This window comes from Bombyx mori, chromosome 13 (assembly GCF_030269925.1).
Source record: "Bombyx mori chromosome 13, ASM3026992v2".
Classification (NCBI taxonomy): domain Eukaryota; kingdom Metazoa; phylum Arthropoda; class Insecta; order Lepidoptera; family Bombycidae; genus Bombyx; species Bombyx mori.
The window spans coordinates 5525871-5597959 of NC_085119.1; the positions used below are offsets into that span (position 1 = coordinate 5525871).

General features: G+C 38.4%; 3 protein-coding genes and 2 long non-coding RNA genes across 15 annotated transcripts in view; 4 read left to right on the top strand and 1 right to left on the bottom strand.

Moving 5' to 3' along the window:
* LOC119629359 (lipopolysaccharide-induced tumor necrosis factor-alpha factor homolog) overlaps window positions 1-5811 on the top strand; it is a 13622-nt gene extending 7811 nt beyond the window's left edge. Inside the window, exons 1-3 of one of the 2 annotated variants that reach the window (XM_038014985.2) lie at window positions 1444-1604; window positions 2266-2524; window positions 3858-5811. In XM_038014985.2, the coding sequence (XP_037870913.1) occupies window positions 1583-1604; window positions 2266-2524; window positions 3858-3960 (384 nt within the window). In that variant the 5' untranslated portion in view covers window positions 1444-1582 and the 3' untranslated portion in view covers window positions 3961-5811. Of the gene's footprint in view, window positions 1-1443; window positions 1605-2265; window positions 2525-3857 lie in introns of those variants that run through there. The other variant, XM_038014986.2, reaches the window with a different exon arrangement.
* A 3096-nt stretch (window positions 5812-8907) lies between these two features.
* On the top strand, window positions 8908-10277 carry LOC134198705 (uncharacterized). Its single transcript, XR_002431745.3, has 2 exons — window positions 8908-9248; window positions 10053-10277. It is a non-coding gene; the product is annotated as an uncharacterized LOC134198705 (long non-coding RNA).
* Window positions 10278-19062: 8785 nt separating this feature from the next.
* On the top strand, window positions 19063-40206 carry LOC110386644 (lipopolysaccharide-induced tumor necrosis factor-alpha factor homolog). 9 transcript variants are annotated; one of them, XM_062671741.1, is made up of 5 exons: window positions 19818-19976; window positions 20812-21070; window positions 27842-27958; window positions 38298-38568; window positions 39811-40206. In XM_062671741.1, the coding sequence occupies exons 2-5, from the start codon at window positions 21019-21021 to the stop codon at window positions 39911-39913; spliced, it is 543 nt and encodes a 180-aa protein (XP_062527725.1). In that variant the 5' UTR covers window positions 19818-19976; window positions 20812-21018; the 3' UTR covers window positions 39914-40206. The 9 variants fall into 9 exon arrangements, with proteins under 9 accessions (XP_062527729.1, XP_037870912.1, XP_062527725.1 ...); XM_062671743.1 differs by having other exon boundaries at window positions 19856-19976; window positions 20928-21070; XM_062671740.1 differs by lacking the exons at window positions 19818-19976; window positions 20812-21070 and adding exons at window positions 21630-21788; window positions 22624-22882.
* On the bottom strand, window positions 39810-41975 carry LOC134199952 (uncharacterized). Its single transcript, XR_009974648.1, has 2 exons — window positions 41824-41975; window positions 39810-41534 (listed from the first exon to the last, which is right to left on the bottom strand). It is a non-coding gene; the product is annotated as an uncharacterized LOC134199952 (long non-coding RNA).
* Window positions 41976-42386: 411 nt separating this feature from the next.
* On the top strand, window positions 42387-50440 carry LOC119628382 (lipopolysaccharide-induced tumor necrosis factor-alpha factor homolog). 2 transcript variants are annotated; one of them, XM_062671746.1, is made up of 4 exons: window positions 42387-42408; window positions 44991-45133; window positions 48006-48276; window positions 49909-50440. In XM_062671746.1, exons 2-4 carry the CDS (start codon window positions 45118-45120, stop codon window positions 50009-50011), a joined length of 390 nt encoding a protein of 129 aa, XP_062527730.1. In that variant the 5' UTR covers window positions 42387-42408; window positions 44991-45117; the 3' UTR covers window positions 50012-50440. The 2 variants fall into 2 exon arrangements, with proteins under 2 accessions (XP_062527730.1, XP_037877290.1); XM_038021362.2 differs by lacking the exon at window positions 42387-42408 and having other exon boundaries at window positions 44973-45133.
* The last annotated feature ends 21649 nt before the right edge of the window (window positions 50441-72089 follow it).

The following is a 72089-nucleotide window of genomic DNA, read 5'->3' on the forward strand; positions in this document are numbered from 1 at the left end:
GTGGTCTGAGTCGAGCTCTGACATTGCTTCGATGGAACGCAAGCGCAGAGTTACGTTCCTAAGCAATGCCAGGTCTATAGTGCTCGGACGGAGCGCGATGTTATACGGATAACATGTTGGAGTTGGGGGGCCGACTATTTCAAAGGTGAGGTCGTCTATAAACGCGTCGAGACGCCTACCGTTAACGTTTGTACGATGGCAGTTCCACCTAGTGTGGTGGCAATTTAAATCGCCTGCCAGGATGACGGAGTCTCCCATGCCGAACAGTGACTCGATGTCACTGCTCAGAAGGGGCTTGTCCGGGGGGAGATAAACGGATGCGATGACGATCGGCTGGTGTCCCGTCAGCGAGATACGGCACACTGACGCCTCGATATGTGAGAGCGAGGGAGTATCGAGAGGGACAACGTGCAGGGCCCGCCTATAGTAAATGGCAGTCCCGCCTTTGGAGGCGGTGAGTCTGTCATTCCTAACCATGACGTAGTTCGCGACTTTCGGGTCGCGACGCGAGGGCTTCAGACAGGTTTCCTGCACTAATAGAATATCTACAAGATTATCGCGGAGGAATTCAAAAATTTGATCGCGTTGCCGCGCGAGTCCGTTAGCATTATAGAATGCTAACGTAAGGGAATACGGTTTTTCTCTACCTTTTTGCGCCATTGATTACCGGTAAAGATTTTATAACGTACGCGACACGGACTCGTAAACGTCCATGTGATCGAACGCGGCCGCGAGCCGCTGTTCGGGGGTTGTCGACCTACGGATAGCGTCAGCGAACGATCGCAGACGGTCGAAGTTCACCGCGGTGACGAAGTCGCGCACGAGCGCGAAGTCGTTGGCGGCAGAGGGTTGCGGGGGACGGAACGCGGGCGCGGGGCGAGGTGCGAGCAGGGGCTGAGGCGCGGGGCGTGTCGCGAGCGGGGGCGGGGGTGCGGTTTGTGTTCCCGCCTTCGTATACGGCAGCGGCTTTTTCCACGCTGAAACCGTGGGAACTGCAGCCGGCACGAAGGCAGGTTTCGGCACTGAGGGTGCCGAAGTCTTTGGGCCGACGGTTCGCGGAGCTGGGAGGGTTGAACGCTTGCGCGGAGCCCTAGGACATCCACGGTAGTTCGCGGGGTGCCCTTGCTTAAGGCATAGGACACAGCTTGGGGGTTCGGTCGCGGTTTCCCTAACACGCGAGCAATCTAGTGTGGCGTGGTCGCCGAGGCACTTTACGCAGCGGGGGCGCGCGTGGCAATTGCGAGCCGAGTGGCCGTAAAGCTGACATCTGTAGCACTGCCCGGGAGTGCCACGCTTGTGGGGGGCTTCGATTGAGATCCCGGATAGGCCGCAAATTGTCGTGAGACATGCGATCTTCTTTTTGGCCTCCGGGGTGGGTTCTAACGCCACGAGTATCATAACGCGAATGAATGTTTGACGGCCCTTACGTACATTGTACGAATGTTTGCGCGCATGTGAGTGGCCGGCATTAAAAAAATGGTCAATTGTTTACGCATTCACCATAATTCACATACAGTTAATCGTCTGAGACGGACGTGGTTACATATAGATAGTGTTCGGTAAAACTGTGTGGTAGAATAAAATGAAAACGTCTCTGGTGCAGCGTGAGTTTTTTTTATTACGTACTTATTTAAGTTTATCAGTATTACTAATACTTCGTAAATGCAACGGAGGTACTAAAAGTCTGAGCCCAAACGGGTATGTACTGATATATTATTTATAATGACCTAATTCTTCCGAGAAGCAGCCATTCGTAAATCGAGACTTAATTTTAGTGTTTCAAGCTGGGTGTTGGCATTGTTATGTCTATGGGATTCGGTAACCGTTTAAAATCATATGCGCTGTGAGCTCGTTTACGCGTCTATGCCATAAAGTTCTTATAAAAAAACACTGTCGAACCAAAAAAAATATTAAAAAATGCCTTTTTTTTATTGCTTCGATGATTGGACGAGCTTTCCTACACTATTTTTAATTTAAACTTATTAAAATTTATTTTCTATAAAAGCGTATTTTGTTAGTTTTTTTAAACAATAATTTATTTTTCCTTTTTTTCAAAATTGATGTCTGCCTGCGGGATTCGAACACCGTTGCTTCGCTAGATACGAATGCACCGGGCGTCTTATCCTTTAGGCCACGACGACGAATTGAAAAAAAAAAAAAAAAAAAAAAAAAAAAAAAAAAGCTTTTGTTCTGAACGATTTTGTAGATAATTTTAGATCAGTCCAACGGTTAACAGAATTCTCAAATTTAAAAGTAATATTTCAGATCAAGCGGATTTATCTGGCGTAAACATAGCAGAAACTACTCAAAACCCGCCGCCATACAATAACCAGATACAAACAGATTTATATCATGTCGGTCCCACTGTGCCGACTCAACAGTTCATCACAGTTCAAGCACCGCAAATGGGCCCTAAATCTGTCCGCTATACCTGCCCAAGTTGCAGAGCGTCCATCAAGACCAGAGTAGAATATGTATCGGCGACGAAAACCCACCTGTGTGCTTTACTCCTTTGCTGTCTATGGTATGTTTTTTTTTTTTAATTACAATAGAATATTTGAGATAGGTACTGCTTTATTATGAAGAAAAACTTTGCAAAAAAAAAAAAAAAAAAAAAATATTTAAGGCATGATAATCTGTGGATTTTATATTAATAAAAAAGAAAAAGAAAACTGATCTAAAAAGTATCAAGTTTGAAATGTAGTGAACTTAAATATTAGAAAAACGTCTAAGTTTTTTTTAAATTAAAATTTACAATTTCTTAATCAGAAACAAACGGAAATAGGAATTAGTTCATACACGTACATTTTTCTGAAGTAATAAATATATCTGCTCTATACATACAGCTACAATTTAAAGAGTTCGAAAGATTAAGAGTAACATTGAATGTCTGAATTACGTACAATTGCATACAAACTTATGACTGAAATTAAGTTGGGCAGATGGTCTCACTGCTCACATGGTTTTAAACAGTCGCAGTTCGAAAATACTATACAGCATTAATGTCATTATTGACAACGAGTCATAAGATTGTAGTCTGCATTACAATTGGACGTTCAAATCGTAACGCCTGATTGCTTCGCGGGTGAAATACTGAAGATGGATGCGGAATTGGGCATTAAGGAGTTGTGTAGGAAAATAGTGGTCAGGTTGCTGTTGTAAAACTAGATGCGGATTCTATTAAAAGTCGGAGATAATTTAAATTTTGACTATTTTATTGGAGAAAATTCTAGCTTAAGATCGTTGGGTGTTTCACATTCAACGTTTCTTCTCATTAGGATCTATCTTCTTATTGTTTTATATATCTATTATAGGGAAGTCCCAGGATGTGGCTTATTATATGTATGATATTGTTACGCGCTGGGGTTCGGGATAAATAAAAAGTTCCAACAAAGTACAACTAAAAACTGTATTCAACATTTAGAATGCTTAAAATACTTCGCAAACACTTTAATATTCTCAATTCGCTTCTTCCGCTTCGCTTCAGGTGATCCGTTCGCTGTTTCGGTTCGAGTAGTTCCGATTACTAACTGACTGCGTGCCATCTCTGCAACACTTTTATAGCCGATACCACATCCCTAGAATTATCGAGAATATTCCACACATTTCGAGCATAATATTGTGTTTCCGCTCTCTGACAATAGATGCCGTTGTACTTGTCGAGCGTTCTAGGTACTACTAGATCCTTTGATATTCGTTCGACTATTCGGCGATAGATGGCATTACTCTTACCGGCGTAACAATATATACAGGGAAGTAGCAGAAGTGGCTTAAGGAAGCGGAGACCCGTTCCTTCTGCTAACAGGAAAGTCGACTTAAGTAAGTAATTGAGATTTTTTTATTTCTTTTTTTTTCAGTTGCTGGCCCTGTGCTTGCATTCCTTATTGCGGCAAAAGCTGCCGAAACGCCACACACTACTGTCCGAACTGCAGCGCGTATATCGGGAGCTACATCGGTTAATCATCTTAATTTTTGTACGTTTACGATTGTTCGTGGCAGCCTACATGGCGTTTTGTATTCTGACTAATCATTGTGGCTAAAAGTTACGTAGAGTAGGTATAATGTGTTACTGAGTACCTACGTACTGTGCGTTTATAAAATTAATAGAATTGCGTTCATAATTATTATTGTCTTGATTCGAAATTTAAATGTTTCTAATGAATCATTATTTTTCAGTCGTTGCGTAGGTACCTACTTAAAACACACAAACACAAATGATTTTGTTTTTGATTTTGTATGTTCTCTTCAATTAATAAGCACTTTCGTAAAAATTTTATTTCTTCAAAACTTTTGTTTAAATCATACTTTTAATATGAGTGAAGTAATTTAGTATGAGTATCTAAAGTAATATATTTTGACGGTCTGAGGTTGGTTTATTTTAATTTTAACGAGTAAACATTGATAGTTTAATTATGTGTGGTATTTTTAAGCAGAATTTTTGAAATGTCCTTTTGAACTTTGATTATATATACGTGTATATAATCAAAGGTCCTGAACGCATATTACGTGATACATCCACGCTAGTCCTACTTATTAACACTCTTTACCGTACAAAATTCAAACAGACTCAAATCTATATATTATTATATAAAAATGAATTGCTGTTCGTTAGTCTCGCTAAAACTCGAGAACGGCTGGACCGATTTGGCTAATTTTGATCTTGAATTATTCGTGGAAGTCCAGAGAAGGTTTAAAAGGTGAATAAATATGAAAATGCTTGGAGTTATATAAAAACAAACAATTTTGTTTTTCCTTTGATATGTCCCCCGTCGGACCAATTCGTTTTGTTTGTTTTAAGTTTGTTTTATACAAAAGTTTAGGTCTTTTATTTATCGATTGAGTCATTACGAAGTCTGCCGGGTCAGCTAGTTAAGAATAAAAACGACCTCAAATTAGGCGAAAATTAACAACGGTTTTCGGGTTCTACTTCAAAGTATACTTGCAGAATGTTTTCTGAGTCGGCTATTCGGGCGGACAAGTGCCTGTGAGTAATATAATTTCAAATTAAAGGGACGGTTGATTCTATTGATTCTTGATTTTCATTGTTAAGTTTTCTTTATTATTTTAACATTACATATACCGTTTAAGTTGTTTTATGATGCGTCATGAAAGTGATTTTTGTTTTTGTGCTTAACCAATAAACCGACCATGATATTATGTAGATTTTTTGTATTTGTTGATTACTGTGAGTCTATAGATATAATAAAGTAAATACCGGCGTCCTTTTCTTATTTTTATAATCCTTCAGAGGTAAACTGAAGGATGCTTTAGAAATACGTAGAATATTAACACCTACTAGTTTTCTAATGCGAATAGTTAATATACGGTTCACTCCTCGTAAAGTTAGAGATGGGGGGCAGAAGGAACTCGGGAAGAAGAGTGTGATTGAGAAGAGGTAAATTGCGCATGATTTTACGGAATACAGTAAACGTATCCTATAGTAAACTGAGCTAAAGATATTCGGGGTTCTGTACAAGTAAACGCAAACAAGTAATTATTAGAAACGAAAGAAAAAAAAATACTATTACGAACACTTATCCTTTATGTATTGTTTTTATGTCGTCAAAACTGAATCAGTTACGAGATAGAATTGATGTAGACGAAGACGATGTTTTGTTTGTACGTTAGGGCTCATTTAGCTTAAAATTAATTAAGTTTCAAGTAAAGTTTGCAATGGAAAGCAATTTTTTTTCGTTTAACGATTCTTTTTTATATAGACATGAAAAAGAAATATGTTTAAAAGCTTAAGTTGTGTTTAAAAAAATGTTAAATTTATGGATTAAATCCGAGATGTGTAGTAAAATTATAAAATAGCTTGTTTCATTTTTAGTAAAAAAAACAACATGTGCTTGCTGTCCTTACTCCCCTCACGAGTATGCATTTACATAACCCATTATTTTTCTAATTTGGCAATTGTACCGCCTTCGTTTGTGTTCGGTATTCAACTTTCACAAAGGCGGAACCTTTTTAATAAACTAGTTAAGTACTGAGTTATTAGACATAATGAAAACTATGCGTATGGTTATAAATGATGGGTGTAAAACAAGTTTGATTCATTTACCGAGGACGGTGAGATGCGCGAACAATGGGCATTGAACATTTTCTTAAGTTTCTTTGATTAAAATATCATTTCGAGGAATATGATAGTTGATTACAGAAAAACAGTATTTTTATCAAATTTATTTGATTTTTGTTTCTACTTAAATGTCGTCATGGTTGGCTTTATTGAAACAGATACTTTCGCCTATATTTATTTCTGACTAGTTGTCCTGGCAGACTTCGTAGTGCCTCAACCGATTGTTAAATAAATGGAACGCCTCAGAGCGAGGTAACGCCGCATGAGTCATGTTTTTTCGTGCGTGCAGCCGGTTCCATCGAACTATAAGACGCTGTCACGTCAAAAAGATCTAAGCTTTTGTATAAAATAAACTTAAAACAAACAAAAGGAATCCGTCCGACGGGGAACACTTCAAAAGGAAAACAAATTTGTTATTTTTATTTAATTCCGAGCATTTTCATGATTATGTTCCTTTTAAACCTTCTCTGGACTTCCACAAATAATTCAAGACCAAAATTAGCGAAATCGGTCCAGCAGTTCTCGAGTTTTGGCGAGACTAACGAGCAGCAATTCATTTTTATATATATAGATAGATAATGTGGTATTCGGAGCTAAGCTAGGACTGGGAGGAGTTTCACACTGAGCACCTCTTATTTTTGTGATGTAGTCTTTAAAGAACAGAACTAATCAAAATCAACATATGGGGTGTAATCTCGCGTTTTTTATTTCCAAAGTTTCGAATACTATACAGTCATACAAACTGCTAGACTTCAAGAGATACTGTAAGGTCTTTCTGTGTGAAATGAAACGTAAAAGTCTAGAAATATAGAAAAAATAGACGGTAGGTGCACAATATTCAAATCTCACCGCTTATTTCCTGCCGCATTAGGAGGAGAAATATCACACCCCCGTTCACCCTCTTCGGCCAACCTATACCCTGGGCCAGGAAGGTCAAGTACCTGGGAGTCACTCTGGATGCATCTATGAAATTCCGCCCGCATATAAAAACAATCCGCGACCGTGTCGCATTTATTCTCGGCAGGCTATCCCATGATCTGTAAGCAGAGAAAAATATCCCTTCGGAACAAGGTGACGCTTTACAAAACTTGCATAAGGCCCGTCATGACTTACGCGAGTGTGGTGTTCGCTCACGCGGGCCGCACAAATATAGACACCTTCAAATCCCTACAATCCCGCTTTTGCAGGTTAGTCGTCGGGGCTCCGTGGTTCGTGAGGAACGTTGACCTACACGACGACCTGGGCCTCGAATCAATCCGGAAATACATGAAGTCAGCGTCGGAACGGTACTTCGATAAAGCTATGCGTCATGATAATCGCCTTATCGTTGCCGTCGCTGACTATTCCTCGAATCCTGATCACGCAATGTGTAAAACATGAATTTTATTTTGTTTTATAGACTGAATTACAATCGCTTAGTATCTATACAACAAAACCCTACTTTGTATTTCCTCTTTATAAAGTGGCTTACGTGGAAGATGACGTCCCACATGGTGGTAAGTGGTGGTAAGCCGTTGCTCATAGACATTGGCAATGCCATGTCGTTATTCTCCAAGTTTATAATCTTTAAGCCTTATTTAATGAAGAATGTGTGCCTAGAATAGCAAAGAAAGTTTCTTTAGCTTAGTTTAGTTAGTTCCTTTAGTTTGCGTCTGGTTAATAAAACCGAATCAGGATTGTGATTTGAATGTGTGTATTTATGTGGCTGCTATTTCCTTAATCAGGAACTGTCTTTCTTTAGGAGTTAAGAGATCTAAAACTAGGTATCTTGTTTTGTTGGGGCCTTTAGCCCCCCATTAATAGTTGTGAAGGCGTCGTGGCCGAAGGATAAGACGTCCGGTGCATTCCTTCCTGATAGGACCTGTTGTGAGTCCGCACGGGTAGGTACCACCACCCTGCCTATTTCTGCCGTGATGCAGTAATGCGTTTGCGGTTTGAAGGATGGGACAGCCGTTGTAACTACACTGAGATCTTAGAAGTCATATCTCAAGGTGGGTGGCGGCATTTACGTTTTAGGTGTCTATGGGATCCGGTAACCACTTAACACCAGGTGGGCTGTGACCTCGTTCAAACATCTATTCTATGCAATCATAATAAAAAAACGAATTTTTATCATTACTGTATTCGACACAGAGTCTCAGATACCATAGCCCCTAGGCGGACGGACCTCGTAGAAGGTTCGGCCCTGACTTAGAAAAAAGGCACCTCGTAATATTCTACTTAATAGCAGACCGCCTTTAATAATCACATATTAACATAAAAATTCAATAGCCGAACTTATATGAAATGCAGGGCTACCAGAGCCCATGTTTTAAGTCTATTTTATACAAAAGTTTAGGTCTTTTATTTATAGATAAGGCACTAGGAAATCTGCCGGGTCAGCTAGTTTTAAATAAAAAAAAATCATATCGGAAGCTTGTATATTAATAATGATCGATTGTAATGTTCATTCCGTCCACGTCAATGATGTTTTTAGCTGTTTTCGTAATTTATGTACGGCTGGCAATTAATTGTAGTATCAAACGATTTTTTAAAAATATATGGGGTATTATTTTTAAATTCAGTCATTGCTGCTTTATCTTGGACGGCGCGTATTGCAACATATGCATTGCGACAGTATTAATGGTACGAATTTGGTCAAACCTGTATATGCGAACGACTCCTCAAACTTTTGCGCTTCACTTTAAACCACCCTCCGACTCTTTACTGACAAAACAATTCTATCTTACACTTCTAATAAGTCTGAACAAATTCTGCTTGGGATCAATTCGAAAAAATGGTCCTACGATATTAATGTTCAGAGCATTCAAGGATTCCTAAGGCAAGTAAGTAAGATTTACCTAGTTCCAAAATAGAATCGGAAACAGAAACCTAGAAAACTATATTAAACCTTTTTATGAAGCTGTCAAACTAATTTCACGATATTAACAACTTCAATTGACATTTGTGGTCCGTTAGTATTTTATTAGGTGTCTTTGGTTTATGTATAAGCTATTGAAAAATACCTTTTTTTTGTTTTTGAAATAAATATCTGTTCTGCGTATTTCATAAACAATGGTTAATTGTTTACGCATTCACATACAGTGAATCGTCTGAGACGGACGTGGTTACATATAGATAGTGTTCGGTAAAACAGTGTGGTAGAATAAAATGAAAATGCCTCTAGTGCAGCGTGAGTTTTTTTTATTACGTACTTATTTAAGTTTATCAGTATTACTAATACCTCGTAAATGCAACGGAGGTACTAAAAGTCTGAGCCCAAACGGGTATGTACTGATATATTATTTATAATGACCTAATTCTTCCGAGAAGCCATTAGTAAATCGAGACTTCATTTTAGTGTTTCAAGCTGGGTGTTGGCATTGTTGTGTCTATGGGATTCGGTAACCGTTTAAAATCATATATCATCATATGCCGTAAAGTTCTTATATAAAAAAACTGTCGAACCAAATTTTTTTTTTTTTAAATTCCTTTTTTTTATTGCTTCGATTATTGGACGAGCTTACCTACACTATTTTTAATTCAAACTTATTAAAATTTATTTTCTATTTTTTAGTTGGATTTTCTATAAAAGCGTTTTTTTAGTTCTTTTTAACTATTATTTATTTTTCATTTTTTAGTTGAATTTAAATTTTTCAATATTTTTTTAATATTGAACTGTCATCGGTTCTTAATAAGTATACCAAATTTCGAGTTAATCCGACGTTTTGAAGGGGGTCAAAATCATGTTCAAAGATTCCGTTACATACCATAACATTCATACGCCTGAAGCTAATAAAAGCGTATTCAAAATTTATGTCTGCCAGCGGGATTCGAACACCGTTGCTTCGCTAGATACGAATGCACCGGGCGTCTTATCCTTTAGGCCACGACGACGAATTTAAAAAATAAAGATTTTGTTCTGAACGATTTTGTAGATAATTTTAGATCAGTCCAACGGTTAACAGAATTCTCAAATTAAAAAGCTATATTTCAGATCAAGCCGATTTGTCTGGCGTAGACATAGCAGAAACTACTCAAAACCCGCCGCCATACAATAACCAGATGTAAACAGATTTATATCATGTCGTTCCCACTGTACCGACTCAACAGTTCATCACAGTTCAAGCGCCGCAAATGGGCCCTAAGCCTGCACGCTATACCTGCCCAAGCTGCAAAGCGTCCATCACGACCAGAGTAGAATATGTATCGGCGACGAAAACCCACCTGTGTGCTTTACTCCTTTGCTGTCTATGGTATGTGTTTTTTTTTTCGAAGTTATAATAGAATAATTGAGATAGGTATTGCTTTATTATGCAAAAAACTTTACCATATTTCGTATTCCATATTTAAGGCATAATATTCTGTGGATTTTATTATAATAAAAAAAAAAAAACTGTTCTAAAAAGTATCAAGTGTGAAATCCAGCGAACTTAAATATTAGAAGAATGTCCAAGTTTTTTTTAAATTAAAATTTACAATTTGTTAACCAGAAACAAACCGAAATAGGAATTAATTCATACACGTACATTTTTTATAAGTAATAAATATTTATGCTCTATACATACAGCTACAATTTAAAGAGTTCGAAAGATTAAGAGTAACATTGAATGTCTGAATTACGTACAATTGCATACAAACTTATGACTGAAATTAAGTTGGGCAGATGGTCTCACTGCTCACATGGTTTTAAACAGTCGCAGTTCGAAAATACTATACAGCATTAATGTCATTATTGACAACGAGTCATAAGATTGTAGTCTGCATTACAATTGGACGTTCAAATCGTAACGCCTGATTGCTTCGCGGGTGAAATACTGAAGATGGATGCGGAATTGGGCATTAAGGAGTTGTGTAGGAAAATAGTGGTCAGGTTGCTGTTGTAAAACTAGATGCGGATTCTATTAAAAGTCGGAGATAATTTAAATTTTGACTATTTTATTGGAGAAAATTCTAGCTTAAGATCGTTGGGTGTTTCACATTCAACGTTTCTTCTCATTAGGATCTATCTTCTTATTGTTTTATATATCTATTATAGGGAAGTCCCAGGATGTGGCTTATTATATGTATGATATTGTTACGCGCTGGGGTTCGGGATAAATAAAAAGTTTTTTTTTTTTTTATTGCCCTTTGTAGGCAGACGAGCATACGGCCCACCTGATGGTGGGCCGTATGCTCGTCTAAGTGGTTACCGTCGCTCATGGACTTCAGCAATGCCAGGGGCAGAGCCAAGCCGCTGCCTACCGAGTTATACCAAAGTACAACTTAAAACTGTATTCAACACTTAGAATACTTAAAACACTTCACAAACACTTTAATATTCTCAATTCGCTTCTTCCGCTTCACTTCAGGTGATCCGTTCACTGTTTCGGTTCGAGTAGTTCCTCCTAACTGACTGCCATTTATGCAACGCTTTCATAGCCGATACCACATCCCTAGAATTATCGAGAATATTCCACACATTTCGAGCATAATATTGTGTTTCGGCTATCTGACAATAGATGGCGTTGTACTGCTCTTGAGCGTTCTAGGTACTACTAGATCCTTCGATATTCGTTCGACTATTCGGCGGTAGATGGCATTACTATTACCGACGTAACAATATATACAGGGAAGTAGCAGAAGTGGCTTAAGGAAGCGGAGACCCGTTCCTTCTGCTAACAGGAAAGTCGACTTAAGTAAGTAATTGAGATTTTTTTATTTCTTTTTTTTTCAGTTGCTGGCCCTGTGCTTGCATTCCTTATTGCGGCAAAAGCTGCCGAAACGCCACACACTACTGTCCGAACTGCAGCGCGTATATCGGGAGCTACATCGGTTAATCATCTTAATTTTTGTACGTTTACGATTGTTCGTGGCAGCCTACATGGCGTTTTGTATTCTGACTAATCATTGCGGCTATAAGTTACGTAGAGTAGGTATAATGTGTTACTGAGTACATACCTACTGTGCGTTTATAAAATTAATAGAATTGCGGTCATAATTATTATTGCTTTGATTCGAAATTTAAATGTTTCTAATGAATCATTATTTTTCAGTCGTTGCGTAGGTACCTATTTAAAACACAAACAGAAATGATTTTGTTTTTGATTTTTATGTTCTCTTCAATTAATAAGCAGTTTCGTAAAATTTGTATTGCTTGAAAACTTTTATTTCAATCGTACTTTTAATGATCTAAAGTAATATATTTTGACGGTCAGAGGTTGGTTTATTATAATTTTAAACATTGATAGTTTAATTATGTGTGGTATTTTTAAGCAGAATTTTTAAAATGTCCTGAACGCATATTACGTGATACATCCACGCTAGTCCTACTTATTAATAACACTCTTTACCGTGCAAAATTCAAACAGACTCAAATCTATATATATAAAAATGAATTGGTGTTCGTTAGTCTCGCTAAAACTCGAGAACGGCTGGACCTTTTTGGCTAATTTTGGTCTTGAATTATTCGTGGAAGTCCAGAGAAGGTTTAAAATGTAAAAGGTAAATATGAAAATGCTCGGAATTAAATAAAAATAACAATTTTTCCTTTGATATGTCCCCCGTCGGACGGATTCGTTTTGTTTGTTTTAAGTTTGTTTTATACAAGAGCTTAGGTCTTTTATTTATCGATTGAGTCATTACGAAGTCTGCCGGCTCAGCTAGTTAAGAATAAAAACGACCCCAAATTAGTCGAAAATTACCAACGGTTTTTGGGGTCTACTTCAAAGTATACTTGCAGAATGTTTTCCGAGTCGGCTACTCGGGCGGATAAGTGCCTGTGAGTAATATACTTTCAGACTAAAGAGACGGTTGATTCTAATGATTCTTGATTTTCATTGTTAAGTTTTCTTAATTATTTTAACATTACATATAGGTACCGTTTAAGTTATTTTATGATGCGTCATGAGAGTGATGTTTGTTTTTGTGCTTAACTAATAAACCGACCATGATATTATGTAGATTTTTTGTATTTGTTGATTACTGTGAGTCTATAGATATAATAAAGTAAATACCGGCGTCCTTTTCTTATTTTTATAATCCTACAGAGGTAAACTGAAGGATGCTTTAGAAATACGTAGAATATTAACACCTACTAGTTTTCTAATGCGAATAGTTAATATACGGTTCACTCCTCGTAAAGTTAGAGATGGGGGGCAGAAGGAACTCGGGAAGAAGAGTGTGATTGAGAAGAGGTAAATTGCGCATGATTTTACGGAATACAGTAAACGTATCCTATAGTAAACTGAGCTAAAGATATTCGGGGTTCTGTACAAGTAAACGCAAACAAGTAATTATTAGAAACGAAAGAAAAAAAAATACTATTACGAACACTTATCCTTTATGTATTGTTTTTATGTCGTCAAAACTGAATCAGTTACGAGATAGAATTGATGTAGACGAAGACGATGTTTTGTTTGTACGTTAGGGCTCATTTAGCTTAAAATGAATTAAGTTTCAAGTAAAGTTTGCAATGGAAAGCTATTTTTTTTCGTTTAACGATTCTTTTTTATATAGACATGAAAAAGAAATATGTTTAAATGCTTAAGTTGTGTTTAAAAAAATGTTAAATTTATGGATTAAATCCGAGATGTGTAGTAAAATTATAAAATAGCTTGTTTCATTTTTAGTAAAAAAAAACATGTGCTTGCTGTCCTTACTCCCTTCACGAGTATCCATTTACATGACACATTATTTTTCTAATTTGGCAATTGTACCGCCTTCGTTTGTGTTCGGTATTCAACTTTCACAAAGGCGGAACCTTTTTAATAAACTAGTTAAGTACTGAGTTATTAGACATAATGAAAACCATGCGTATGGTTATAAATGATGGGTGTAAAACAAGTTTGATTCATTTACCGAGGACGGTGAGATGCGCGAACAATGGGCATTGAACATTTTCTTAAGTTTCTTTGATTAAAATATCATTTCGAGGAATATGATAGTTGATTACAGAAAAACAGTATTTTTATCAAATTTATTTGATTTTTGTTTCTACTTAAATGTCGTCATGGTTGGCTTTATTGAAACAGATACTTTCGCCTATATTTATTTCTGACTAGTTGTCCTGGCAGACTTCGTAGTGCCTCAACCGATTGTTAAATAAATGGAACGCCTCAGAGCGAGGTAACGCCGCATGAGTCATGTTTTTTCGTGCGTGCAGCCGGTTCCATCGAATTATAAGACGCTCTCACGTCAAAAAGATCTAAGCTTTTGTATAAAATAAACTTAAAACAAACAAAAGGAATCCGTCCGACGGGGAACACTTCAAAAGGAAAACAAATTTGTTATTTTTATTTAATTCCGAGCATTTTCATGATAATGTTCCTTTTAAACCTTCTCTGGACTTCCACAAATAATTCAAGACCAAAATTAGCGAAATCGGTCCAGCAGTTCTCGAGTTTTGGCGAGACTAACGAGCAGCAATTCATTTTTATATATATAGATAGATAATGTGGTATTCGGAGCTAAGCTAGGACTGGGAGGAGTTTCACACTGAGCACCTCTTATTTTTGTGATGTAGTCTTCAAAGAACAGAACTAATCAAAATCCACATATGGGGTGTAATCTCGCGTTTTTTATTTCCAAAGTTTCGAATACTATACAGTCGTACAAACTGCTAGACTTCAAGATACTGTAAGGTCTTTCTGTGTGAAATGAAACGTAAAAGTCTAGAAATATAGAAAAAATAGACGGTTGGTGCACAATATTCAAATCTCACCGCTTATTTCCTGCCGCATTAGGAGGAGAAATATCACACCCCCGTTCACCCTCTTCGGCCAACCTATACCCTGGGCCAGGAAGGTCAAGTACCTGGGAGTCACTCTGGATGCATCTATGAAATTCCGCCCGCATATAAAAACAGTCCGCGACCGTGTCGCATTTATTCTCGGCAGGCTATCCCATGATCTGTAAGCAGAGAAAAATATCCCTTCGGAACAAGGTGACGCTTTACAAAACTTGCATAAGGCCCGTCATGACTTACGCGAGTGTGGTGTTCGCTCACGCGGGCCGCACAAATATAGACACCTTCAAATCCCTACAATCCCGCTTTTGCAGGTTAGTCGTCGGGGCTCCGTGGTTCGTGAGGAACGTTGACCTACACGACGACCTGGGCCTCGAATCAATCCGGAAATACATGAAGTCAGCGTCGGAACGGTACTTCGATAAAGCTATGCGTCATGATAATCGCCTTATCGTTGCCGTCGCTGACTATTCCTCGAATCCTGATCACGCAATGTGTAAAACATGAATTTTATTTTGTTTTATAGACTGAATTACAATCGCTTAGTATCTATACAACAAAACCCTACTTTGTATTTCCTCTTTATAAAGTGGCTTACGTGGAAGTTGACGTCCCACATGGTGGTAAGTGGTGGTAAGCCGTTGCTTATAGACATTGGCAATGCCATGTCGTTATTCTCCAAGTTTATAATCTTTAAGCCTTATTTGATGAAGAATGTGTGCCTAGAATTGCAAGGAAAGTTTTTTTAGCTTAGTTTAGTTAGTTCCTTTAGTTTGCGCCTGGTTAATAAAACCGAATCAGGATTGTGATTTGAATGTGTGTATTTATGTGGCTGCTATTTCCTTAATCAGGAACTGTCTTTGTTTAGGAGTTAAAAGATCTAAAACTAGGTAGGTACCTTGTTTTTTGTTGTCGAGGCGATTGGCCAACCCCACGTGGGGGCTACGGACCGTCGAGGCGGTTTACCCGGTCTTTGATGACTGGGTGAATCGTGGCGAAGGACGTCTCACCTTTCGTCTGGTGCAGGTGCTGACCGGGCACGGATGCTTCGGGAAGTACCTGCGCCGGATAGGGGCTGAGCCGACGACGAGGTGTCACCATTGTGGACACGACCTGGACACGGCGGAGCATACGCTCGCTGTCTGCCCCGCTTGGGAGGTGCAGCGCCGTGTCCTGGTCGCAAAGATAGGACCTGACTTGTCGCTGCCTGGCGTCGTGGCGTCGATGCTTGGCAGCGATGAGTCATGGAAGGCTATGCTCGACTTCTGCGAGTGCACCATCTCGCAGAAGGAGGCGGCGGGGCGAGTGAGGGAAAGCTCTCCTCACTACGCAGAAACCCGCCGCCGCCGAGCAGGGGGTCGGGACCGGGGTCGTATCCGTGACCTGGCCCCCTAAGAGCTAGGGGTCCCACCCGTTTTGTGCGGGGAGAGACCCAGACGTGGGGTGGCGTGCTTGCACGCTCACCCGCAATAGGAAGCCGGGTGATGGCAGACCGCGTTCCCCCGACCGCTCTGGGGGAAGGTGTAACGCGGCGCCATCAAAGTGGGCTCTCGGCCCGCTGAACGAGGGAACCGGTGGTCGTTTCGCTGGCGGCCACCGGTCCGGCGTCCGTGGGACGGTGGGATGGATGTAATGTGCTCTGCGTCAACCCTGTCCCGCCGTTTCAATAGCCCCGACTGGGCTCCGGCCCGGTCCGAGGTAGGGCGCCGGTTGTGAGCGGCAGGAGTTTTTAGTGAGGTTCAACTCCCACATACCCCACCTGCCGCGCGGGTGGGGATCCGGCGATTTTCTCCTGTGGAAAAAAAAAAAAAAAAAAAATAGGTATCTTGTTTTGTTGGGGCCTTTAGCCCCCCATTAATAGTTGTGAAGGCGTCGTGGCCTAAATGATAAGACGTCCGGTGCATTCCTTTCGAACGATGCAACTGTGTTTGAATCCCGCAGGCGGGTACCAATTTTTCTAATGAAATACGTACCCAACAAAAGTTCACGATTGACTTCAACGGTGAAGGAATAACATCGTGTAATAAAAATAAAAACCTGCTAAATTATAATTTGCATAATTACTGATGGTAGGACCTGTTGTGAGTCCGCACGGGTAGGTACCACCACCCTGCCTATTTCTGCCGTGATGCAGTAATGCGTTTGCGGTTTGAAGGATGGGGCAGCCGTTGTAACTACACTGAGACCTTAGAAGTCATATCTCAAGGTGAGTGGCGGCATTTACGTTTTAGGTGTCTATGGGATCCGGTAACCACTTAACACCAGGTGGGCTATGACCTCGTTCGAACATCTATTCTATGCAATCATAATAAAAAAACGAATTTTTATCATTACTGTATTCGACACAGAGTCTCAGATACCATAGCCCCTAGGCGGACGGACCTCGTAGAAGGTTCGACCCTGGCTTAGAAAAAAGGCACCTCGTAATATTCTACATATTAGCAGACCGCCTTTAATAATCACATATTAACATAAAAATTCAATAGCCGAACTTATATGAAATGCAGGGCTACCAGAGCCCATGTTTTAAGTCTATTTTATACAAAAGTTTAGGTCTTTTATTTATAGATAAGGCACTACGAAATCTGCCGGGTCAGCTAGTTTTAAATTAAAAAAAATCATATCGGAAGCGTGTATATTAATAATGATCGATTGTAATGTTCATTCCGTCCACGTCAATGATGTTTTTAGCTGTTTTCGTAATTTATGTACGGCTGGCAATTAATTGTAGTATCAAACGATTTTTTAAAAGTATATAGGGTTTTATTTTTAAATTCAGACATTGCTGCTTTATCTTGGACGGCGCGTATTGCAACATATGTAATGCGATAGTATTACTGGTACGAATTTGGTCAAACCTGTACATGCGAACGACTCCTCAAACTTTTGCGCTTCACTTTAAACCACCCTCCGACTCTTTACAAAACAATTCTATCTTACACTTCTAATAGGTCTGAACAAATTCTGCTTGGGATCAATTCGATAAAAATATCATACGATATTAATGTTCAGAGCATTCAAGGTTCAGGATTCCTTAGGCAAGTCTTACGATTTACCTAGTTCCAAAATAGAATCGGAAACAGAAACCTAGAAAACTATATTATACTCTTTTATGAAGCTGTCAAACTAATTTCACGATATCAACTACAATTGACATTTGTGGTCCGTTAGTATTTTATTAGGTGTCTTTGGTTTATGTATAAGCTATTGAAAAATACCTTTTTTTTGTTTTTGAAATAAATATCTGTTTTGCGTATTTCATAAACAATGGTTAATTGTTTACGCATTCACATACAGTGAATCGTCTGAGACGGACGTGGTTACATATAGATAGTGTTCGGTAAAACAGTGTGGTAGAATAAAATGAAAATACCTCTGGTGCAGCGTGAGTTTTTTATTTATTACGTACTTATTTATGTTTATCAGTAGTACTAATACTTCGTAAATGCAACGGAGGTATTAAAAGTCTGAGCCCAAAGGGGTATGTACTGATATATTATTTATAATGACCTAATTCTTCCGAGAAGCAGTTGTTAGTAAATCGAGACTTCATTTTAGTGTTTCAAGTTGGGTGTTGGCATTGTTGTATCTATGGGATTCGGTAACCGTTTAAAATCATATGCGCTGTGAGCTCGTTTATGCGTAGGCCGTAAAATTCTTATATACAAAAACTGTCGAACCAAATTTTTTTTTTTGAAAAATGCCTTTTTTATTGCTTCGGTGATTGGACGAGCTTACCTACACTATTTTTAAATCAAACTTATTAAAATTTATTTTCTATTTTTTAGTTGGATTTTCTATAAAAGCGTTTTTTTTTAGTTTTTTTTTTTAAGTATTATTTATTTTTCATTTTTTAGTTGAATTTAAATTTTTTCAATATTCTTTTAATATTGAATTGTCATCGGTTCTTAATAAGTATACCAAATTTCGAGTTAATCCGACGTTTTGAAGGGGGTCAAAATCATGTTCAAAGATCCCGTTACATTCCATAACATTCATACGCCTGAAGCTAATAAAAGCGTATTCAAAATTGATATCTGCCAGCGGGATTCGAACACCGTTGCTTCGCTAGATACGAATGCACCGGGCGCGTCTTATCCTTTAGGCCACGACGACGAATTGAAAAAAAAAAAAAGATTTTGTTCTGAACGATTTTGTAGATAATTTTAGATCAGTCAGTCAGTTAACAGAATTCTCAAATTAAAAAGCTATATTTCAGATCAAGGCGATTTGTCTGGCGTAGACATAGCAGAAACTACTCAAAACCCGCCGCCATACAATAACCAGATGCAAACAGATTTATATCATGTCGTTCCCACTGTGCCGACTCAACAGTTCATCACAGTTCAAGCGCCGCAAATGGGCCCTAAGCCTGCACGCTATACCTGCCCAAGCTGCAAAGCGTCCATCACGACCAGAGTAGAATATGTATCGGCGACGAAAACCCACCTGTGTGCTTTACTCCTTTGCTGTCTATGGTATGTGTTTTTTTTTTCGAAGTTACAATAGAATAATTGAGATAGGTATTGCTTTATTATGCAAAAAACTTTACCATATTTCGTATTCCATATTTAAGGCATGATAATCTGTGGATTTTATTTTAATAAAAAATTAAAAAAAAAACTTCTAAAAAGTATTAAGTGTGAAATTCAGTGAACTTAAATATTAAAAAAAAGTCTCAAGTTTTTTTTAAATTAAAATTTACAATTTGTTAACCAGAAACAAACCGAAATAGGTATTAATTCATACATGTAAATTTTTTTAAGTAATAAATATTTATGCTCTATACATACAGCTACAATTTAAAGAGTTCGAAAGATTGTTATGAGTAACATTGAATGTCTGAATTACGTACAATTGCATACAAACTTATGACTGAAATTAAGTTGGGCAGATGGTCTCACTGCTCACATGGTTTTAAACAGTCGCAGTTCGAAAATACTATACAGCATTAATGTCATTATTGACAACGAGTCATAAGATTGTAATGCAGGTGTCTTTGGTTTATGTATAAGCTATTGAAAAATACATTTTTTTTGTTTTTGAAATACATATCTGTTCTGCGTATTTCATAAACAATGGTTAATTGTTTACGCATTCACATACAGTGAATCGTCTGAGACGGACGTGGTTACATATAGATAGTGTTCGGTAAAACAGTGTGGTAGAATAAAATGAAAATGCCTCTGGTGCAGCGTGAGTTTTTTATTTATTACGTACTTATTTATGTTTATCAGTATTACTAATACTTCGTAAATGCAACGGAGGTATTAAAAGTCTGAGCCCAAAGGGGTATGTACTGATATATTATTTATAATGACCTAATTCTTCCGAGAAGCAGCCGTTAGTAAATCGAGACTTCATTTTAGTGTTTCAAGTTGGGTGTTGGCATTGTTGTATCTATGGGATTCGGTAACCGTTTAAAATCATATGCGCTGTGAGCTCGTTTATGCGTAGGCCGTAAAATTCTTATATACAAAAACTGTCGAACCAAATTTTTTTTTTTGAAAAATGCCTTTTTTATTGCTTCGGTGATTGGACGAGCTTACCTACACTATTTTTAAATCAAACTTATTAAAATTTATTTTCTATTTTTTAGTTGGATTTTCTATAAAAGCGTTTTTTTTTTAGTTTTTTTTTTTAAGTATTATTTATTTTTCATTTTTTAGTTGAATTTAAATTTTTTCAATATTTTTTTAATATTGAATTGTCATCGGTTCTTAATAAGTATACCAAATTTCGAGTTAATCCGACGTTTTGAAGGGGGTCAAAATCATGTTCAAAGATCCCGTTACATTCCATAACATTCATACGCCTGAAGCTAATAAAAGCGTATTCAAAATTGATATCTGCCAGCGGGATTCGAACACCGTTGCTTCGCTAGATACGAATGCACCGGGCGCGTCTTATCCTTTAGGCCACGACGACGAATTGAAAAAAAAAAAAAGATTTTGTTCTGAACGATTTTGTAGATAATTTTAGATCAGTCAGTCAGTTAACAGAATTCTCAAATTAAAAAGCTATATTTCAGATCAAGGCGATTTGTCTGGCGTAGACATAGCAGAAACTACTCAAAACCCGCCGCCATACAATAACCAGATGCAAACAGATTTATATCATGTCGTTCCCACTGTGCCGACTCAACAGTTCATCACAGTTCAAGCGCCGCAAATGGGCCCTAAGCCTGCACGCTATACCTGCCCAAGCTGCAAAGCGTCCATCACGACCAGAGTAGAATATGTATCGGCGACGAAAACCCACCTGTGTGCTTTACTCCTTTGCTGTCTATGGTATGTGTTTTTTTTTTCGAAGTTACAATAGAATAATTGAGATAGGTATTGCTTTATTATGCAAAAAACTTTACCATATTTCGTATTCCATATTTAAGGCATGATAATCTGTGGATTTTATTTTAATAAAAAATTAAAAAAAAAACTTCTAAAAAGTATTAAGTGTGAAATTCAGTGAACTTAAATATTAAAAAAAAGTCTCAAGTTTTTTTTAAATTAAAATTTACAATTTGTTAACCAGAAACAAACCGAAATAGGTATTAATTCATACATGTAAATTTTTTTAAGTAATAAATATTTATGCTCTATACATACAGCTACAATTTAAAGAGTTCGAAAGATTGTTATGAGTAACATTGAATGTCTGAATTACGTACAATTGCATACAAACTTATGACTGAAATTAAGTTGGGCAGATGGTCTCACTGCTCACATGGTTTTAAACAGTCGCAGTTCGAAAATACTATACAGCATTAATGTCATTATTGACAACGAGTCATAAGATTGTAATGCAGGTGTCTTTGGTTTATGTATAAGCTATTGAAAAATACATTTTTTTTGTTTTTGAAATACATATCTGTTCTGCGTATTTCATAAACAATGGTTAATTGTTTACGCATTCACATACAGTGAATCGTCTGAGACGGACGTGGTTACATATAGATAGTGTTCGGTAAAACAGTGTGGTAGAATAAAATGAAAATGCCTCTGGTGCAGCGTGAGTTTTTTATTTATTACGTACTTATTTATGTTTATCAGTATTACTAATACTTCGTAAATGCAACGGAGGTATTAAAAGTCTGAGCCCAAAGGGGTATGTACTGATATATTATTTATAATGACCTAATTCTTCCGAGAAGCAGCCGTTAGTAAATCGAGACTTCATTTTAGTGTTTCAAGTTGGGTGTTGGCATTGTTGTATCTATGGGATTCGGTAACCGTTTAAAATCATATGCGCTGTGAGCTCGTTTATGCGTAGGCCGTAAAATTCTTATATACAAAAACTGTCGAACCAAATTTTTTTTTTTGAAAAATGCCTTTTTTATTGCTTCGGTGATTGGACGAGCTTACCTACACTATTTTTAAATCAAACTTATTAAAATTTATTTTCTATTTTTTAGTTGGATTTTCTATAAAAGCGTTTTTTTTTTAGTTTTTTTTTTTAAGTATTATTTATTTTTCATTTTTTAGTTGAATTTAAATTTTTTCAATATTTTTTTAATATTGAATTGTCATCGGTTCTTAATAAGTATACCAAATTTCGAGTTAATCCGACGTTTTGAAGGGGGTCAAAATCATGTTCAAAGATCCCGTTACATTCCATAACATTCATACGCCTGAAGCTAATAAAAGCGTATTCAAAATTGATATCTGCCAGCGGGATTCGAACACCGTTGCTTCGCTAGATACGAATGCACCGGGCGCGTCTTATCCTTTAGGCCACGACGACGAATTGAAAAAAAAAAAAAGATTTTGTTCTGAACGATTTTGTAGATAATTTTAGATCAGTCAGTCAGTTAACAGAATTCTCAAATTAAAAAGCTATATTTCAGATCAAGGCGATTTGTCTGGCGTAGACATAGCAGAAACTACTCAAAACCCGCCGCCATACAATAACCAGATGCAAACAGATTTATATCATGTCGTTCCCACTGTGCCGACTCAACAGTTCATCACAGTTCAAGCGCCGCAAATGGGCCCTAAGCCTGCACGCTATACCTGCCCAAGCTGCAAAGCGTCCATCACGCCCAGAGTAGAATATGTATCGGCGACGAAAACCCACCTGTGTGCTTTACTCCTTTGCTGTCTATGGTATGTGTTTTTTTTTCGAAGTTACAATAGAATAATTGAGATAGGTATTGCTTTATTATGCAAAAAACTTTACCATATTTCGTATTCCATATTTAAGGCATGATAATCTATGGATTTTATTTTAATAAAAAATTAAAAAAAAAACTTCTAAAAAGTATTAAGTGTGAAATTCAGTGAACTTAAATATTTAAAAAAAGTCTAAGTTTTTTTTAAATTAAAATTTACAATTTGTTAACCAGAAACAAACCGAAATAGGTATTAATTCATACATGTAAATTTTTTTAAGTAATAAATATTTATGCTCTATACATACAGCTACAATTTAAAGAGTTCGAAAGATTGTTATGAGTAACATTGAATGTCTGAATTACGTACAATTGCATACAAACTTATGACTGAAATTAAGTTGGGCAGATGATCTCACTGCTCACATTAGCATTTATGCAGCATTCATGTCATTATCCACAACGAGACATAAGATTGTAGTCTGCTTTACAATTGGACGTTTAAATCGTAACGCCTGATTGCTTCGCGGTTGAAATACTGAAGATGGATGCACCCGCCTATGCGAAATTGGGCATTAAGGAGTTGTGTAGGAAAATAGTGGTCAGGTTGCTGTTGTAAAACTAGATGCGGATTCTATTAAAAGTCGGAGATAATTTAAATTTTGTCTATTTTATTGGAGAAAATTCTAGCTTAAGATCGTTGGGTATTTCACATTCAACGTTCCTTCTTATTACGATCTTCTTATTATTTTATATACCTACTAGCTGACCCGGCAAACGTTGTGTTGCCTTAAATAAGATTTCTAGGGAAATTCAATCTAATATATAAAATTCTCGTGTCACAGTTTTCGTTGCCATACTCCTCCGAAACGGCTTGACCGATTTTGATGAAATTTTTTGTGCTTATCCAGTATCTATGAGAATCGGCCAACATCTATTTTTCATCCCCCTAAATGTTAGGGGTAGTCCACCCCAAAATTTTTATTTTTATTTTTTAGACAAAACTTTTAATTTCTATTTTTTTATGATACAACATACAAAAATACATACAATCCTCAATTTTCACCCCTCTACGATCAACCCTTATTTTTTATTTGCTAATTAAAAACTTTAAAATTTTTTGCGAGAATTTTGTTTTTATTTTGTCATGACGTAGAATAAAAAAATTCATATTACTCTGAAATTTTCACCCCTCTACGATTAACCCCTATTTTTATTTCTTAATTATAAACTTTAATTTTTTTGGCAAGATTTTCATTTTTATTTTTATTTTGTCATGAATTAAAATAAAAAATCTGATGTTACTCTTCATCTTTCATCCCTCTATGATCAACCCCTATTTTTTATTTGTTAATTATAAACTTTAATTTTTTTGGCAAGTTTTTTATGTTGTTTTGTCAGGACTTAAAATAATAAAAAATCATATTACTCTCAATTTTCACTCTTATACGATCAACCCCTATTTTTCCAACCCGATTAATATTTTGGAACGAAGTTCTTTATCGCGCGTTGTGAAAGGGGGCTAGACGGAAAAAATTCTTACGAAAAGTTGTCACGACACTTTTTGCTATAAATTCTTACGAAAAGTTGTCACGACACTTTTGGAACGAAGTTCCTTATCGCGCGTTGTGAAAGGGGCCTAGACGGAAAAAATTCTTACGAAAAGTCGTCACGACACTTTTTGCTATAAATTCTTACAAAAGGTTGTCACGACACTTTTTGCTATAAATTCTTACGAAAAGTTGTCACGACACTTTTTGCTATAGTAAGCTATTGTAAGCTGTGCGGCGTCGCATGTTTCTCTGTCTGTCTGTCTGTCTCTCTCTCTCTTTCTTCATACCTCGAATAGAACTTTAAATTAATATTTTTATAATTGGGAACTTCGTTCCTATCCGGTGTCCCACGACACCACACATCTTTTTTTTATTCTATGCACAGATATATAGGTATATAATAAGGATGCCAGATGGTAATCAAATATTATAATTGTACGATAAATTCTTATTCAGAGTTTATAATTTCAAGTTCCTTTAATTATGATTTTTTTTTTAATTGTATTTGATCTCCTGCCCTCTCCGGTCGACTACTGATCAACTATCAATCGATCAGTTATCCCCGCCAGGTATCACCACTCATCCAGCAAACATCACGTAGTAGGGATAAGGACGAAGCCGGTCTCCTGTCTTACTTACTCACTATACATCATAGATTATACACTTAATGATATTTGAGAGCTATACAATACTATACATTTTTCAGCCATGTTTTTTTGGTTTTATTTGTGTATCAATAGTATGTTCAGTAGGTCTGAGAATCGGCTACTATCTATTTTTCATACCCCTAAGTGAAAAGGGTTGTCCACCCCAAACATTTATTTTTTATTTTAATTTTTTGGTTTTTTTTTTTGTTTATAATGAGGTAATATGTGGTTAAATGAGGTTTTTTTTCTACAGTAGAATTTCCCTAGAAATCTTATTTAAGGCAACACAACGTTTTCCGGGTCAGCTAGTTCTAATATATAAAATTCTCAAAAACCTCATTCAACCACATAATATAGTAAGCAGCACGTAAGTTGGCAAGGTTTTGGTGTAGTGGGGGTAATGTCGCGCATAGTGTACATTGCAACAAAAAAATTGTCACTTCTATTGCCCGCATATATGTTTATTTTATTTTATTAAATTTTTTATTTGCCATAATTTATTTTTAAGCCTGTGTGTTTAGAAGAAAGTTAAAGAAAAGAGAGGAATTCGTGAAGTGTATTAGGTGTTATAAATAAAATACAATTAAAAGTAAAAAAATGTATTTAAAAAAATATGCTTAATATTAAAAATTATGTGTCGCCGTCGTCACTATCATTTTCTAATAGTGCTACCCCTTGGATTAAATCTATGGTAGCACCTGAGCTGGTGGAAGGAGTTGGCTCCTCATCGTCGACATAACGAAGAGTCGCTGTCGTCACTGGCGTAAATAATAAAACGCTCAGTGACTGAATCGACTATAATTATGGTCATTGGTATTTGCAAGCAAATTTAAAACAATAACACTCGTAACAAAAACTAAATTTAAAACAATAATAACAACTCGTAACAAAAACTCAATATAAACAAAGGGTTCCTACAACTTTAGTAGGCGCATGTGTAACCGGGAGCAAACGGAACGTGGACGCGGTGCGGGAGGGGAGGGTCGACTGACTTACCAATCGCGCGCTCGGAACGGTGCTACGTCTTTCCCCGCGTCCCGCTTGACAACCAAAGAGACCTAAAAAACGACTTCTGCGCATCTAGCGACTCTTGCCAAGTTACGTGCCGGGGACTATATATACCTCATTATAACAAAGAAAAAAAATTAAAAAGAAAAAATGTTTGGGGTGGACAGCCCTTATCACTTAGGGGTATGAAATATAGATAGTAGCCGATTCTCAGACCTACTGAACATACTATTGATACACAAATAAAACCAAAAAAACATGGCTGGCAAGCTACGATTGATACACAAATAAAACCAAAGAAACATGGCTGAAAAATGTATAGTGAGTAAGACAGGAGACCGGCTTCGTCCTCATCCCTACTACGTGATGTTTGCTGGATGAGTGGCGACACCTGGCGGGGATAACTGATCGATTGAATTTAAAAAAAAAACATAATTAAAGGAACTTCAAATTATAAACTCTGAATAAGAATTTATCGTACTACAATTATAATATTTGATTGCCATCTTGCAACCTTATTGCGGATCTGTGCATAGAACAAAAAAAATAAAAATCGGGATGGAAAAATAGGGGTTGATCGTATAAGAGTGAAAATTGAGAGTAATATATATTTTTTTTATTTTAAGTCATGACAAAATAAAAAATAAAATCTTGCCAAAAAATTTAAAATTTATAATTAACAAATAAAAAATAGGGGTTGATCGTAGAGGGGTGAAAATTTCAGAGTAATATGATTTTTTTAATTCTAAGTCATGACAAAATAAAAACAAAATTCTTGCAAAAAAATTTAGTTTTTAATTAGCAAATAAAAAATAAGGGTTGATCGTAAAAAGGTGAAAATTTAGGGTTGTATGTATTTTTGTATGTTGTATCATAAAAAAATAGAAATTAAAAATTTTGTCTAAAAAATAAATAAAAAAATTTAGGGGTGGACTACCCCTAACATTTAGGGGGATGAAAAATAGATGTTGGCCGATTCTCATAGATACTGGATAAGCACAAAAAATTTCATCAAAATCGGTCAAGCCGTTTTGGAGGAGTATGGCAACGAAAACTGTGACACGAGAATTTTATATATTAGATATATAGGGAAGTCCCAGGATGTAGCTTATTATATGTATGATATTGTTACGCGCTGGGGTTCGGGATAAATAAAAAGTCCTTTTTTTTATTGCCCTTGTAGGCAGACGAGCATACGGCCCACCTGATGGTGAGTGGTTACCGTCGCTCATGGACTTCAGCAATGCCAGGGGCAGAGCCAAGCCGCTGCCTACCGAGTTATACCAAAGTACAACTTAAAACTGTATTCAACACTTAGAACACTTAAAATACTTCACAAACACTTTAAAATTTTCAATTCACTTCTTCCGCTTCGCTTCAGGTGATCCGTTCACTGTTTCGGTTCGAGTAGTTCCGATTACTAACTGACTGCGTACCATCTCTGCAACGCTTTTATAGCCGATACTACATCCCTAGAATTATCGAGAATATTCCACACATTCCGAGCATAATATTGTGTTTCCGCTATCTGACAAAAGATGGCGTTGTACTCGAGCGTTCTAGGTGCTACTAGATCCTTCGATATTCGTTCGACTATTCGGCGATAGATGGCATTACTCTTACCGGCGTAACAATATATACAGGGAAGTAACAGAAGTGGCTTAAGGAGGCTGAAACCCGTTCCTTCTGCTAAGAGGAAGGTCGGCTTGAGAAATAATTGAGATTTTTTTATTTCTTTTTTTTCAGTTGCTGGCCCTGTGCTTGCATTCCTTACTGCGGCAAAAGCTGCCGAAACGCCACACACTACTGTCCGAACTGCAACGCGTATATCGGGAGTTACATCGGTTAATCATCTTAATTTTTGTACGTTTACGATTGTTCGTGGCAGCCTACATGGCGTTTTGTATTCTGACTAATCATTGTGGCTAAAAGTTACGTAGAGTAGGTATATGTTACTAAGTAGCTACATACTGTGCGTTCATAAAATTAATAGAATTGACGTCATAATTATTATTGTCTTGATTCGAAATTTAAATGTTTCTAATGAATCATTATTTTTCAGTCATTGCGTAGGTACCTATTTAAAACACAAAAACAAATGTTTTTGTTTTTGATTTTTATGTTCTCTTCAATTAATAAGCAGTTTCGTAAAATTTGTATTTCTTTCAAAGCTTTTGTTTAAATCATACTTTTAATGATCTAAAGTCTAAAATAATATATTTTGATGGTCAGAGGTTGGTTTATTATAATTTTAACGAGTAAACATTGATAGTTTAATTATGTGTGGTATTTTTAAGCAGAATTTTTGAAATGTCCTGAACTTTGATTATATATACGTGTATATAATCAAAGGTCCTGAACGCATATTACGTGATACCTCCACGCTAGTCCTACTTATTAACACTCTTTACCGTGCAAAATTCAAACAGACTAAAAATCTATATCATCATCATCATCAACAGCCCACAGTCGTCCACTGCTGGACATAAGCCTCTCCCAATCTACACCACTGAGCCCGGTCTGCTGCTCTCCTCATCCACTTCTGGCCGGCCACCGTGCGGAGGTCATCGCACCATCTAGCCAGGGGGCGTCCCACGTTACGTCTTCCGCTGCGCGGTCTCCACTCGAGAACCCGTCTGCTCCAGCGATCGTCAGTCCTACGGCATATATGGCCAGCCCACTGCCACTTCAGCTTGCTGACTCTTTGAGCTATGTCGATGACTTTAGTTCTCTGTAGAATAATCTCATTCCGGATTTTATCCTTCAGAGAAACTCCGAGCATGGCTCTTTCCATGGCTCGCTGAGCGACTTTGAGCTGACGGACCAACCTTACTGTGAGTGTCCACGTTTCGGCTCCGTTCATCACTTTGGTTTTATCCATGTTCATCCGTAGTCCAATTCGTCGTGAAGAATCTGCTAAGCCGTTCAGCATCTGCTGCAGATGTTGCAACGATTCCGCCATGAGAACTATGTCATCTGCAAACCGCAAGTGTGAGATGTACTGGCCATTAATGTTTATGCCCATCTTTTTCCAGTTCAGCGTCTTAAACATATCTTCCAATGCGTTAGTAAACAGTTTCGGGGAAATTACATCCCCCTGTCTCACTCCCCTACGCAATTGGATAGGGTTAGACTGCTGATTCTGTACTCGAACATTCATCGTGGCACAGTCGTAAAGGCATTTCAACACCTGGACATAGCGATGGTCTACCTGGCATCGCCGCAGAGAGTCCAGAACAGACCAAGTCTCGATGGAGTCGAAAGCCTTCTCATAATCCACGAATGCTAAACACAGGGGCCGATTAAATTCTGTGGTCTTTTCTATAAGCTGCCGCACTGTGTGTATGTGGTCTATGGTTCCATAGCCGCTCCGAAACCCAGCCTGCTCTGGGGGCTGAAATTCGTCGAACTTTCTTGCCAGGCGATTTGTGATGACTCGTGAGAACAACTTATAGATGTGGTTCAGGAGAGAGATTGGTCTGTAGTTCTTTAAAAGAGTTTTGTCTCCTTTTTTGAAAAAAAGTACCACAATGCTGTTGTTCCACGCCTTCGGAGTTCTCCCGCGGTGAATGACGTGGCTGAAAAGCTTCCGTAGCTCTACTAAGAGAGGTGGTCCTCCTGCTTTCAATAGCTCAGTTGTTATACCATCATCTCCGGGGGCTTTTCCATTCTTGAGTGGTCTCAGAGCCAATCTTATTTCGTCCACACTGACGTCCGGCAGCTCATCGGTGAAATGGCGCGTGAGTGGGGCTCTACAATCGTGACAGTTCTGTACAGGACGGGTGGTGCAGGACTCATACAGCTGACCGTAATATTTTTCAATCTCAGCGAGAATTCCCATCTGCGACATAATGACGCTACCATCGGAGGTCTTGAGTTTCGATAAACGACTTCTCTTAAGCTGCTGGTTAAATACCTTCGACCCACGGTTTTGTTCAATGGCTCTTTCAATTCTTCGAGTAGTGGAGCGTCGAAGGTCACGTCGAACCAATTTCGTTATCTGCTTGCTGAGAGCCGATCGTCCTGACGGAGAGGCGGATGTGTCCTGACGCCGTATGGCCATGAGTCGCAACGTCTCGTCTGAGAGTTCGGATTTTTTTCCCGTTCGCTTCCCGCTGAAAAATTTTGCACCCTCTTCCCTCATGAGTGTGACCAGATTTTCGAGGTTTTCGTCAACATCATCAGTGGTTTCCAAGTTAACAAATCGATTTTCCAAGGTTTTATGGAAAACTTCTGAACCTGCACTGATTTGGAGCTGGCTAGGTCGGAGTGTAGACTGTATCATGCGGTATCTTTCCAATCGAGTGTCTATGCTCAGCGTAGCTCTTACTAGCCGGTGGTCGCTTCCGGTGTTAAACCTGTTGACCACTGAGACATCCCTAAATAACCGTTTTTTGTCCGCAATGATAAAATCAATCTCATTTTTCGTTACAGTGTCCGGGCTTCGCCATGTCCATTTTCTTTGGGGCTGCTTTTTAAAAAATGAGTTCATTAAGAATAGCTCCTCTTGCTCTAGAAAGTTAACGAGCATTTGCCCCCTATCGTTCCTGCTTCCAAATCCATGTGGTCCCACTCTTGATTCGTCACACATCTGTACACCCACTTTGGCATTAAAGTCGCCCATGACAACATTGAAAAATCTATATATATAAAAATAAATTGCTGTTCGTTAGTCTCGCTAAAACTCGAGAACGGCTGGACCGATTTGGCTAATTTTGGTCTTGAATTATTCGTGGAAGTCCAGAGAAGGTTTAAAAGGTGAATAAATATGAAAATGCTTGGAGTTATATAAAAACAAACAATTTTGTTTTTCCTTTGATATGTCCCCCGTCGGACGGATTCGTTTTGTTTGTTTTAAGTTTGTTTTATACAAGAGCTTAGGTCTTTTATTTATCGATTGAGTCATTACGAAGTCTGCCGGCTCAGCTAGTTAAGAATAAAAACGACCCCATATTAGTCGAAAATTACCAACGGTTTTTGTGGTCTACTCCAAAGTATACTTGCAGAATGCTTTCCGAGTCGAGTTTCGGGTGGATAAGTGCCCATGAGTAATATACGTTCAAATTAAAAAGACGGTTGATTCTATTGATTCTTGATTTTCATTGCTAAGTAATTTCTTAATTATTTTAATATTACATATAGTTACCGTTTAAGTTTTATGATGCGTCATGAGAGTGATTTTTGTTTTTGTGCTTAACCAATAAACCAACCAAGATATGTAGATTGTTTGTATTTGTTGATTACTGTGAGTCTATAGATATCATAAAGTAAATACCGGCGTCCTTTTCTTATTTTTATAATCCTTCAGAGGTGAACTGGAGGATGCTTTAGAAATAGGTAGAATATTAACACCTACTAGTTTTCTAATGCGAATAGTTAATATACGCTTCACTCCTCGTAAAGTTAGAGATGGGGGGCAGAAGGAACTCGGGAAGAAGAGTGTGATTGAGAAGAGGTAAATTGCGCATGATTTCACGGAATACAGTAAACGTATTCTATACTAAACCTAGCTAAAGATATTCGGGGCTCTGTACAAGTAAACGCAAATAAGTAATTAATAGAAACGAAAAAAAAAATACTATTACGAACACTTATCCTTTATATATTGTTTTTATGTCGTCAAAACTGAATCAGCTACGAGATAAAATTGATGTAGACGAAGACGATGTTTTGTTTGTACGTTAAGGCGCATTTAGCTTAAAATGAATTAAGTTTCAAGTAAAGTTTGCAATGGAAAGCTTTTTTTTGTTGTTTAATGATTCTTTTTTATATAGACATGAAAAAGAAATATGTTTAAATGCTTAAGTTGTGTTTAAAAAAATGTTAAATTTATGGATTAAATCCGATATGTGTAGTAAAATTATAAAATAGCTTGTTTCATTTTTAGTAAAAAAAAAACATGTGCTTGCTGTCCTTACTCCCTTCACGAGTATGCATTTACATGACGCATTATCTATATACAAGAGGTCCCGCAGTAGTCGAAATTCGACTATAATTAATTAGAGTTGTAAGTTTGTACACTATTATGATTGTATTTTATACTTCTATAATCACAAATATCGCCAAGACTACACTATAAAAAGTATTAACAAAGACAAACAATATTTAATCTATTCTCAATTTGACGGCAGACGTCAAGAACAAAAGTTTGACAATAAACAGTATCCATGCGTGTGTGCGTCAAATACATGGTATGTAGTGTGTGTAACGTTTTCCTTATTGATTTAATGTATCTTTTACGCATTATTTTAAAAAAATATTAGCATTGTGCACTTCTTCTCTATATTCTCTATAAGTGTGGAAAATTTCATACTCCTCCGTCCGCGCAATTTTCGTAAAAAGGGATACAAAGTTTTTGCTTCACGTATTAATCTATATATTAATACGTGAAGCAAAAACTTTTCCACACTTATAGAGAATGTGGTATTCGGAGCTAAGCTAGGGCTGGGAGGAGTTTCACACTGAACACCTCTTATTTTTGTGATGTAGTCTTCAAAGAACAGAACTAATCAAGATCCACTTTTGGGGTGTAATCTCGCGTTTTTTATTTCCAAAGTTTCGAATACTATACAGTCATACAAACTGCTAGACTTCAAGATACTGTAAGGTCGTTCTGTGTGAAATGAAACGTGAAAGTCTAGAAATATAGAAAAAATAGACGGTAGGTGCACAATATTAAAATCTCACGGCCAACCTATACCCTGGGCCAGGAAGGTCAAGTACCTGAGAGTCACCCTGGATGCATCCATGACATTCCGCCCGCATATAAAAACAGTCCGCGACCGTGCCGCATTTGTTCTCGGCAGACTATCCCATGATCTGTAAGCGGAGTAAAATGTCCTTTCGGAACAAGGAACAACTTGCAGAAGGCCCGTCATGACTTACGCGAGTGTGGTGTTCGCTTACGCGGCCCGCACAAATATAGACACCCTCAATCCCTACAATCCCGCTTTTGCGGGTTAGCCGTCGGGGCTCCGTGGTTCGTGTGGAACGTTGATCTACACGACGACCTGGGTCTCAATCCGGAAATACATGAAGTCAGCTTCGGAACGGTACTAAGGCTATGCGTCATGATAATCGCCTTATCTTTGCCGCCGCTGACTACTTCCCGAATCCTGATCAGGCAGGAGCCAGTCACCGTCGATGCCCTAGACACGTCCTTACGGATCCATCAGATCCAATAACTTTGGCATTAGACGTCTTCAGCTCCAACACTAGGAGTAGGCTTAGGAACTTCGGTAACCTTACTTGTCGAACTCGACAAAGAGGTCGATATTCAACCTAACCCATGCATCAGCCCGCTGAGCTCCTCGCCGGATCTTCTCAACGGGTCGCGATTCCGATCCGGTAGTAGATTCATTCGCGGAGCAATTGCTCTTGAGTTGTTAGGTCTCCTTCGTAAGCGTTTGGGCAGTTGTTAGCAAATCCCACCCCTCCTGGCTGAGCCTTTGCTGTGCCCACCTGTCCTGGTGAAACTGTAAAAACCTCCGGGCCACCAGTAATCTTACAATCCTGAAAAAAAACAGGTATCTCCATGTTTATTTCATCCTCAAAGAAATCGTACAATAATATAATGCAATCGAGACTTTGATTTCATGTTAAAAGGTCATTTCAGGTTGTTTATAGTTTCAGGTAACAAATGCAATACCAGACAACGAAAGTACAGCATCAAAACAATGGCTAAAAATTTAAAAACAACTTTAAAAGTAAATAACAATATAGCAGCAGTTCATAGCAGTAATTCTTCGAACAGCAAAAACAAAACAACTTCTCTAATTAAATTACACATCACTTGAACATTATGTAAAACATCAATCTTTATTTGTTTTAGAGACTAAATTACAATCCCTTAGCTTCTACACAAAAAAACCCACTTTGTATTTCTTTTTTATAAAGTGGCTTACGTGGAAGTTGACGTCTCACTTGGTGGTAAGTGGTGGTAAGCCGTTGCTCATAGACATTGGCAATGCCATGTCGTTATTCACCAAGTTTTTAATATTTAAGCCTTATTTGATGAAGAATGTGTGCGTAGAATTGCAAAGAAAGTTTCTTTTGCTTAGTTTAGTTAGTTCCTTTAGTTTGCGCCTGGTTAATAAAACCGAATCACGATTGTATGATTTGAATGTGTGTATTTTTGTGGTTGCTATCTCCTTAATTAGGAACTGTTTTTATTTAGGATTTAAAAGATCTAAAACTAGGCATCTTGTTTTGTTGGGGCCTTTTCTTTCTTCTCCATCGCTCCCTCATTGCTGAGGATCGTGACTCCGTTTGAGCTTGTCGACTGCCAGTCTCCATCGGTTCCAGTCAGTTTCCTGGTGTAGTGCAGCGCTAAGTGGTCCGCTGGTTTGCTCGGAGATCTGGTCGGACCAACGTTTGGGGCTCCGGCCTCTAGAACCTTTTCCTTCTACTTTTCCAGTGACCATCAGATGTTCCAAGTTGTACACCTCTACGGGCAACGTGGCCAAAGTTGCGCATTATACGTTGCAGACAGGTGGCAGACAGGCGTTGAGCGTTCTCTTTTTTAAGCTGTTGTAGGACCGAGATGTTCGTGCGGTGGGCTGTCCATGGAATCCTTAATAGGCGGCGCTAACACCACATTTCAAAAGCATCAACTCTTTTCCATGTTTCTGCTCCATAGAAAGCGATTGGAAAGACAAGTGACTGCACAAGATGTATTTTGGCCCTATTCGAATCGAGAACTGTCCTTTTCGATGCGTTCGTTCCCAAACATTTGCCATCATACAAAGTTATTATATTATATTAATTAAGGAGCAATATAAAGAGCAACAATATATTGTGTCCTAAAATCATTATGTTCAATATGTGGTCCACCTAGGTCCTGGAACCAGCTCAGGGGGGGGTCATGACCCCCATAACCCCCCCACCCTGGATCCGCCCTTGTGAATGACCATGTGGTTTTGGACCATGAATTGAATGACCATGTCTTTTTGGTAAATGTGAGAATGGCATACAAAATACGAAATCGCAAGTGCTATAGTAGAATTATTTTGTCCGTGCCGTTTGGCTCATAAAAAATCGGAGCGGTGAAGCGAGTATTTCGCTCTCTCTTCCACTCCCGAGCCTTAGGGACGGGCATAGTGAGGCGCATTATTGTTGTCGATAAGCGTTTTAGTTTTGTCATTTTGTGGGTTAGTGATAAAAATGAAAGAAAAAATCACCAATCGAACACTTACACCACATATCGCCACAGCAAGTTAACGAGAACGCCAGAAATTAACACTTTGTAACTTTTCGGGATCTATTCTTATTTCAGTGAACAATTTTAACACATTGTTGATAATAACACGTGCTTGTGCTGGTATATTTTTGCCAACAAGCAAAATATTTGAATAAATTCTGCCGTTTTGGTACAAAACAAAGGAGAAGCCATTGTGTCACTAAAGAAATTCAGAGAGCGAATGCACAAAATCACATTTCTCTTCGTCATAAGAACTTTTTATCGATAATGGCGTAGCGCCCGCGCAACATGCTCACCGCCCTGGACGGGCTATGTTTTATGACCCAAACTGAACGGACAAAATAATTCTACTATATTAATGCGGTGCGCATGCGCACCACTACAACCTAACCTTTTTTTTTTTTTTTTTTCGGGGGGAAATCCTCATGGACTACCTTCGCCTAGGGAAAAGCGAAGGGGCGTGCCGGACTCCTACCGGCTAAAACCACCCCGGTGTCCACCCACACGTGCGCGCAGGGCCGCGGGAATCCAAAATTCTTCCGCAGACTACAACCTAACCTAACCTAACCTACGACATAATAATTTGCAAAGAAAAGTATGTTTTGTTTGTTATTTATATTTTTTAATTATAATAATTTTCGTTATTAAAGCCTTTTGTATTATGTTTATTTAAATACATTTTTTTTTACTGCAACAACATCATTAATTTATTTGTATTTACTGTAACTTTTCTTAAAACATGAATGTAAGAGTATACATTTACCAAAACGTGAAGGCAAGAGTACACATTTGCCGGAAAACATACATATATATTATATTCAGTTCACGTATACCTAACTTTTTGGCAAATGTGCACATTTACCGGTAAAAGTGTACATTTCCCAAGAGTGTGCATTTACCGTAACATAATATAATATATTATACAAGAATTGCTCGTTTAAAGATATCAAAGATATCAATGCTTAAAAGAACGAATATGAATGAACGAAAAATGCTCTCGAGCTGCCAATCGAATGCACGCGATTACACATTCAAAAACAGGGGATCGTCGGACGCGGACGTACGGAATTGTGTTCGTGCCGACATTATATATTGCGTGTCGTGAAATAACAACTAAAATGGCTAACTTTGAACGTGAGTACATTATATTATGATTACTGTTAATTCATTGTGCGTGTGCGTGTATAAGTTTAAGTGTGTTGTTGCTGACATCCTTTGTGTAATCTATGGGCGAATATTTGGCGCTTGGCGCGTCGTAAACACAACGCGATGGAAATGATATACATGCCACGGATACTAAGGAGTTTTAAAGACGAAGTTCTCCTAAATTGAGTTAAGATACATTTTAGGACAGCGCCGGTAGAACTTCGGCCAGCAAGTTCGTTCACCTTTGCAATCGAATAACAAAATAAACAGTTGAAATGTTTTCTTATTTAGGGCATATTTTCGCGAGCATTGTGCTTGACATATTTACATTTGAAATGAGCGAAAGCCCGTATTTTGGCATGTGATTTCACAAAACGAACACTAAATCACCTAAATCTAATACAATATTACTATAGCACACCTAAGCTGTTGTGTTTAACGATATATACTTATATATATTTATTGTATGTATGTATTTTCTTTAATAATGTGTTGTTAATAGTACACCGCAACATATATACCTGCTGTATCTTTATCTGTCCAGAATTTCGGATAATTAAGCGGCTGTCTGGAAGAAATCGCTTTTAGCGATAAGATGGCCAGCCGTAACGTATCTGCTTGTTGACTGTTTTCTGATGTTAATTGTGTTTTGGTGTGCAATAAAGTATGTTCTCTCTCTTTCTCTCTCTCTCTCTCTCTCTCTCTAAGCTATGTACTATATATTATTATATATACGCCACGTGCACCTATCACTGTCTGCAGTAACCAGACCTATTCTTGTACGCAATTCCTTAATTCCTTATCTTTAGTTTCTGCATAAGAACAACAATGCCATGTTCCATGTTCCAAGGCCGCATGGCTTTGTCGTCGCTTTATTCTTTATTCCTAATGCTGAAAAACAATTAAACTACCACACACCACAAGTTTTCTATCAATAAAACCAGAATTTTACTTCATTGGGGGTGGCGATATCTGTGTTTTCGTTCATTATGGGCTCTCATCGCATAGGCAATGTGTTTAGCTATTACACAAATAATGTTATATAAACATAAATCTTATCGTATCTAATACTATTACAATATGTCTGTAGTATTTTATTAAATTTAATATAAAGTCGTGCAAAACTTAAGTCACGTATGGTTTGAGATGATAGGTATCTAAATAATTTTGCATTTTTTCCTGTTCGAAAAAACGTGAGCGTCAATAAGGAAATTTCAATATATAAATCTTAGCATCATGTAATAACAATCAAAACCGGAAAATAATTAATTTGCGTAAATACTGGTGCGGCTATTGTACGACCAAATGGTTGGGCACCACCGTCCCGCCTATTTCGGCCTCAAACCAAACATGCATTCCAATTTGAAGGGTAAGACAGGAATTACGGAATATAAATGAGATTCGACCTCATGTCTCAAGGTGAGCGGCGGCACTCAGGTTGTGATGTCCATTCGTTCCAATAGCTATCATCAGGGGCTTTAGGTGGGCTTTAATGAACTCTTCCACTCATCTAGACAAAACAACAACAATAATAATAATATTAGTTTGATTTGATAGAAAAAATTCACTGGTGGTAGGACCTCTTGCGAGTCCGCGCGGGTAGATACCACCACCCTGCCTATTTCTGCCGTGAAGTAGTAATGCGTTTCGCTTTGAAGGGTGGGGCAGCCGTTGTAACTATACTTGAGAACTTGAACTTATATCTCAAGGTGGGTGGCGCATTTGTAAATATCTATAGGCCGCAGTAACCACTTAACACCAGGTGGGCTGTGAGTTCGTCCATCCATCAAAGCATAACTAAAGAAAATATATTAATATCTTTTCCTTATTAAATGTAGGTACAAACTCATGTTTCAGATAAAGGAAATCTGTCTGGCGCGAACTATGGGCCTCCTCCACAAAATCCGCCTCCTTACAACTATCAGCCCCAGCAAGTTCCATATGCTAATGTTCCTATCGTCCCCGTCGTGGCTCCTCAACAATTCGTGACGGTTGTGCAAGCGCGACCAATGGGCCCTGAACCATCAAGTTTAACCTGCCCCTCCTGTACCGCGGTCATCGTAACTAGGGTTCAACACGATGCTTCGAGCAAGACTCATCTTTTTGCGTTAATCCTTTGTTTGATAGGGTAAGTAGATTTTTAATTTTTACTGTTGGTAGAACGTCTTGTGAGTCCGCGCGGGTAGGTACACCCTGTCTATTTAGCAGTAATGCGTTTCGGTTTGAAGGGTGGGGCAGCCGTTGTAACTATACTTGAGACCTTAGAACTTATATCTCAATGTGAGCGGCGGCATTTACGCTGTAGATGTCTATGGGCTCCAGTAACCACTTAACACCAGGTGGGCTGTGAGCTCGTCCACCCATCTAAGCAATAAATAATAATTACAAAGAACAAAAGCGACATTTAACTATGACCCTATTGTGTTATTGGGTGTTTGTGGTCCGCTGTTTTTGCGAAAACGTCAATGAATAATTATGGAGACAAAAAAACGATGATTTAGATTATTTAGGATTTAAAGGAGACTCGATTATGATATCAAGTACACAGAAAAAATGTCCGTTTGAGTAATTTAAAAAGCTTATTTCAAGTCAAATAAAGTGTTGTCCGATGACTTGAACATTCAGTAGAATAGGATTTATGATTCACTATAATTTACTATAAGCGAATATCTTTTTTTTTAAGAACAAAAAGTTTCAAGGTCTATAGATACTATTGCCTATTATTTGCACTAAACTACGCGTCTTTCCTTCTTTGTATGGATCACAGACCAAATAAATCTATTTATATAAAAATGAATTGCTGTTTATTAGTCTTGCTAAAACTCGAGAACGGCTGGACCGATTTGGCTAATTTTGGTCTGTGATTAATTAGTGGAAGTCTAGAGAAGGTTTAAAAAGTGGATAAATATGAAAATGCTCGGAATTAAATAAAATAACAATTTTGTTTTTCCTTTGATGTGTCTCCCGTCGGACGGATTCCTTTTGTTTTTTAGGTTTATTTTATACAAAAGTTTAGGCCTTTTATTTATCGATTGAGGCACTACGAAGTCTGCCGAGTCAGCTAGTTTAAAATAAAATCTGAAATCAAGAGTTTTTGATCAACACGACAGGTAATCACGTTATTTCCAGAGAAGGTAGTGAGCGTCTAATATTTAAATAATTGTGAGCCTATGAAGTAAAATGTATAAAATATAACAGATAGAGTCTGAATAGTTAACACTAATTGATCAGCTTCAAAAGCAGCCCGTGATATATAATACGTGTTATTATTATAGTCCCAATTGATTGATATGATAGTTCTAATTAATTGATTGATATGATTTCCTACTTGTGTCTTCTTAATTATCATTAATCAATCTTATATTTTCAGATGCTGGCCATGTGCTTGCATCCCTTACTGCATGGAAAGCTGTCAAAATGCTACTCATTACTGTCCGAATTGCAACGCCTACATTGGAACCTATACAAATTGATGAGTTTGTGATAAATGCAAATAAAAAAAAAACATTATTTCAGTTGGGCGTACATATATCTCTCTTCAACTGTTTATTCTCTTATGAACTTTATATTAAATATGTCACAGTATATCTTTCCCTAATTTGAAAAAAATCATTAGATATTGTTGTCAGGAACATTTTATTTATGTTTTGTTATATTTATAATAAACTATTTTGCGACAAGTTTTCCAATACTGGGATGAGTTATTATAGCACAAATATGTATAAAAAAAGACCTATACGGTCATAATTAAATTGTAAAGATTTAATCTCGCTTTTTTTAAATTGTGTATATATTATTTGTGACGTTTTAAATACTTTACAGCTTTCCCGGTCACAGATGATTAAGGTGAATTATTCATCGACTGGAATATTGTTTTACTACTGGCCTACTGCCAGTTATACTGCCTACCTATAGCTATACTACTAATGGTACCTCAACTAATGGTGTCTCATATCATTTTGATTAATTAATAAATGATGCTAGGACATGTCCTTCTTCAAACGAGGCTTGTGGAGAGTAAAAAAGGCAGCGGCTTGGCTTTGGCCTTGGGATTGCCGACGTCCATTAGCGACGGTAATCACTCACCATCAGACCGTATGCTCGTCTGCCTACACGGACAATAAAAAAGTTACAAAGTTATTTGAACTAGAGGTCCCGCAGTAGTCGAAATTCGACTATAAATAATTGGAACTGTAAGTTTGTACACTATTATGATTGTATTTTATACTTCTATAACCACAAATTTCGCTAAGACTACACTATAAAAAATATTAACAAAGGCAAACAATATTTAATTTATTCTCAATTTGACAACAGACGTCAAGAACAAAAGTTTCACAATAAATAGTGTGCAAGCGTGTGTGCGTCAAATACATGGTATGTAGTGTGTGTAATGTTTTCTTTATTGATTTAATGTATCTTATATGCATTATTTAAAAAATATATTAGCATTGTGCACTTCTTCTCTATATTCTCTATAAGTGTGGAAAATTTCATACTCCCCCGTCCGCGCAATTTTCGTAAAAAGGGATACAAGTTTTTGCTTCACGTATTAATATATAGATATATTATTATCTCAATAGTGTGCTTTTTCAAGATCACCAAGTGCGATTAAACGGTCGATAAGATAAAACGTCTTATGCGAATCTATGTACATTTCTGGAAAACAGATAAGAAGGGTTACAACATGTTGTATGTGGTTGTCCAACATCGGTTAAGTCAGATTTTATGATTTTCACTTCTAATTGCGCGGAATTGAGCATTTCATGAAACATGTTGGAACCTTTCATTTAGTATTGTATGCATTTACAATAATATATTTAATATATAAATAAATAAATAAAATATTTTATTTATCAATAATGCATTTCATCCCATGTATCCATAGTTTGTTGGGTTCTTGGCATACTACTACCGCTGATCCGGCGCAGCCTTTTGCTGGACGAGATGGTGAATTCTATGTTATGTATCTTAAACCATATCACATCGTCCCCTTAATGGTTTTTTATAAGCTCCTCGCTGCGTCTGGCCGTGAACAGCGAAATACCCATCCCGTCCATTAATATCCCAAATTTTTATCTTGCTGAGATATACCTGAAAAGGAAGCTTAAGTTGGCGGTGATTGACACCTTAGCGGCCTGGGGCTTGTCTATTGGAATCACATGTGTCTGCACAGCTACAGAGCTGTTATATGGCTAGCAATGCCTAAGTTAGCGAATATATTGTCGCTAACATAGAATAACATAATATTCTTATATTTCGATGAAGTTGATATACATTTTTTGAAGCACTTCCAAACCTTTAATGGTTTCACGCTAACAGAGAAGCAATAGAAAAAGTTGAGTGAAGTTTTAATAGATTGATTTTATACAACATTTCTTACCTAACTCGTTCAAACAGTTGAACACTCTTGTCTAGAGAAAGATAACCTTTTATGCCGCTTCGCGAAATGATAAGATATTGTAGTTTCATTTGTAAGAACAGCGCTCTTCTTCTTAATTCATTTATATCATGTTTTATGGTATAATTCTAACATAAAATTTAAGTCTAACGTTTCTGTGAAAAAAATTACGTACTTGCGTATATAATGGGAATATATTAGCGAATACCGGATTCGCTGGGTCCATCTTGTTGCTGACGGAGGAACTGAAGAATGTCAGCGGACTAGCGATCCTGGTGTAGGCTTAAGGGGTCCCTATCAATGCGCATTACATTCAACTCCATTCTCCGCATTCCTATACCTGTCTAGCTAATTATGTCAGAATTCCCGACCCATAATTCCCAAAACTGGAATGCACGAAACTTTCAAAGTCGTGTTAAGCTTAACGTTACCGAAATTCTGGCACTTACCACTTCCGCAGGTCGTATATGAAATTAATGTAGAGATAATGCAATGCTTCGAGTTTTCGAAGATGAATATCAAAATCAGACTTCTCAGTAATCAAAATGACGAAGGAGAAGCGTTGAAGTAAGTATATTATGTATGTACATTTTCGTGCGAAAAGATAGAGATTTACTTTCTAGATATAAAGAACTCTGCTAATATAATAAATAATCATATTAATAATAATGATAATAAAGAAAAGCTGAGAGAAAGGTGGAAGAGTACTGATATATTTAAAAATACAATGGAAAAATTAGTTAAAAAATCTGCGCAAATCCTTTAATAAAAAAATCTGATACTAGTATTATACACAAAGCTATTGAATAAGACGATAAAGGAGTCGTCTATTATCAAAGGTGGCAATCTGTGCATTTGAACAAAAAAATGTTATTGATATGTCAATACAGATTGATTTGAATATAATCGTCTCCTTCAAAGAATACGGTTCAAAACCTGCATTAAATAAAGGTTAGTACTCAACCTGTTATTTATCTAAAATGTCGTTCAGAAGAGTTTTGTGACTGCCAATAGAATACAAAGTCAATGATTCGTTTTTCTGATTTACCAATAATTGTCCAAAACTCACATTGCCGGCTTTGATAATAGTCGACTCAAATATACACTACTAAATCTGAAACAAAAAGACATAGAATACAAATTTGCAAAAGATGCAAGACAACAGAAAAAAAAGAGAGATGGCGTAAGAAGAAACTTCACGGTAGGCACAGACATGATCTAGAACAAAATCACATTAAATTAGGATGTTTATTTCCAGAAAAGGAGGGCTTTATGGCCGCGATTCAGGATCAAGTGATAAATACAAAAAAATATATAGAAAATTCAATGTGTAATCAAAGACTCATTTACGAAATGATAAATGCAGAAAATGTAATCGTCAATCCGAAACCATATAACATATAACAACTGCTTGCCTGACACCCACACAAACCGATTACATACATAGGCACAATCAGGTAGCTCACATAGTTCACCAAAAGTTAGCTTTGAAATAGCAGTTTCTAATACCCATAATATATTAAGCAGAAAACAATAACTGAAAAAATACATAAATATACAGAATTAAAGGAAGAAATTACTAGAGTTTTGAAATGAGTCATACCAAAGCACCTTCACCACTCCATCAAGCTATTAGATTTACCCAAAAATATATTTTTTATCTTGTAAAAAGCCACAATTTTAAATACGTGCCGGATTGTTCGGAAGTTTTTGCAGGATGAAACATCAGACGAAATTAAAACTGCTCCACTTGGCTTCGGTCCGTGGTTTTCAGTATTTACCGAAATTCATCAAAATTCGAGAATAATAACTTTGTACATAATAATAATAACATTAACTTAATAAAAAATAATAGTCGACTTAAAAAAAGAATGACGTCCGATTGGACTGTGGTTTTTTATGTGTATCACCTAAAAACTTTTTTCTTGTGGATGAGCCGATTTTGTTTTTTTTTAGTTATTTGAAGGATGGTGCTTATTTTGTGGTCCCTTATGAATTTTCTCAAGATCTGATCAGAACGTTTTGAGTTATCCTTCTAACTAATGGATAGTTTATTAACAACTAATACATTAATACTGTCATTAATTTATTTTGTTGAAGTCCGTTTTAATTTTTGATAAAATTTTGTTATGCGTTTTGTACATTCAATAATACCTATCAAATTATGTCAAATTGTTTTGATTACTTCGAAATTCCCCTTAGTATAATTCAAACGAGAAAAATGTGTTAACTATTTATTTATTTTGTAGATAGGTAAACAAACGGGCACCTTAAGAAATGAGGTGGAAGTTTAAAATGTTTTATATATATATAGCGGCAGTCTCATCGGCAGAAATAGGGTGCTTCTAGGTACCACAAGCACCGGTCACCGTCCTCGTCGAACCCGTTGCGACGAAGGGCTCGACGAGTGAATTAACCCACAGATACGGCCCACTAAGTTTCTGGCCGGATCTTCTCAGTGGTAGATTCTGCAAAGCACTGCTCTTGTAAGGGCCAGTGTTAGCAACACTTCCGGTTTGAGCCCCGTGAGCTCACCTACATGTTAGGTTGAAGCTGAAATAGCCTCTCAAGGCTAATCAGCATAGGTAGGGAAAAAAGGCAGAAATAGGCAGGGTGATAGGTATCTACCCATGCGGATGTACAAGAGGCTCTAGAATCATTAAATATTTGTTGGCGATCGCAGTACGTACTTGTAATACTCAGAATTCACTGCCCATTTTCCTATAAATACATTTCGCCTTTTGCGAAACCCACCGAAAGAGATAGGGTAGTGCCTTAGTGGGCCAACACTAGCGCTTTAGCAGTACCATAAAGCGACGTTAGCGTTATAACGCTTGCTGCTAAATTAGTTTTCACAAGCTAATTATTAAGCATATCACTTTTTTTTTTTCGTTTACCTAATTTCTTCAATGATATATAAACGGTCCATTATAACAGGTTGAAGTGCTCGTGATAACTTATTAAAAAATTGAATAACATCGGTAAGAGTTGAATTCAAGACTAAGTCTGCCGGGTCAGTTAGTGTACAATAAATAAATAAAACTCGAATAGTGACTTTGATAATAATAATAGTACTTATTACTTTAAGAAAAGGAGCTATGTAGGCCTACGATTCGACTCAGTCAGCCGAAATGTTTTTTTGTTTACAGTTCGACGTTCACATTACACATTCAGATACCGTGGATCGTCCGAGGCGGACGTGGACGCCATTCATTTTTATAGTTCGTTAAATAGCTCTGGTATAAAACATTTTGTGATTCGTGAAACTAAATCGAAATGGCCCATAATGAACGTGAGTACTTGCAATTTTTTTTTAGGGACACGGTTCAAATGTTATTCCGTGAAGTGTGGGCATCATCACTGTTATATTTTAATGCTCCGAGTTAGTGCCATGGTAAAAAAAAACATTACAATGAGTCATTTTTGAAAGTTAAATGAAGATGAGTATCTATTAATGTGTTTTTTTTTCGCGTGTCACAATATGCTGTAGTAATAGTCGTTATAGTAAACACGTGCTTGTAAAATATTGTGATAAATAATCAAATTTATTCAACAGCAGTTCACTGTGCGGTTCCAAGGGCGCGCTTGTCAGTTAGTTGTTTTTCTAAATTATCTCAAGACATAGTTTCGCGACTGCCGAGATATTATCATAGGGCGGGGTTAAAATTTAAAATAGTTTACAATAGAATCATGGTCACGTACGCGATCATCACGTGTACGTATGGAATTCTTAGTCTTATCCGGTGTGTATTATCTGAATAATAGTCGTTGGGTAAATTGTGACCCTCTCAAACCATGCCCAGCCAAAGGCCATGCTGTCCAGTTTTGCTGTGAAACAATCGGTCAGTTAGTTGAAGAGTGGGGAGCTGTATTCCACATCTGAGGGCGGGCCGCGATATTTACGATATGGTGTGCCCACTTAATACCATATGGGCCGAGAACTCGTTCATTCACCTAGGGCAATAAAAAAGTCACCGTGAATAGCTTGTCAAAGAATGAAAATGAAGTTTGTCGTGTCCTCTGGTCTTCTTGATTAAACTAAAATCGATATCTACCACTATAATCGATTTCTCGCAAAATTTGTTTTCTTCAGTTAGAATTTTTACTATCGAAAATCATGAGATCTTGAAGGTTTCGAAGTAAGTCATCGTGAAAGAACCTTATAGTTAAAAGAATCTATCAAATATCAATGATCTGTGATAGTAAAATGGGTCACGTGACCAAAATCGATACCTATAGGTTAACTTTACTCTGCGGTGACGTCACAGTTTAATAAACACACTTTGATTAATTACGATGTTGTTCCGATTGCATTAAACTTTTATGTCACGTTGTAATACTATAATATCAATATGCCTAAGTGTCGTGATCTATAAAATATATATAAATATTGTAAACATACTTTTAAAGTCTTAAAAGTATGGACCGTACCGTACTATAATATTACGAATTGGGCCGGATGTTAAGCATTTACGTTAGTTACTAAAAAAAATATTGTTGGGACACTATGACATAATTATAAATGTGGCGGCCTGGCTGTCCAACTACTGATGTTACACCACTTGACATCAGATGGGCTTAAAGTGCACCTATATGGCCAATTAAGACATCTCTATAATAGCTTCTTCTTTGACTCCACCTTATCCCACTAGGTGGGGTCGGCACAGCGAATTTTTCTATCCCATTCTCATCTCAATACTCACTTCTCTCTCTCTCTCATATCGTCATTCACACATTCTATCCATGTCTTCTTCGGTAGACCTCTTCCCCCTCCACCTTGCACTACCATTTCCATACCACTATCTCTATAATAGCTTATCTGTAAGCAATCAATCGGCGCAGGTCAAGGTCATAGCGCGACCACAGATAAGTAACTTTATAGCTGGTGGTAGATTGTCTGGTGACCCTGCCTATTTCTACCACGAAGCATTAACGGGTTCCGCTTTCAATGGGACTGTTATTGTGCTGTGCAATTGACACTTGGGCTTTATATCTCAAGGTGGGTGATAATGCATTGCCCGTCTTAGCCCAGTAATGAAAAGAAGATTCTTTTGTAAGTTCGAACGACGGCTGATTTCTAATAGGTTTTATATGAATTAAATTGATCACTCGTCAACGGCAGGGAGTGGCCGCACAAGTTTCTTTAGTCGGTTCGGCAAGACAATAAAATATTAGTAAGCTATGTATCAGTCGAAGACGTGTACTTAGTTTTATATACCGAGCCATATAGGTAGTGCGAAGCGGAAGTTCCGCAATGTATTGTTAATGTGAACTGTCATGCGTTATTGTTTTTTGGTACCAAAGTTAAATCAATGGACATTGCTCTGTGTCTATGTAAAGGATGTTAAACACTAACAATCAAAACATTAGGTTCATTGTAACAAAATCTTCCATCCATCTTCAAGCCATTCTTGAAAGTATATTGTACGAGAACATTTGAAATTTTGAATTTAGTATAAACTGTCCTTTTCGAACTAACTCGGTTTGAAGTAAAATGTTTTATTTGTTTCTCACTCGCACGTTGAGATAGCTCATATGTGCATTTCGCTCGCGCTCCCGATTTCAATACTGTAGTAGATTTTCCATACTGGCACAATCACATATCGCGCTTAGTGCTGTATTTGTTTTTTCTTATAATGTTACGGATCCAGCGCTGAAGCGATGTTAATGATAAAATTAAAGTACCGTGATAGTGTCGTAAACAAATAATATTTCCTTTTTCTATTTAGATATGAAGTATTCATAAAATTCTAGTATTTGAATTATAAAACTATATTTAAGCGGGTCATTTATTTAAAAGCCCAGAGTGCATTGATTTTTATGCGCTTTGGGAAACTTTTAATACTTAGAAAATATTCGGCTTAAAATAAAATAAAAAACCTAATTTTGTTTATTGCCCTTGTAGGCAGACGAGCATGCGGCCCGTCTGATGGTATGTGTGGTTACCGTCGCTCATGGATGTGAACAACGCCAGGAGCAAAGCCAAGCCGCTCTCTAAAAAATTTTAATTATTTTATTTTAAAATTAATTTAATTTGATATTTTAAATTTGTCTATAAATAATTCTATTATTAAATTGCCTTTAAAAAAAAGAAGGAAATAACTTACCTTAGTGAAACGAATGCAAAATTTAACGAACCAAACTATGTATTTTTTATATTTCAGAGAAAACCGATTTGTCTGGCGTGGGCTACGCACCGCCTCCACAAAATCCGCCTCCGTACAATAACCAGACACAGCCAGGTCTATACCCGGCCGTTCCTTCCGTCGCCCCCGCGCCCCCCCAGCAGTTCGTTACAGTTGTCCCGGCACAACAAATGGGCCCTGAGCCCACGAACACTAGCTGCCCTTCATGCAGTGCGGCAATCGTCACCAGAGTAGATCACGTGCCAGTGACTAAAACCCACCTGTTTGCTTTGCTTCTTTGCCTAATAGGGTAAGTTATCAACACAATAAATTGACGTTTGATATCGTGATCCGTGTTTCACTAGTATCAAGATTTCCGATCTTGAGTATTTGTCGGTGTAATAGAATGAAGCTCAGGCTGTTTGTTGCTCTTTAGCCCACTGAGTTTCTCACCGGATCTGCTCAGTGGGTCGCGTTTCCGATCCGGTGGTAGATTCTTCGAAGCACTGCTCTTGCTAGGGCTGGTGTTAGCAAATTCTTTCAGGTTAGAGCCCCGTGAGCTCTCAACTACTCGCTCTGTTACGCTGGCATAATCTCTAAAGGCTACCAGTTAGGTAGGAAAAAAAAAGTATGAAGTGATGCGACTATATCGCAAATCCCGCATGAAAGTATCAAATGTTCTAAGAAAACAACTTGACAGTGTTCACGGACGACTTCGACAATGTAGAGAATAGTATCCTGAAGTAATTAGGTACCATCAATTGCCTATTTCTGTCACGATGCAGTCACGCGTTCCAGTATGAATCGTGGGGCAATACGTTATGCAATACTATTGGAGCTTCGACCTCATGTCTCAATGAGGCTCCTGTAACCACTCAATACCAGATCCACCAGGTAAATGCAGTAAAATAAAAATGAAAAAAACCGCAAAGTTGTATTTTAATATTCACATAATTTTGTCGCCACGTAATCATTCAAATTAATAAATTTACATCAATTGACCGCAATGATCGTTGCTTGTTGTGTTGCTGTTTCCAAAACAATCAACTTTACCTTGTTTACAAGATAAACAAGGAAATTAGCTGTACCCGTCCGCTTTGCTGGGCATTTAAAATTAACATTATTATTTCTCACCCCCACAAAGATTCTCATCATTAACGCCCCCGCAACTGGTGTAGGGAGTCCAACACTCATATAAATATTAGCCTATTCATTAAGTACATGTATTTTCTACATGGATACCAAGTTTAAAGTCAATCGGATGAATGGTTCAGTAGTTATAACGGAACATCCATATAAACCAGTGTAGATTTATATATAATACTAGCGACCCGCCCTCGCTTCGCTTCGGAAACATTAAAACACACATGAAACCAAAAAAAAAAAAAAATTTTAAAAAGTTGCCTATGTTCATCAGGGACAATGTCGGCTTCTAATGGAAAAAGAATTTTTCAAATCGGTCCAGTAGTTTCGGAGCCTATTCGAAACAAACAAACAAACAAATCTTTCCTCTTTATAATATTAGTATAGATTAGTATAGATATAGATTAGTATAGATAACTTCAACTTTAATTGTAGTGTCGACCTGGTGAAGATCAAGAAAGTAGGGAGAATTCGTCAATACTTTTACAAACATGCAAAAATTTTTTTATTGCATAAAGGGCTGATAAACGAGCTTATGCTCGCTCGATGTAAAATTGTTACTGAAGCCTTAAGGTCTATATTTCAATTGTTTAGTAACTAATTACAACTTTTGGGGGTCTGATTTTTATTACACGATGTCATTCCTTCATCGTGAAAACAATAGAAAAAATGGTATTTACGGGATTTGAACATCCACACAGTCGCTTTGCTTGATACGAGACCTCTTATCCTATAGTCCACGACGACATGCAAATATTGTGTATACTTTTGAATATGAATGTATTTAATTTTTTTTCAGTTGTTGCCCATGTGCTTGTATCCCTTACTGCACGGACTCCTGCAAAGATGCAAACCATTACTGTCCGAATTGCAACGCGTACATTGGAAGCTACAATCGCTAAATATTTCAGTTGGTTCAATTGATCATTAACTGTAAAAATAACATTCTAGTTCTGTTATTTAATTCTATTTTGAGCTATGAACTGAGCATAGCACTAAATAGATAACGCTTTTTACCTTGAAGAACAAATAGGTCTAAATGTGTTTGAGGATACATATAAAAACAGAGTTTTATTTACAGTGTAATGTATAAATTCAGTCATTAGTTGCCTAAGTGTTGGCTGCAACTATACGATTCTGAATGTTGGTATTTTCAAAACAAAACATTATCAGTGTTGATTGTCAATAAATTCAATATGTTATGAAATCTACACTATTTTTGATGGAAAATAATTTTTGTTATATTTTTTAAAGAACAAACTTTAATGTACCTACCTTTTAGACCATACTTTGTAGTTTAAGATACTTAAATATTACGCCTGTAAGCTGCATTTTCGTGTATTTCTTGATCACATTTATTTAGTTAATGTATTTTATTACATTATGTAAAAGAATAAAAAAAATGTTTTATTTATGTTACCTAAATCTCAGGACCGGCATGAATAGTGTTGGATGAAACAAGGACATAGGATTCGATAGACAATACTGAGACGTCGCGATTATCCTGAAATACTCTGATAACAATTTCGCTGGATTCGCTTTTCATATTACTTGATACTATGTTCGTTTTTTTTTAAAAAAAGACTTCTAGAATTAAATGGCCCGACAGACGCATGTCATTTGGTTCTAAATGATTACTGCCAACAGCGTTCTCTTCAGACCGTAATTCAGTAATGTCTCGAGGTTTATAGATAGCTTGTAGACACTGATGGGGGCTGGTGATTCAATAGGAAAGGTAGTATTTTTCAAAAATCTATATCTCATTCGAATTCAAAAAAGTATTATGCAATACTGGTTAATTAATGATTACTGGTGGTAGGACCTCTTGTGAGTGCGCACGGGTCGGCACCACCACCCTGCCTATTTCTGCCGTGAAGCAGTACTGCGTTTCGGTTTGAAGGGTGGGGCAGCCGTCGTAACTATACTGAGACCTTAGAACTTATGTCTCAAGGTGGGTGGCGCATTTACGTTGTAGATGTCTATAGGCTCCAGTAACCATTTAACACCAGGTGGGCTGTGAGCTCGCCCACCCATCTAAGCAATAAAAAAAAAACAATAAAATATATTAGGTATGTTTAATTTCATTGCGTGATTACTGGGGCCCTTACGTCCTGAGTCGCTGGATCTTCTCAGTTGGTCGCGATTTCGATCCGGTCGTAGATTCAGCAAAGCACTGCTTTTATTAGGGCAGATGTTAGCAAATTCTTATTGGCTAAGCCCCGTGAGCTCGCTCGTCAATAAAGGTGAAGTCAGAAACCCCCGAGGCCACTGGTAGGTAAGTAGGAAAAATATATCACCATTCTATTTCTACTATAATCAATTGCTCCGATTTATTTAGAGATTCCTTTTTTAGTTGATAATCCTCAATGCTGAGCGTCGTGGCCTCTCTAAACGACTTCCTCGTTGACTATCTTGAGCTAGCTCAGTTTATGCGTAGCTGCGTGGATGGCATTGTGTGAAGTGTTGTGGGTAGAGCGTATCTAGTTCGACCAGCCCATTAGACTTCTGCCTCTGCTTTCGGCTTCTGCATTTATTGCTTAAATGGGTGGACGAGCTCACAGCCCACCTGGTGTTAGGTGGTTACTGGAGCCCATAGATATCTACAACGTAAATACGCCACTCACCTTGAGTTATAAGTTCTAAGGTCTCAGTATAGTTACAACGGCTGTCCGCCCTTCAAACCGAAATTACTGCTTCACGGCAGAAATAGGCAGGGTGCTGGTACCTACCTGTGCGGACTCACAAAAGGTCCTACCACCAGTAAACTTCTCACAGCTTCTCACAGAGCCCGTTGCTAGCTATGACAGAGCCTAGACATATGAAATCTTCTATTATTTCAAAATTTAACTTGTTTGGCATAGTGAGCGGCAAGCTGCAATCGACCAACATAACTATGGTGTTTTGCTCTGTATATGAGAAGCTCAATTTTTCTGCTAGTTCGTTCCAGTTTACCCAGTAAGTTGTACATTTTCACTACGTTGGACGCGAAAATTATTGTATCGTTGGCATAACACTGATTTGTGGGCTTCGTCACACCAATGGAAATTCCACGATCTCACACACTCCTCGCTATAGTCCCCAAAGATGGGAAAGATAAAGATGAGATTACACATTCCAATGAAATTGAGTTTACGATCTCACGTTTTCAATTTAGTGTCGTCGTCATAGGTTATGATGCCCCTGGTCTTTGAAATTTCCTACATATACTCTGTTGTTATCTGGACATACAATCAACTAGCCTATAATTTCTAGATACAGTGAAAAACCATACACTGCTTTATGTTTTGTGCTAAAATGAAATTCTTTCAAACTCAATTCAGTTAATAAAATTTGAAGAGCCGTACATCATAAGGATAACGTAATATTTTATCTATTTGTTTATCGAGTTATCGCGGTGAGGCATTAGTTAAGGATTCCTTCACACTGGATCTTAAATGAATTGAATAGTTTAAAATCTAAATTAGAAGTATTTTACCCAATAACATAATTCGACGCTTGAAAGGCAAACGTGACTAAGCGACAATAACTGCTTTGTACATAATTGATAGGCAATAACCGTATTCGATGCGCAAAAAAAATATATTTCTAGGTTTATTAAAATCATTTCAATCCTACAGCTAGATTCGTTAAAATAGAATTTTTTTTCAGGTATTTCAACTTTAAATTAGTCTACTGTAAATTTCACGCATTGTCGCTTAGTCACGTTTGCCTTTCAAGCGTCGAATTATGCTACATAATATTAACAATAAGGAAAATTGACTTTGACAAAATAAAATGAAAATAACATCACTGCATTATTTAGGTTGACTAAAGAACTACATGAGCCACACCAGTCTTCAAATTATTAAAAAAATACAAATAAATAAACATAAAAATCGGTTCACCTAAAAAAGTTTAAGTTTTTAAAAAAAGTTTCAGGTTAACTAACACACATAAAAGACAAATACAAATACAAATATAATATAGTAGTAATTAATTGACTTCAAAACATTGAAGTCAATTAATTACTAGGGTGTGGAACGTAGCAAATTAATTAGGTACATCCAGATCCCTACCACAGTAGAATGTTGATTGTTCTATAATCACGAGCCCAAGTTGTTTTCATTTGAGAATAAAGTACTTTTTCTTTTTTTTATTGCTTAAATTGGTGGACGAGCTTACAGCCCACCTGGTATTGAGTGGTTACTGGAGCCCATAGACATGTACAATGAAAATGCGCCACCCACATTGAGATATAAGTTCTAAGGTCTCAAGTACAACGGCTGCCCCACCCTTCAAACCGAAACGCATTATTGCTTCACGGTAGAAAATAGGCGCGGTGGTGGTACCTATATGTGCCGACTCCCAAGAGGTCCTACCACCAGTTAAAGTAAAGCGTTTGTTAGTTGTTAGCTGGCACTCTGTTAGTAATGTATTGTTAATGTCAATATCATAATTATTGACTCAGTTTTAATTGGTTGATTTGGCGATTGCTAGTTAAATTTAAATCAATTGATTCCAGCATTAACTATGAATGAGTTTAGAATACAGGTTTCCTTAAAGACAGATGTCACAGAACCCCTAACACATCACTGGATATATTGAGCGCGAACCATCCATAGATCGACTCTCTATTACTGCATAATTATAAAGTGTGGAGCATCGGAATACCGACTATTTCGTAGTTTAATCATAGGTATTAGGTATCGACATGTACGGACGTTTTTTTTAGCGCGCGCATGTATAACGTTTTTTAATAAGCTAATAGCATTTATAATTGATCATTAAAATGATTTTGCTGTAAATTTGGCATGTTTTTTTTGTGTTTATTATTTTTATAAGGTGCTTTGTTAATAAAAGACTTTAGCAGTTTCTGCAAAATATGTAAAAATAAGTTCAGCACTAAAAGGGTTAAACATATTTTGGCACCTAACCGCCGTAGCCTAGGTCAAGATAGCACTGAGCAGCAGCTAAAATGTCTGTTAGTTGAGTTTTTGGAATAGCAATTATTTCTGTCCGAACAACTTATACTGGAGGTTTAGATTAGACATGTCTTCTTAGAGTCGTTCTTCTGTTTCAATAAACAACTATAGTGACTTCCTATCACGACTTCTCGTTATTTTAGTGCCAACAAAGGCACGTGCTCATGCACCGCTAAAGACTAATAGATTGTGTTGTCATATTTGACAGGGTACTTAATTACAGTTCTTTCAACCATTTGTACTATACACCTTAGTTTTAAGGAGGTAGGTACCAATGAGTCAGAATATGACCACTACGTACGGATGACCAAAAAACCGTCACAATCTATCAAGGTCGGTCCCCCTGGTCAACTCTGCAAATATTGAAGATCCATAACTAAATATACAATCTCGAATCATATAACTTTGCAAATAAACGAATGCACGAGCGGAATCATTAAAAATTCAAATATAAAGTTTTTTGTTTGCATATTTCTTCAACTAACAAAGCGTCTACAAACTTTCGAAAGAGTTGCGGTTTCATTGTGTAACTTGAGTTTATTTTCATAGTAGTTGGACAATCGCGCTGGATAATTACATTTTTATTGGCAGTTTGCAGACATTTTATTTTTCCGACGAAGACCTTGTAACTATCCTTTTATTTGGGATCTACATAGTTATCACACTTAAAAATCGTTATTTAGGACCATTATTAGAAATACTTTATTTTCTAAAGTACTGAAAATTAATGCATCGCTAACTTTAAAATGTTAAAATAATATGTTATATTATAATTAGTTTTGTCGTATATACATATACTTAATTCTAAGATCAAGAATACGTTGACGTTTCAAATGTAATGTGACGATATAAAAAAAAAGACGATTTATTTGCTTATTTATTTATTTTATTTATACTTATTATACACACAAAGAAAATACAATAAAAAACAGATTTAAAGAATGTCTAAATACTATGTACAAAGGCAAGCTTAACTCATTCATGAGTTTTCTTCCAGCAAACCAATAGCAGAGTGAAATACGATGTATAAGAGGGGAATAGTGTACAATATAAAAGCTATTAAAGAATGATTTTTAAACTAAGCTTTAAAAAAAAAAATCTAATATAAAATGAAAAATACATATAAATAAACATACATAAAACAATAACTTAAATACAATTAAAGTGACAGGAAATGTTTCTTCATTTGACTCTTAAAAACTTCTAGAGAGGAACTAGCACGAATAGGTTGAGGGAGAGAATTCCATAATCGCACTGCTTGTATTGTGAAAGACATCTTTTTCGGAATAGAAATAATACAAATGCAAATAAAATTTGTTTTTACACACTAAATTGGCTTTATAGTTTACTTATATAAAAAAATAAGGTTACTTTCAGATAATTACCTCTGAACAATATGACGTAATTCACTTAATGAATCATATCGAATCCCGCATGGATTTAAGTAAATATAAAATCTCACATAAATGATAATCTTATACAGACAACTAGAAACCTTTCTGAATTTCTCGTGTCCACTGTCTATTAAAATTCGATTAAAAAACTCATTTAGAAAATTTTATGTTATCTATTTTGCGTCTTTAATCTCTCTATCTCCACTTTTTTCATTGCCAAAATCCATACCTAATAATTATTATCACGTGTGTTTGACGATGCAATCTATCTGCCATTGTCTACATCTATATGTTTTGGATGATACTCGGTTTAATAAGCGAACAGACAGAGGAACAGCGGCTAGTTTTGAATTCCAATTACATTATGTTTCGGGAGACTTGTAATTTTTGAAGCCCAGACCCAAATTGGCCTAGTATCTGTAGTTTATTCTGTTATTGGATTTAGGTCGCCAGAGACAAAACAAAATGGAAATTGTTGGAGGAGGCCTTCACCTGAGCGGAGTCCATGCATATAGTAGTTTAAATAATAACATGAATATCTTAAAAAAATATGTATAAAAATGCAATGTATGGAATAAAGAGCTTTTTTATTTTATTTATTTTTTTATTTTTTTATTGGATTCTAATATTTTTCTTATACTGCTATGCGCAGTGAAAAAAGAAAAACAAAACATAATTGTTGTTGACGAATATCAAAGTCCCTACGGGTTGTTAGTGCTTGTCAGTGCAATTGATGGAGTGCTGAATCGAGGGCCTTGGGGTAATTTTGCTTTCAAGCTGGAATTTGAAAAATCCGGAACTTGCCACTCATTAGTCTTCATTAGTTTTTTAATAAATAAACAATAATGATTCAAAAATATTCATCATAATACAATTCGATGAGTGTGAAAGATCTGATTTGAGATTTAAAAATAAGTGAGAACAATGATTTCGTACTAGCAAATCTTTTATGGCCAATTTTCCATGTTCACTATGGTAATTTACATACCTATTTAATTTTGGAGAAATTCGTAGGAAGCGTTATCGAAAACTAATTAATGTTATTAATATGATTTCGAAAACGACCAGCACGACGAGACCGCTGCTCTCTGCACTTACTAATTGGAAACAGAGCTTATTGAACTGCTGGGTATATCGTTAGAGGTCTTATTGAAATGGTCGAATAAATAGGTGACACGATGTGATTTAGGTGCAGGCTGTAAATTGAAAACGTTAATTAATTATTCCTAATCGGTATATTGATAAACGCTTTCGGGCTTCAGGATATTTAAATTTAATTGCTTGTTAAAATTCATTTCTTTTGTTTTGATTGCTTTATTTTTAGTAAATGTCGCTAAATTTTGAATTTTGGGCGAATATAAAAAGCTAATTTTTTTTTTATCAACTAATTATTCGTTACTAGTCATCTGTACGGTTATTTATCAACGATAGTGTTCACTTATAATTGAAATTCAACCATAATTACTAATACTTTAAGATTTAGTTTCATTTTACACATATTTTCTATTCAATTTGTTATCGTCATATTTAAAATGAAAGTACTCAAACTGGTTTGGTTGTTAAAGCTTGTCTGAATGCAAACAAAAAAGGATCGATTGACAAACAGAAGAGAAAATGTTACTGTTTTGCAATAATGCATTCTGGTTTGTAGTAGTATCTTCATTATCTTAATACAATTGAGACTGCGAGTTTCTCTGCTCCACATATAATATTCACATAGTCCTTAGGTCTTCTATTTAGGCATCGGTATTAAGATTTGTAAATTTATACTAGTCTCGAAATTTATACAAAAAAGAGCATTTTATGCAGACGACTTCATATAAAAAAAGGATATTTTTTTCCGTCGTACCGCAATTCCTTCGCCTAAAAATGTTAACTTAAAACAGATACAAGCGGTAATAAAAACAAAACAATTCAAACATTGTTTGGATAACTTTTGTACAAGAGCCAAAACCGCATGAAAGAGCGTAAGTTAAAATGCAAAGTAATTTTTCGCGTTTTGAAATATCACAGACTGCCACATCATCACGTAGCGGAGGGTAGGGGAAATTGCATTCGGCCGTGCTTACGTTTTACTCTCACAACGTTTACATACGAAATTTTGATGTGGTGGTATATGTTACTGCTTAGGTTATTCGATTTAAGTACATATAATCTGTTCTCATACTTAGTATAGGTAAAACTTCTATTGCTATAAACACGTGCTTAGCAAACTGACAAATACCTACAGAGTAGGGGTAATTTCAAAATTATATAGAGGTATAATTATATTTTAACTATAATAATTTTATTTCCGTTCTATACGAATTCTTTCCAAATAATAAGACACCATCTACTTTTATGTTTTATTTACTTTGTACAACTTTATTTTATTACTGATTGTGTACTTGGATGATTTAATGATTAAAATTGTATATTGAAGGAGTAGTAAAAAAGATATGACTTTTTTTTAGATGATTACGCGTTCCTCACCTGGTAAACTTTATTAGGGATATTTAATTATCACATGCAACATTACATTTAAATTCGATGTTAGCTTACGGGCCGCACGATGTTATAATTTCGCAAGTCATTTTTAGGTACCTCAAGCACCGGTCATCGTTCCCTTCGTCGCGAGCGACGGGTTCGGCGAGTAATCTAACACACAGATACAGCCCACTGAGTTTTTCGCCTGATCTTCTCAGTAGATCGCGTTTCCAATCTGGTGGTAGATTCTGCGAAGCACTGCCCTTGCTATGGTCAGTGTTAGCAACTTCGCCAGGTTTGAGTCCCGTGAGCTCACCTACTCGTCTGGTAACGCTGATATAGCCTCTCAAGGCTATCAGCATAAGTAGGAAAAAATCGCCCGCCACCGGAGTAGAGTTCATCCATACTACCTGGAGCCACTGCGATCATCCACAGTGCGTTTCCAGAGATCTTTTTTGCCACGTACCATCCGGCTATGGAATGAGCTCCCCTCCACGGTGTTTCCCGAGCACTATGACATGTCCTTCTTCAAACGAGGCTTGTGGAGAGTATTAAGCGGTAGGCAGCGGCTTGGCTCTGCCCCTGGCATTGCTGAAGTCCATGGGCGACGGTAAACACTCACCATCAGGTGGGCCGTATGCCCGTCTGCCTACAAAGGCAATAAAAAAAAAATATTTTTTTTTTTGTTTGAAATATGAGTAAAATTATTGAAACCTTCCGTATCTAGGGACTCCAATAGATAATTATCTTTTAAATGTTACTCTTCTTGTAAAGTATTCTTTGATGCTGTGTTTATCTAAGGTCTGATAACGTCTGTTTGATGATATCTTACCATCTGCTTCCATTTTCCATCAATCTGTGAACTGAAGCTGTCGTAGAAGACTTGATGCATCTCATTGATGACTGACTGTCCTTGTACCTTCATCTCATAATGGATCTGATTTTATATAAGATTTTTGATTCAGTGAGGCATACTTCTGCAAATCGAGTCGCTTGCGTTGAACAAATAAACGTAAACAAAGATAAAGAATCGTAAAAAAAACTTTCATAAATTTTTGTGTTCTGGTCCCATTTGTAAAAAAATAAAGTTGTAATAAAAACAAAAAGGAACGTTTGAAATTTACTAGATGAAAGTTCGTCTTACGGGCAGCAGGTGCCGCGGGAACTTAAGGGACCCCTAAATAAGGGGATGTAGACACTTGCGCCTGGATTTTTTGTCGATTTAGACATAAACACCGCTTACGATCTGCCTTCAGTGTTATGAGTATGAATGTGTAGTCTCAGAGAGGACTCGTTATATAAAAGGATTTGTTCCTGAAGGTGTTTGTTTGTCATAGATAAAATGAAATGAAATTAAGGCGAGCCGTTTAATATAAAGGCTTAGAATTTATTTTGTCATTGCAGTTCTGGGATCGGATTAATAGATATAAATTGGGAGTTCAATCTGATCAGTTTTTTAAATGAATGTTGAACAAGTTTATCTAATATAATACTATATTTATAACCTTTCATATAAGTAACACGAGTATCAGTAATAATGTGATTCAAGTTTATGTATTCGGAAATTCAACACTCGATGACATCATATTTTTATAACTGCCTACAGTAAAACTGTCTCTTATATAACAATTTTGTGATTTGATTTATTTACATTGTGGTATAAAATTAGTTTTCAATAAAAGCCGTTTTGAACAAGATAAATGCTGTTGTCTTAGAGATATGCTATATTTTCCGCGACACGCTATAAATTTCCTATTATCATTTATTATTATTATTATTTTTTTTAATAGGTTCTCACAACTGGATAAAATGTGCACACATAAACATTGAACTTATTCACATAAAATAATACATTATAGAAATCACCCTTTTGGGTGTGAACACATCTTGCTTAAGAGCGTTTGTGCTTAAGATACAAATATCGTTAACTAATATTAAATTAAAACAAAGAAAACAAAAAAAAAAAACAAAAAACTGCATATACAAACTTACAAAAAAACCAATAAAAATAAAAAGAGGGAAATTAATGTTCAATAGAAATCTAAATAAATGTGGTTGGTCTACAGTTCGGTGTGGATCACGGAACTTAAATTTACTTTGAGTGAGGCATGGCAAACAAATATGTCAATTTCATCACGTTATTAATACATTATAAGCATTTTAAGCGTGCTAATTAAGCGTTCATTTCAACTACGTCATAAAATTAAGAACGAAATATATGAAGTGGTTTGAGAATTGCTGGTACAAATTCATTGTTTGACAGTCTGCAAACAGTTTAACAGAGTGTATTGTCATGTACAAATAAACGGGACCAGAACGGGAACATCGATGTAAATTGACTAGATTTGATTGTTCTAATTAACAATTATTATTTTACACTTTCTAGGTGGGCTGTTAATGATGATGCTGCTGATGCTTTACTTATTGCCAATACAAACATTACTATTCATATCATATCAATTTGAATCCTTGAAACAAACTAATCAGCATCACAGCAAGAGCACATCACAAGTTCGAATCCGGTTCACTAAGTTTCCACGTGCCCTAAAATCTAATTAATGTTAGGTATTTTAAGTATTTGTAGACTGTTTACGAATGCTCTTATATGCAATTGACTGCAATGCTGCGAGACATGGAAAAAATGCAGATGATAATTAAAATTCATGATTTTGTATTAGCTTTGATGTCAATTACCAAAAATAAAAAGGAAGTCAAACGAATCGAAATAAAAACAGAATTTCAGATTTTTATAAAAAAATAATAATAATTTAAAGGTAATAAATAATTAATTGTGAATTGAATTCACATTCAATTCAATTTGAATTATTCAATTTGAATTATTTCATTTTCACACATGAAATAATACAAATACCTTTCTATGGTTTTTTTGTTTTCGCATTGAAGGTTCACTGAACCTTCCTACTACACTATCGTCATGAATAACAAGATTTACGCTCACGTTTGAATCGCTACGATTCCGTCAGCGTGCGAGCGTACTACCTATAAATCACGCGACCTGGGCCTGTCTCATTTACCCCAGTAAAGCCTCACTGGGCGGTACGTGACGGTAACAGTTTTAACGCCCTAAGGTTGTTTTGTCTGTTTGATTCTACTTTTCGTACATAAATTAAAGAAAATTCCAAAAAAATATTTTAAATTATTTGTTTGTATTTATTTTGTATTACATTTCTATAATTAATATTTGAATGTATTTTATTGGTAAGTACTAGCAATCGCTTTGTCGTATACCAGCTGCTAATCGTCAGAATATACGATACCCAATACATCGAAGCACCCACCCGTGTCTTATCCATAAATATTGTCATTCAGGTCGTCACTCCCCTGACTCAATGATTTAAAAAACAGTAATAAATTTAACAGCATATATAATAACATACATATATGTATACCTATAATGTAAGTTTAGATAAATTTCGGCACCTACGCTGGTTTACAGGCAAATCCCTTAAAGCTATCTCCGGACGTGACAGTATTATTCGAATACCTTCTCCTTTGTTATTCCCTCTTTATTCGATTGTAAATCGTTTAATTTTGTTTAGGTTCTTCATAAATAGACAATGTTTTACATAAACAATAGTTTTATCGGTTCCCGCAAAAAAATACTTGTAAAACAAATAATAGGTGGGTAGTTGATTGCTATCGTAATTATAAAAAGTATCATGGAATAGAATATACACATTTATGCATATTTATCACCGACACCAACTTTTTTTTTTGTTAGAAAGAACGAAAAATGTTGCGTAGGTAGACTGACGACCTGCTAAAGGTCGCGGGAATCTGGACCGTTTATTATGGCGAGCCTTGGAGGTGACCTGTGTCCAGCAGTAGACATTTGTAAGCTGATTTTATTTCGAGTATGAAAAAAATAATTTGATTCGATTAGTAAGGTTTACATCTTAATCTTATCTATACCTTTTTTCATAGGGATTGAGGGAGAGTTCTGTATATCGTTCCCGCAAAGCGAATTTTTGCAAACCATTTGTTGTTTATATTCAAACATTGACATCATTATCTAATGTAATACATATGTGGTGTGTCTACTAGGATATGAATACGCATAACTACATTAACTTAAAACAATTTTATGATCACATGACTTTGCTCCAATTTTTATGTAGACAAAATCAATATTCCATCATTCTCTTGTATACCACAACAGTTTACCCACTTGTCACAGGTTTACGGCAGAAATAGGTTCAGTACCTATGGGGGCTTATATCATACTGCTAGCTATATTTATTCTTAGTATTATATGAAACAACAAAATAATCCAGTCCAGCGAATGTTAAGTATTATAATTCTAACGTACTTAGGTCTGTGAAACTAGCGGCAACTTTCCCTGGTGGTCCGCCATTTAGTAGCGAGTTCAAATTAATCCGACGTCGTGTCCGGCTCGAAATTATTTACTCCAGCCGACGGCCGTAGATAAAGGATTAAAAAGGAGAATCCGTATATTCGAAAACGTTCCAATGCCGTAAATTCGGTTGGATCCCTTTTATTTGCGCATGTAGACGTCTGGTCGGGATACAAAGAGGTATGTACGTATTTAGCAACAATAAAACGCGGCTGATTAAACAACACAATGTTTGCAGACAGGGAAATTTCGTTAACGCAGAGAAATGTCAAGGTCGGTGACCTCTCAAGGATCGGAAAGGGGAAATGATTCAGCTTTTTTTCATCTTGCCCTTCGATTCGATAGTTGATCAATGTTTTCAGTAATAGTACGATTGTTTCATACGATGTTAGCTTTTATTGTTTTAGTAAATTACTTAATGTTATTTTAAAATGAAGTTATACTTAAGGGTTGCTTAAAAGTGTACGTGAGATTCATAGTAGATTTAACACAGTAGATTTTAAGTATTCTCCGGTTTTTCATTATGCGAATGTTATAATATGTATCTTTTTTTTTGCTTAGATGGATGGACGAGCCCACAGCCCACCTCGTGTTAAGTGGTCACTGGAGCCCATAGACAACCACAACGTAAATGCGCCACCCACCTTGAGATATAAGTTCTAAGGTCTCAAGTATAGTTACAACGGCTGCCCCACCCTTCAAACCGAAACGCATTACTGCTTCACGGCAGAAATAAGCAGGGTGGTGGTACCCACCCGCGGGGACTCACAAGAGGTCCTGCCACCAGTGATTACGCAAATTATAATTTTGCGGGTTTGATTTTTATTACACGATGTTATTCCTTCACCGTGGAAGTCAATCGTGAACATTTGTTGAGTACGTATTTCATTACAAAGATTGGTACCCGCCTGAGATTCGAACACTGTTGCATCGCTCAACACGAATGCACCGGACGTCTTATTCGTTAGGCCACGACGACTTCAAAGTATCTTGATATATGTTAAAATATGTTTGAAGCTATATAATGAAATACTACTGAGGCTACCGAAAGGAGTAAAAAATCGACCAAAAGTTTTTAATTTGTGTTGTAAATGCTGTAAGCATCAAAATAAATATTAGTTGATTCAATAGTGAAATACTTTTTTCAAGTAACATAATAACTTTTGTCTAGTTATATTTCATTTAAATGCTTCATAACAGAAATAAAATTAAAATGCTTCAAATACGAATAGCTACTTAATTTCATTAAATTAATTTCTGTTTTTTATCAAAATGTGTCGGACTTCTTGACCGAGTTTTAAGGTTATATCACCTCAAAGGTGTCAGGATCAGTTTTGTACTTTCTTATTTAAGAAGGAAATGTAAAAATTAAACTCAAAAGCGGTTGATTTTGTGGGTGGGAGTTAGTAACACAAAAACGAGACCTGAGCAAAACAAAATAAATATAGTGTTCAATTGAGGGTTAGTAGGTAATAAAAAAATAGTAAGAATCTTTTTTGTTACAAAACTATGTAGATCAATGTATCTTGCAGGTAAATCATAGGAGCATAAAATTGGAGTCACAATTATATCGGTACAATGGCTTGTCTACGTATTAAACATTAATAGAAGATTGCATTGGCATTAATAAATGGCATAGGCGATCGTAAATAAGGACAGGATAAGGATGGAGAAATCGTTCGAATAATAATTTTTTACAGGCATATTATTATTTATCATAAGCAAGGTTCATATATTGCTGTCGTCTAGGTCTGGATAAGATGTGTAATGCTTATTATGTCCTTCATACTTTAAACCATTATGGCCGATAAAAATAAGTGATATGGAGTAGCTTACTGGTGGTAGGGCGTATTGAAGCCCCGAACTGGTTGGTACAGCAACGTTGGTTATTTCCGCTGCGAAGCAGTTTTGCATTCCAATTTGAAGGGAGGGATAGCCGCTCTACACTAATACATATTAGATAATCCAACTTACTTACGTTATTACAAATACGACTTTGAACTTTGAATTCACATTTCAATGTGTGGGGTATTTATGTTGTGTTCTTTTAACCCCAGGTGACCCGTCAACCCGTTCAATACACAAATTCAACATAAAAATTAAAAAATTTAAATTTATTAAAGTATTGGTATGTCAATTCCAGCTTATTACAGCCTATATCTCTGTGTGGTCCACTCTAGGACCGATACAGACACATTAATATTCTAATTTTGTCGCACGTGTTTTGTTTTTAGTTGTACACTGTTTTGTTTTTGTTTTAATCAGTTCAGGCTTTAGTTTTGTCATTACGCTAATAGAATTTACAATGGCATTATTTATTTAATTTTTTTTTTTTAAATAGGTCTCAATGGACCGATTATCTAACCTAATTTTCTGTGGCTATTGGAGCGTTTAGATATACTGAATAATGAAATAGCCAACTTAAGAAATTGAGTAAGCATCCATATAACGGTTTACCTCTCGTTAATATTGGAATGCGAAATTAGGCGAAACAAATAATACTATATTATTGTATATTAATATAAATTTTAAAGCAACTTTAAGTATGTTTTTTTTTTGTATTGGCACAGATAAAAGTCAATCGTTAACACATTAATGGAATAACTTTAACTTAGATGTCGTCATAGAAACACTTGTTGAATATTGAGATATTAATTGTTATTGTACCTACCAGTGGTTCCAAATAATATAGTCTTTAGCCGAACCAGCGAAACAACCTTGGCGAGCTTATATTTTGATTCGTTCATTAATAATTAAAAATGCACTTTTTTAAATAGTCCTATTTTGTGGTATCCATCAAATATTTTGTTGACTTTTAAGTACTATTAAGCAATGCAAGCTTATTCCAAAAGCATACATTAACTGTGACTAAGAAAATGCGAGGAATTAAACAGTTTTCTGAGTATTATACCAGGATAATGTTGTGGCCAAGCGAATTTACTTATGAGAGAGGGTATTCTTATAAGCCCGCACGAGTTGGTACCACCATCCTACCAATTTATTTTATGAAGCAGTCACGCTTTCGAGATTGAAGTGTGAAACAGACGTTTACAACAGTCACATGTCTCAAGGTGAGTGGACTGCTTTACCACAGATGGGCCGTGGGCTAGTTCATCTATCTGTTTTTTTTTATTGCTTATATGGTTAGACGAGCTCACAGCCCACCTGGTGTTAAGTGGTTACTTAAGCCCATAGACATCTACAACGTAAATGCGCCCCCCACCTTGAGATATAAGTTCTAAGGACTCAGTATAGTTACAACGGCTGCCCCACCCTTTAAACCGAAACGTATTACTGATTCACAAGAGGTTCTAAGCAGTTCAAGGTTAATATAATAATACCCTCACATCTATTCCTTTTTTCGCAATATCAAGCAGCAGAAAATTGCAATAGGAGCGGTTCGGCTTACGCGCCTACCGCAAACGTTATACAAACAAGCGTTTCAGTACAAAAAAAACACCTTTTCATTAGAGTTTTTGCGAAATTAAATTTTTTCTTATTTATTTAAGCATTCTTTTAGTGAATACAACCGAAATCTCGTAATTACGGAGCTAGAAAAGCGGGAGTCGCGATAAACATGAATAATGTCGGCCGATGTCCGAGTCCGGTGCCAACTTTATTTTCTTACTTTGTCACCTGCTTTCACGAGATAAAGCTCGCTACGGTTTCGTCTACAATGGCAGAAAAATATTTACTTCGTGTCCTTTCTTTTTTGAAAACTAAACTCTTTTTTCTTTCGTTATAGTGGTACGGTTCATTCAATGTCTTTCTTCTCCTTGCCGTTGTTCAATTAGGTGGAGTTGATATAATCTCTTATGCAAGTTTTTTATAGTCCACTAGCTGACCCGGCAGACTTCGTAGTGCTTCAATTGATAAATAAAATATCTAAACTTTTGTATAAAATAAACTTAAAACAAACAAAAGGAATCCGTCCGACGGGGGACACATCAAAGGAAAAACAAAATTGTCATTTGTATTTAATTCCAGGCATTTTCATATTTATTTACCTATTAAACCTTCTCTGGACTTCCACAAATAATTCAAGACCAAAATTAGCCAAATCGGTCCAGCCGTTCTCGAGTTTTAGCGAGACTAACGAACAGCAATTCATTTTTATATATAAAGATACATATAGATTGTGTGGTAATATAATAAGTTATTTGAGGATATTGATCTAATAGGGGTTCAGTAGTGGCTTGTCTGGCAAAAGTACGCCTGATTCGCAAACTAGTGTTATCTAATCTATAATCGATTCGTAATTTTTTATTTAAATCCGTTTATTTCGTTTAACTATTTCAAAACAATGCCACACGAAATAGAGTAATTTATTGTAGACTAAAACAAAATTAACATTATAAATATTTCTTATTTTATGAGGTATTATTGCTTCAACATAAAGAAAAAAAAATATTTTCCATTGACAATCTGTAGGAATTTTTTTCATTACAATAATCTATCGATCCATCGCATTCACATATTTATTTATATTGGTGCGAACAAATGTGAAGTAATCTTTATAGAAACATTTTTGGAAGGTTTTCTCCCGTCTCCGCCACAGCCTAACTTCTAAGACATTTTGATTCATTGTGATTAATACGACTTTCTTAATGTTGGGTAATTTTGTACAAATTGTGGTCACTGTGCTCTACATAATTACTCTTGATTGATTAGGGCTGTTCAGTGACACTTCCCGGGACCTGGGCGGGCCCCCCGGTGCGCACTCTGCGTGGCCGGGGGCTCCGTCTGTGGGGGAGTTTGGCTGGACTTCCACCGTGGCGCGTCCGTAGGTGGCGGATAACGGGATCCTCTGGGCGACATTCCCAGAGGTATCGTCCGATCTTTTTCGTTGCAAGGATTCTTAGGTTTAGGTCCTAGGTTTAGGGTTAGGTTTAGATGTAGATTAAGGTCCTAGGTATAGGGTTAGGTTAGATGTAGGTTAAGGTCCTAGGTATAGGGTTAGGTTTAGATGTAGGTTAAGGTCCTAGGTTTAGGGTTAGGCTTAGGATAGCTTAGATAGGCTTTGCAACGAAAGAGATCGGATGACGCGGACCAAAATCAGCACTAGGAGGAGCGGAAGGACTGCGCTCTCCACACTCTTCACTAAGTGAAGAGTGCTCCTTCTGGAGATCGCAGCTTCCGACGGCACTGGTTCGCCGGCCTGCCGTGAGCGGTGGCACCCTGTGCCCCGTAGTCGTGGAAGTGAGTCAGCGCTGCATTTTCGCAGCTGCTGACCGCTGGTTGCTATGTCCCCGGCTTCGGCTACAGGGGAACGCCCCCCAGATATGGGGGGTACCGGTTCGCCGGCGTGGCTTCGTGGTTGCTCGTTTCGAGCGTGGGGCGGTGGTCTGCCGAGTTGCCCTGTGCACCCGGTGGGCTGCCGACCAACCCGTAATCCTCACTGAGTGGGGGGCGGTGGCCGCTGCCGCAAGGCACGGGGTCGCGAGGACGTAAACCTCTATAAAAAATACCCCAATCCCAAGCTCCGATGCCCGGTGAAGGGATGAATGGCTGGAGGGAGTCCAGTCCCGAGGGCATCACCTGATCCCAGGGGACCTCACCCCTGGTTAAATAAGAAAGGAAAAAAAATGAATATGGACAATTGTGAAACAGTATTACCCCAGGAGGGTACCTCCCGCTCAGCGGGAGGAGAATCCCTCCGTGCCTCCGAGCAATCGGAGGCACGCTGCCCCTCGTATTCTGGGGGGGGCAACAATTGCCTAGAGGAAGGAGGCGGCAGCACGAGCCGCGAAAAAGATCTATTCGTGCATCCTGAGCGTTGCGACAGTGCACTCTCACTGCGCTCGACGCGAAGCTCTGCGAGGGGCTACGCGTCGAGTGGTCGAGAGTCGCCGCTTTTGCTTCGGAATACTACCGGACGGTTCGCCAGCAGAGCCAACGCTGATGCGAAAACTCGGAGGAAGCGGAAGACGGTCAAGAGACCGGTGACTTCCGCTCCCTCCGACTCCTCGGAAATTGAACCCGCGCCCGCCAAGTTTTTGGCGGTCGAGGAAAGAACGGCGACTATTGCGGCGTCGTCTGCCAAAGAACAGGATGTTCGGATAACCTGCGGCGGATTGGCAGCCGGCTCGCTGCGAGGCGGGAGAACCCGTTGTGGGAAGGCCGAACGAATCAGGGAGGGAGAGGTTGAGCGGTTGTGCCGCTCCCTTATGGAGACTGAACCCACTGACCTCCACAAAACTTTCGAAACCTCTCTGGATATTGTCTCCAAGGTGGCGAGCAAATCAGGCTCCTTAAAGGGCACGTACGTGCATGCCCTGAATTGCGTGGTCACTGCCATGGGTAGACTCTTAGAGGCATTTCTCCAGCGCACTGCCACGGAGGAAACAGCTGGCCTGCGGTCGCAGCTGGAGAGTCTACAGGCTTTGTACGCCTGCGTTCAGAGTGAGAATGCAGAGCTTCGGGCGGAAAGTGTAAAGTTGCGGGAGGAGATGGCCGCCATGCGTGTGGCCATTGATGGTGTAAGGAGACAGCGGGGCAGTTCAGTTTCCCCACCACCACCATCCCAAGTGCAAGAGGCCATAGTGGCGGAAAAAGATAAGGAGATCGAAGACCTCAAGAGACGCCTAGCCATTCTTGAGGCTCGCACCTCTACAGTAGTGCGCGCGAGGCCACCGCTGGCACACGAGCGGCCAGCGCAAGCATCACTAACGCCTAAGACCGCGGCTGCACCGGCGCCCGCGAACGCCACTGCGGCCAAACTGACTACACGGTCCAAGACTGCTGGGCGACGAACACCCGCCCAACCTGAGAGGCCTCAGGCTGCTGCTTCTGCCCCGCCCCAGCCTGCGAAGGCGGGGCCTGGCAGAAGCCGCAACAATCCAAAGGGGTGTGTGAATGCCGCCCAGCCAGCGCAACACCCCCAGCCCCGTCCATTGCCTCCCGCCCCGTCCAACATGGACGCAGCCTGGACGACGGTAGTGAAGCGGGGTCGAAGGAGGGCGCAAGACGTACCTAACCCCCGTCCCGTTCCGACAGTCAATGCTCCCCAGGTAGTGGGTCGAGCAGCAACTGAAGGGAAAAGAAAGGGAGGGCGCAAGGCAAGAAAACCGCGCGCCCCGCGGTCGGCGGCTGTCGTATTGGAGCTGCTGCCGGCTGCCAAGGAAAAGGGCCTCACCTATGGGGAGGTGATGGCCCGGGCGCGCGCTAGCGTCGACGTGGATGCCATGGGCGTGGAGGGTGGCCTCCGAGTCCGGCACACCGCCAACGGGGCCCGGTTGCTGGAGTGTCCTGGTGCCAACACCAGTGCGGCCGCGGACAAGCTAGCAACCCGGCTCCGTGAAATCCTGCCGGACCCAGAAGTGGTACGTATAGACAGGCCCGTCAAAATGGCAGAAGTCAAAGTGACGGGCCTGGATGAATGCGCCACAAAGGAGGAAGTGGCCGCCGCCATTGCATCGCAGGGCAATTGCGCCCTCACGCAGGTCAGAGTGGGAGAGCTGCGAAGCTCTTACTCTGGAGCCTTCACTGCGTGGGCGCGTTGCCCTATGCAGGCGGCCACGCTCCTGGCTACGCCTCCACAAGGTCGGCCCGCCGACTCACCAGGGAGGCTGCGCGTGGGCTGGGTGATGGCCCACGTGCAGTTACAGAAGGCCCGCCCCTGGCGATGCCTCCGGTGCTTCGGCACCGGGCACGGCCTCGCCAGGTGCCCATCGGCCGTGGACCGCAGCGGGCTTTGTTTCCGCTGCGGCCAGCCCGGACACAAAGCGGTCTCCTGCACAGCCGCCGCGCCACACTGCGTGCTATGCGACGCGGCGAAGCGGCGGGCCGATCATCGGGCTGGGGGCCCGGCCTGTCTTTCCGCCCCCTCCTCCACAAAGAGGAGGCGTGGCGGGAAAAAGAAGAAAATAACAGAGGAAGAGCCGGCTGCGTGTAAAGCAGCCGGCCAGTCAGTTCCCACCGCGGCCGTCGGGCCGCAAGGTGGGACGGAAGACGAGGGAGCGATGGACGTGACACCTCAATAATGGATCACGTCCATCGCTTCCTCCAAGCGAACGTGAACCACTCCGCCAGGGCGCAGGATCTCCTCGTCCACACCATGGCGGAGTGGTTCATCGACATCGCGATCGTTGCGGAGCCATACTTCGTACCTCCCGACCGGGAGGATTCCTGGGCCGGAGATGTTGATGGCTCCGTGGCGATCGTGATGCGACAGTCAGCGGCGTTACCCCCCCTTGGAATGGTGGCCAGGGGATCCGGGTACGTCGTAGTTAGGGTCAACGAAACCGTCGTGATCGGGGTGTACTTCTCTCCGAACAGGAGTCTCGCTGAGTTCGAACGGTTCCTGGGTGGGCTCGAGGCGTTGGTTCATCGCTTCGAGTCTCGCCCGGTGATACTGGCGGGGGACCTCAACGCTAAATGTACAGCGTGGGGCTCCCCCCGCACGGACTCGCGCGGCGAGTTCCTGTCGGAGTGGGCTTTCGCGACCGGTCTCTGTCTTCTGAACAGAGGTTCGGTCGCGACCTGCGTGCGGTGGAACGGGGAATCACACGTGGACGTGTCGTTCGCGTCTCCGTCCGCCGCACGCCGTGTCCGTGGCTGGCGTGTTCTCGAGGGGGCGGAGACGCTCTCGGACCATCGATTTGTCCGATTTGAGCTCTCCGTTTCCACTTCGTTGAATACGCCGGCCGAAGACGCCCGCGGCGAGGAGGAGCTCCCGCGTAGCGCTCCCCGATCATTCCCACGATGGGCACTGAAGCGCCTGAATAAGGTGCTCGCGGTGGAGGCGGCCACAGTGGCCGCGTGGGCGCCGATGCCCGCGCGTCTAGTGGACGTGGAGTCGGAGGCCGATTGGTTCCGGGGTACGATGCGTCGCGTCTGCGATGCTGCGATGCCCCGGGTCAGCGGCCGCGCTCCACGTGGCGGTGCGTATTGGTGGACGCCCGAGATCGCACTCCTCAGAGAGGAGTGCGTGCGGGCACGCCGCCGAAGCGCCCGCCACCGCCGTCGCCGTCTTCGCGGTATGGATTTCGCGGAGGTGGCGGCCCGCTTACATGCCGACTGCCGTGAAAAGCAGGAGGTTCTGCGGCGGGCCATCGGCGAGGCCAAGTCTCAGAGCATGAAGACGCTCCTGGAGACGCTCGATCAGGATCCCTGGGGGCGCCCGTACCAGACGGTACGCAAGAAATTGCGACCGTGGGCGCTCCCGGTGACCGAGCGTCTCCAGCCTCAGCAGCTGCGGGATATTGTCTCCGGGCTATTCCCGCGGATGGAGAGAGACTTTGAGCCCCCCTTCATGGGCGTGCCGCCACGCCTTGACGTGAGCGGTGATGCCCCTGCTGAGGTGGTTCCTCCGAGCATATCGGAGCAGGAGATTCGTGCGGCCGTGTCGAGGATGCGGAGGAAAGACGCGGCCCCCGGCCCTGACGGTGTTCACGGTCGGGTTTGGGATTTGGCCTTCGGTGCCCTTGGGGACCGGCTCGTGCGGCTCTTTGAAGCCTGCCTCGAGTCGGGGCGGTTTCCAAAGCAGTGGAAGACGGGCAGACTTGTTCTGCTAAGGAAGGAGGGACGCCCTGCGGACTCACCTGCGGGGTATCGTCCCATCGTGTTGCTGGACGAAGCGGGAAAACTGCTCGAGCGGGTGGTGGCCGCCCGCATCGTCCAGCACCTGACGGGAGTGGGTCCTGATCTGTCAGCGGAGCAGTTCGGATTCAGGGAGGGCCGCTCGACCATCGACGCGGTGATGCGTGTGCGCGCCCTCTCTGATGAGGCTGTCGGCCGGGGTGGGGTTACATTGGCGGTGTCCCTGGACATCGCCAATGCGTTC

Coding starts and splice junctions, on each gene's coding strand:
- LOC119628382 (XM_062671746.1), top strand. Junction 48,277..49,908: donor TTGCTTCTTTGCCTAATAGG/GTAAGTTATCAA, acceptor ATTTTTTTTCAG/TTGTTGCCCATGTGCTTGTA.
- LOC110386644 (XM_062671741.1), top strand. CDS start 21,019: ATGTATCGGCGACGAAAACCCACCTGTGTGCTTTACTCCTTTGCTGTC. Junction 21,071..27,841: donor TTACTCCTTTGCTGTCTATG/GTATGTGTTTTT, acceptor CTTTTTTTTCAG/TTGCTGGCCCTGTGCTTGCA. Junction 38,569..39,810: donor TTAATCCTTTGTTTGATAGG/GTAAGTAGATTT, acceptor TTATATTTTCAG/ATGCTGGCCATGTGCTTGCA.